Source organism: Jaculus jaculus, chromosome 11, assembly GCF_020740685.1.
Source record: "Jaculus jaculus isolate mJacJac1 chromosome 11, mJacJac1.mat.Y.cur, whole genome shotgun sequence".
Taxonomy (NCBI): Eukaryota; Metazoa; Chordata; class Mammalia; order Rodentia; family Dipodidae; genus Jaculus; species Jaculus jaculus.
Genome location: NC_059112.1, coordinates 34,273,988 through 34,346,076, shown reverse-complemented (window position 1 = coordinate 34,346,076; position 72,089 = coordinate 34,273,988). Strand labels below are relative to the sequence as shown.

At 36.1% G+C, this 72,089-nt stretch overlaps 1 pseudogene; it reads right to left on the bottom strand.

The window, feature by feature from the left end:
• Window positions 1-33,260: 33,260 nt before the first annotated feature.
• On the bottom strand, window positions 33,261-52,252 carry LOC101609563 (annotated as a pseudogene).
• Window positions 52,253-72,089: the final 19,837 nt, after the last annotated feature.

Below are 72,089 nucleotides of genomic sequence, written 5' to 3'. Positions count from 1 at the left end.
GAGTAGACTTGAGGACCTGGATTTTGGGTCAAGCAACTATAGCTACTTGATATTCGAAAAGGCCCGAACAATATAGGCTGGAGAAAAGACAACATCTTCAACAAATGGTACTGGACAAACTGGATAACTACATGCAGGAAACTGAAACTTGATCCACACATTTCACCATGCACTACACTCAAATCCAAATGGATCAAAGACCTCAATATAAGACCAGAAACTTGAATACTACTGGAAGAAAATTTAGGGAGTACTTTCCATGATACAGGAATGGAAAAAGACTTCCTGAACAAAACTCCAGTAGGTCACAATCCTAAACAGTCACTCAACCAATGGGATCATACGAAGCTGAAGAGTTTCTTTACAGACAAGCATACAATAAGCAAAGCCAATAGATTACCCACAGAATGGGAGAAAATATTTGCAGGTTATCCAACTGATATAGGCCTAATCTCTAGAATCTACAAAGAACTCAAAAATCTAAACAGTAAGAAGTCAAACACCCCACTCACAATATGGGGCAAAGGGATGAACAGGCAGTTCACAGAGGAAGAAATACAAATGGCAAACACACACTTAAGAAAATGTTCATCATCCCTAATCATCAGAGAAATGAAAATTAAAACAACTATGAGATACCGCCTTACCCCAGTAAGGATAGCAAGCATCAAAAAATCAAATGAAAATAAATGCTGGTGAGGATGTGGAGAAATAGGAACACTTATCCACTGTTGGTGGGAATGTAGGATGGTACAACCACTTTGGAAAGCAATATGGAGACACCTGAAAAAGCTGATTATAGAGATACCAACAGACCCAGTTATTCCCTTACTGGGCATCTACCCTCAAACCTTCAAACCACAGGCCAGAGAGATTTTCTCAACCATGTTTGTACCAGCTCAATTCATAATAGCTAAGAGCTGGAATCAACCCAGATGTCCATCACTAGAAGAATGGATAACTAAGATGTGGTATATCTACACAACAGAATTCTATACAGCAGTAAGAAAAAATGACACAAAGAAATTTGAGGAAAAATGGTTGAACCTGGAACAGATCGTTCTCAGTGAACTTACCCAATCACAGAAAAAAAAAATTGCCACATAGTCTCACTCATCTACAGCACCTAACCTGAATCTACCCAAGATACCTTACATACTTAGCAAGCATCTCATGGACTAGACACCAGGAGGGATGGAGAGGGAGGGTAGAGTATCAAAGGGGTGGGAAACACTAATCTATACCCAAACGGCAATGGTACCATAAAATTTCACTTCCTAAAAGGCAGACCAAATGGCTGAACCTTCACCAGGCCCTTAGAGGGAACACCTGAACCACAAGACACTAGAGAGGGTAGGATCAAGTCTACCTAAATCCTCTACATCTTTCCTCCCTCCCTGTCCCTCTCCCTCTGTCTCTATCTCCTCTCTAACTCCTATATATTAGTTACCTTTTTTCCTCATTTTTTTAAGGGGCACTGACCTGTAACTCTGTTGGGGGCGGGCTTATGGGCTTTATAGCCAGGTTCCCCATGCCAGTGTTTGGCACACCCTCCTGTTGCTGTGGTCCATCTTATGTTGGCCAGGGGGTGATGTCCACCTTCTGCTCATGCCATCGTTTTCCCCTGCCATTGTGAAGCTTCCCCTCGAGCCTGTAAGCCAAAATAAATCTCTTTTTCCCAGAAGCTACTCTTATTGGGTGATTTCTACCAGCAAGGCGAACCGGACTGCAACAGTAAAGTGGTACCAAGGAGTGGGATTGCTGCTAGACACCTGACTATGTGGCTTCAGCCTTTTGTGGCTGATTTTCAAGAGGAAAGTGGAAGGAGTTGAAACCTTGGCCTAAGAGATGCCTTGCAGTGCTGTAAGTACAGCTTAATGGACTATTCTGGTCTGAGCTCTAAGACCTGAATGCAGTAAGAACTATGGACTGTGAGGTTTGGCTTATGAGGGAGAGAAAGAGCTGTGCCTGGACTGGGCTAGCAGTTTGTGTGAGAAGCTTGCTCTTGTGCCCATGTTCTGAGAAGTTGTGCAGGGTTGCTTTGCGTAGAAATGAACTGGTGTGTGCAGAGGGATATGGCACAGAAAGGAAAATCTTTGGGTGAACTGCTGCCCGTTTAGCTGCAACTGAGAGATTACAACTTTTGAGACTGGGCTAGCTGACCTGCGCTAGGGCAACAAGAATAATGTCAACTCTTTTGAAGGGGTCTGAGTGCTCAAGGAGTGTCCTGTTCTTCAAAGTCTGCTTTATTCCCCCCTGGATTAACAAATTGGCACCCTACCTGGTATTGTGGAGTATAAGAGGGTCATTGAGTTTGCAACACGGTCTTGTGTTTTTGAAATGGCCATGGGCAGTGTGAAGCGGGTTTGCTGGTTGCCTGCATAGAGACCCCATGGGGCCATGAGGATGAACCGTGGCTTGCAGTGGAGACCCAGTGGAGATGCCGGGACCATGAGATGGCTGCCGAGGAGCTGCCGGCCCCGATGAAGTTTCCCAGGATTGTGAGTAGCCTAGCTGGAGGGGCGGAATTGGAATGCCAGAGACTTGTTGCTGGTTTGAATTATCGGACTTGAAGATTTGTCACTGGCTAGAGTTGCTGGACTGGAAGCTACAGAGTTTGATGTTTTCCCTGGTTGTTTTAAATTTGTATTGGTTGAATGTTTCTTTGCTTTGCCCAATGCTACCTTTTGCAGTGTGAATATTTATTCTGTGTCATTATGGGTTTTTTGAGGTTATATTTTGGTATTATGGCTCAGTTAAAGGTCTTGAACTATGGGGATGTATGAACATCTTTGGGATTGATAAAAAGCTATGGGGACTTTTAAAGTCAGACTGAATGCATTGCATTTTACATCATGTATGATTATCAGTTTATGGGGGCCAGGGGCGGAATGTGGTGGTTTTATTCAGGTGTCCCCCATAAACTTAGGTGTTGCGAATGCTAGCTCCCCAGCTGATGGATATTTGGGAATTAATGCCTCCTGGAGAGAGTGTATTGTTGGGGGCGGGCTTATGGGCTTTATAGCCAGGTTCCCCATGCCAGTGTTTGGCACACCCTCCTGTTGCTGTGGTCCATCTTATGTTGGCCAGGGGGTGATGTCCACCTTCTGCTCATGCCATCGTTTTCCCCTGCCATTGTGAAGCTTCCCCTCGAGCCTGTAAGACAAAATAAATCTCTTTTTCCCAGAAGCTACTCTTATTGGGTGATTTCTACCAGCAAGGCGAACCGGACTGCAACAAACTCCCAGTACCAGCATGGGGATATCACCCACAATGAGCTTTTGACCAGAGAAACCTACAAGATTTTCTAAAAGAATGACTGATTTCTGTCAGAGTACTTGATGACCCACCAAAGGTTAGTGGTAAGACCCTATTGCTGAAGACACCAGATGCAGCTGACACATAAAATGGAATGGCATGGCTGGACGCCAGGAGAGAGTCAGTCCCCAGACAGTCAGTGTGTCTAGTGCCAGAAGGTGCTACATGGGCGACTGGGGGAAATGACCAATATCTGTCCAAGCAACTCATGGTCCAACCTACTTAGCAGCAAATAACCTGGTGTGATGCCCACAGAAGTGCAATAGTGGCACACAGCCATGTTGGAGAACCAACTGCTCTTGATTTGGCTAACTGATCCCCTCAGTGGTACAAGACCCATAGCTGGAGCTGGGAAACAAGTCAGAACCATATCCAAACATATGACCACTCTCCGATATCAAGCTACCATCAATCAAGTGCTACAAAAGGGCCTGCACCTATGAAACTCTCTATAAAAAATGTAAGGGCTATCTCATTTGTCCTGGTGCTAACTTGCTCTCTGTTGGAGAATCTGCTTCTCTTTTTCAAATAGATGCAGATCCTGGGCTGGAGAGATGGCTTAGCGGTTAAGTGCTTGCCTGTGAAGCCTAAGGACCCCGGTTCAAGGCTCGGTTCCCCAGGTCCCACATTAGCCAGATGCACAAGGGGGCGCATGTGTCTGGAGTTCGTTTGCAGGGGCTGGAAGCCCTGGCGCGCCCATTCTCTCTCTCCCTCCCTCTCTCTCTCTCTCTCTCTCTCTCTCTCTCTCTCTCTCTGTCTTTCTCTCTGTGTCTGTCGCTCTCAAATAAATAAATAATTAATTAATTTTTTTTTTTTTAAAAATAGATGCAGATCCTAAGGAGAGAGTCACCCCATCATACCTCAAAAGGTCCCAGGCTGAAACTAAGGAAAACTGGTGAAACAAGCAAGGGTGATGTTTTCCTGATGAACTGGACAACAGCACAAGGGGGAAGGAGACCAACACAGAGAAAAGTCAACGCCTACCAAATCAGAGAGCCATAGCCCCAGAGGCCCCCAGCACCTCATCACTGAAGCAGACCAAAAATGAATCCAGGGAAATTTTGTGGAACAGGGGGCGGAAAGAATTTCAGAGCCACATGTTGGGTCATGATATACAGAGTCATTTATTGTACCAATAACTGTGGGCTAACTGCACAGTGCACGACCCATATATCTCAACAAGGAGGGGCCAATTGGGAGTGAGTAGGTCATGGATGAGCCTATTAATGTTACCAAACTGCCTGTACTTGCAGAATAGAAAACTAACAAAAAAAATTTTTTTTTTAAATAAAGATAGTATTTGTTAATATATTATATTAAGAGGCTCTTTCTTTCTTTCTTTCTTTCTTTCTTTCTTTCTTATTTATTTATTTATTTATTTGAGAGAAAGAGGCAGAGAGAGAAAGAAAAAGAGAATGAATGGGTATTCCAGGGCCTCTAGCCACTGCAAACATACTCCAGACTCATGTGCCACCTTTTGCATCTGGCTTATGTGGGTATTGGGGAATGGAGCCTGGGTCCATAATCTTCACAGGCAAGTACCTTAACCACTAAACCATCTCCCTGGCCCTTTGAACATTTATTTATTTATTTATTAAAGAAGCATTTTAAAATTGAGACAATATAGCAAATTATTTCAGTAGTTGGAAGGTTTATGTGGTAGGATTTTTTTTCTAAACATTGCTTTGGGATTTATTTTATATTTCTATAATTGTCTCAGCTACAATGACAATTTTTTAAAATTATAAAGTCTTATACATAAACAGGAATATACATAATTATGAATCTTATAACTAAATGAGCTAAGTAAAATTTCAATAATTAAATAATTATGACTACATACAAATAGAAACTTTGATTTTTTTTTTTTCTCCTGGGATAACTCTTTTCATTGTGCATTTACCATTGAAATTTGTGAAAAATTGTTTTTGTGAATTTTTATTGTTTATAAAATTTATGTTTGATGATAGGAATGACTGGAAAAGTAATGACAATGGTTCTGTTATAATATAAATTGCTTTGTAATACCTAGACAAACACCTAATTTCCAAGGGAAGCCGTCCACCAGTATAGAACTATATGTTGGAGTATTTAAACTTAAATTTCAAGGGGTTTAAAAAATTCAACAGGGTTAATAGCTTTGGGCATAAAAAGTAAATTCATGCCTCAGATGTTTTTATTGACTCAGAGGTTAGAGCTTGTTCATATTTAGAGATAGGAATACTATTAGCATTAGCTAAATACAGGTATCAAATGAAACCATTAACACTGTAATTAAAGCTAACATTAGTTACTTCTAAAAATTATCTTTTCTTTAAAAAGTTTTATATCTTGTTCTTACTTTCATACATATTGACGGACACAACACTCAAATTAACTCATAAACAATTGTTCTTTTACAAAGTTCTCTTTCTCAGAGAAGCTTAGCCATGCTGCATGAACTGCATTTATTGCAAACTTCTCTACTTGTATTTCCATCTTGGAAGGGTAAGAAATTGCAATGAAATGTTATTTTCCCCAATATACAATATAGTAATGTTAGAAATACAGAGGTTAGGTCACTGCATCTATGAGATTTCAGTACAATATCAGTTGTGGAAAGGATAGATAAGATTTGTCCACCTTGGGAAATTCAGACATGGAGGTTTTAGCTGATTTAGTTGCAAAGCAACAAATTACCTATGACTGATACACTATAACCCCAAAATCCTATACCTATATCTTACTTGATACCATATCCTGGGTGTTCACTGTGGAGTAATTTGGGCCTCTGTCAGTCTCTTGGGAGGGGGGAGAGCTGTGCCTCAGGATAGTTGTACCCACCCTCTTACATTTTTCTTACTCCTGCAACAGTCTCTGAGCCTTAGAAGTTTTGTTAATGTGTTAGCAGTTTGTTTTTAGTGTTGAGTTCTCTGTAGCCTCTGCATTCCTTTTGAGATGTGTTTCAGTTCACGACCATGTTTGTTGCTATGTCCCTGGAGGTGGTTGTCAGTCCAGCAATGGGAGCAACACACTTTACTGCTTCTTCTGTGATTTCTTCTGGACTTTTGTAAAGGAGGTAGAGGTGGCACATCTCTGGTGAGCAGTCAGCTGTATTTTCTTATCAAATTGGTGGATCTTGGTTCTCCACAGTGTTCTCTGCCATTTGTAAAATAAAACAGACTTTCCAACCAAGGGTGAGAGCAGCTTTGATTAAGGGGGATATACATATAATTTTATGAGTTATTTTGATGAGGACACCCACTCAACTCGTCCAGAGAACCATGGGGGTTTCTCTATGGAGCTTGTGAGTTTCCTATCTGTAGGATGCTGACTTAGTTCTCAGTACCACTTATGAGTTCTTAAGTTCTTTCCCATTGAGCTGGTCTCTTGTCCAATTGGAGGGTATTTGGTTACCCACAAAAACTGTGTGGTACTATTATACAAGTGTGTACTTACTGCATGGGTGGTGAACTGCATGGCTTTCAGGGTATCCTCATTTGTGCTGTTGGTGACCATTGTCTCATAGCTTCCATAGCACTTTCCAGCACCCTGAAGGTTTGCCAAGAGAGGACTGGCTTTCTTCACAGTTCCCACATGGTCTCTCAGTGTCCTGAGATGGCATTATGTGATGTCTTCACCAATATTGTCTTACCTTTTAGCTGTGTTGGATAACGAGGTGCTATTCAATGGGCTCTATGTTATTTTGGGGCCCTTACAGATCTCCCTGGCCTATTAAGTGTGAGGGGGTGGGGTAAGGCAGTTCTGCTGCTGAAATTCACAAGTCAGAGCCAGTGATTTTAGATTAAACTTTCTCCACCTTCTACTGGGCATATTGGTCTGGTCCATCCAACTCTTTTAATTGGGAGTTATATCTTGTATACAGCTGCTATGGAGTAATGTTTCTAAATGCTAACTACTTTAGTCTTTTGTGCATTTCCCCTCACCACTTTTCCTTCCTCCCTTCCCTGGTCCCTCCATCCTCCAATTCCCCAAATTCTTCCCCTCTATGAGCTTATCTCCTGTCCCCTCTCTCCCTCTTCTCACTTTTAACTAGTCTATTTCTAGTTATACACCCATAGTCCTAATGCTTACTGCCTTTTGCTGTCCTTTATCAGCAAGTCCATTTTAGGTGCCACATATGAGAGAAAATATGTGACATTTGTCTTTCTTAGACTGTGTGACCTCACTTATGATATTTTTCAAGTCCAACCATTTTCCTTAAAATGTCATTATTTCCCTTTTCCCTACTGTTGAGTAGAATTCCATTGTGCATATATTCCACATCATCATTATCCAATAATCAGTGGATGGACATCTGATTTCAATTATTAGCTATTGCGAATGGTAAAGGAATACACATGTTGAGAAAGTATTTCTGAAGTAAAGAGTGAGTATTTAGGGTATATGCCCATGAGTCATGTAGCAGGGTCAAATGGTCCATCTGTTTTCATCTTTTCAAGAGCCTCCATCCATACTGATTTCCATAATGGCTATACACATCTGCCTCAGTAGTGGATGAGGGTTCCTCTTTCTCTGCATCCCTGCCAGCATTTGTCAAATGATATTTTTATTTTTATTAATGTGTGCTATTTTTCCATGCTATTTCTTATCAATATGCTAAATTTGAATAAAATTTTCTCCTCAAATTTATTAATAAGAGTTATGGCTCAATTTTTCCCTAAATATTTAGTGACAAAATTACAAATGTGATTTTCACCGTTCTTTTTGCTACCTAGGGATGCCATTGTCCCTTTGTCTTCCCAGTCTCCTTGTTGCTATAAACCCTCTACCTACATGTGATCAGAATGGAACCCATTTTTTTTATACATGATGCTCTTACCTGGACATGTATATATACTGAAAATGATACTACAATCCCAATATTTCATTTCCTTTCACACACACACACACACACACGACACACACACACACACACTTTTTAACATGTGACTCAAACTAAGCCTCAGAAAGGCCCTTCTATTATTTTGAAACTGCTGTTCCATGTAAATAAACTCTGGATATTATTATAGTGTAGTGGAGAAAAGCATTCAAGAGAAAGAAAAACCTTGATAAAGAAGCCATAATAAATTGGGAGGGTAATGTTTTAATTCTCATTCCCTAAATCTGATATAATCCTGGGTCAGGTTTTAACCAATTTCACTGTTCAGTTTTAGACAATTTTGATTAGTGCCTGAGCCTTTCAGTGTACATTACCTTTTACATTTTCTTAAATAAGGTGTACTAGATTTTTCCCATTTGATGACATGAGAATGTTTAAATAACACATATTTCATGACAAATACTCACCTTTTCACATTTCCTTTCCTAATAAATTATGTTTTCATGAAAAGTAAACATTTTACAAGAGCCTTTGAGAAAGGTCACTTGAGAATTATTGTTGCATAAATACCACTGTAATTTGAAAGTTCCCAAAGTAAAAGACATTTTGATATGCTAAAAATCTGAGTTGATGCTGTATATAATTTTAATAAAGACATTGTTTGTTATACCATCCAAACTAAATAGTTTTCTTCTAGAAATTTAAAATATATCAAAATTTACACAATCTATTTATAGAACACTAGACATTTAAAAGTCATGTTAAATGAATTATACTTTTTCCTTAGATGGAGCTATATATAATTGCATAATAACTCTTACAGCTGGGGAAATGGTTCAGTGGTTTGGGTGTTTGCCTGCAAACCTAGTGACCTGAGTTCAATTCTCCAGTGCCCATGTAAAGCCAGCTACACAGGGTGGTACATGCATCTGGAATTCATTGACAGTGATGGAAGCCTTGGTACACCCATTCTGTCTGTCTTTCTTCTGGCTCTCTCTGCTTACAAATAAATAAATATTAAATTAAAGTTTCAAAATAAAAATAAAACACATAGCCAAATTCATCATAAAATTATAAGATTTTTCCTTTAACGTTTATATTTCTTTGTTGTTCTTGATTTTCTTTTCTTTTCTTTTCTTTTTTCAAGGTAGGGTTTCACCACACCTGGCTTTCTTGGATTTTATAATGTGGCAATACATATTGGAAATACTACTATATGTAACATTAACTTTCATTATGTTGTGTTGTATCTTTGTTTTTTACTAGGGTATATTCCAAACCTATGCTATTAGTGATTCCAAAATACCCTAGGGACCACAACAGCCCCTCTGGAACCCTTGAATAATGTGTAACCAAACAAAATTTTGATATAGTTGTCTAGTTCCTTCCAAAAATTTCTTTCTCAAATATGGTAGAAAATATAGACCTTAAAGGCATAGAATAGTGATTTCAGTTTTATAATTATAATAGAAGGAATCATAATAACAATTTAATTTTGAATTTCACTTTTCATGTTTGGCAGTGGAAGAAATCTAAGGAAACAATATACCTCAGAGAAACATAAAATTTGTGTACCTTGCTGTTTATTTTTCACATTGATGTTATTTGTATTTTAGTAAAGTGACATTGAAATATAAATTTTATATTTTGTTTTATTAAGACAGAGCTTGAGCAGAAACCAAGTTCAATCAAGTGTATCTCTACTTCTTTCATTTGAAACTCTAATACCTAAACCTAAAAGTTTAGTATTTTATTTGTAAACTTTGATATTCCCTATTTATTATTGTTAAAAATTAAATATGAGTGATTGAAGTGGGACCTTATGTTAAAAGCCAAAATTTGTAAATCTGAATGAAACAAACTGATGGCAAGCAGGTAACTTGGGTGGGCTAATGATATATCTTAATGTCCCAATTGAGTGGTTTCAGCTTCTGAATAGCTCACTCATTTGAATGACATCCTGCTATTTGTAGCATGACAAGAGAAAACAAAATGAAGCTTATTCTGGTTATAGCACAATTTGTCTTTTGCTAGAAAATGGAAGAAAACGTTCCTGATAACATTATGAGCATTTGAATGGCTCATTACATTGACACAGTTAATCATTCTGAACAATTTCTAAGTGCTCCAAGTATAAAACATCTTAATGATAAAGTTTGTTTGCAGATAATGATTTTATTGTGTTACAATATTAAAACATTTAAATTAAGTCAGAAAACTTTATTTTATTTAAGTATATATCCCTTTAAACTTAAATAGAGAACTAAATATAACTTGGAACATTCCAAAGAATCTGCCTATTTGACTAAAACAACCCAAATCATCATTTTTATATCTTTAGACTAAAAATATATGTGCTTTACAGATTTTTCTATAACACTTATTTTGGAATAGCTGCATCTTTTCCCCTACAATTGTAAAATCAGAGGTAACATAAAACTTTAGAGATAATTTCATAGAACCTTGATTGAAATTTAATCACACATATTTTCTACATTCTTAACAGTTGACAAGCTCCAGCTAGATTAATTCTAGCCATGAATATTATTAGACAAAATTCCCCATATTTATTCAAGTGTCTTTTTTGACTGAATACCAAAAATCCTCAAGACACCCTAATAAAGTACATCCCTCAACAATTCATTTGTAGTTGAACATACAACAATAACAATGACTTCTCAGTATTTGAATTAACCTGTTTGTTTGAGCTCCCAGATAGCATGTTGTCACCCAACAAGTCCAAACTTTCACCACAGGCAGACAGAGTTCATGACTTAAGCACAGTATGCAACTAGTCTATCTTTTCAGATGCACACCAGGTCGTGAAAAGAGGTATAGCTATCAAAATTGAAAGAGGGTGTGAAATCTACACAAGCACTGACAACTACATGGAAACGCTATAATCTGGGTTTTAAATTCTGGAGCTGATCACCTTGCTTTGTTCTAGTGTGAATCTTTCATGACAGACTATGGGACATGTAGTCTACTGAAGTGTGTTTACTTTATAAATATTTTCAGTTTCATGATCAAGAATCTAAACTCACTTATTTCACCTTTCATAGATTTTTTTTTCTAGTTAATGTCAAAAAGAAACTTCTTATTCAACTTATGATCTGAGTGTAGAATAGACAAGGGACTTTGGGACTCTGGGAACAAAATGAGCTCAGGAATCATCTCTTCACCTTCATTTCATTGCATCATGAGTTGCTGGGCTTGAAGTGATAGAAAGAGGTCTTCTGTTTATAAACACATAATGCATGAAAATTATTTGTTAATGTCAAATTCACAACAATATTTAAAGTAATATTTTGACAGGTATTACAAATGAACCACCTTATGAACTGTGGAGAAGGTATTTCAGTTTTCATAAGTACTCTAATTAGAATTATTATAATGGAGTTAATTCCTGGAAGAGTTAGAAATGAAATCTTGCCAGCGCCCCATCAATCTTGATTTTAACTTTAAGCCTGATATATTTTAAAAATATATAACAATGAGAATTTTTTAGCTCCTGGGTTGAAAGTGAACTCTGACTTCAAAGTCATACATCTTAAGAACAAGGTTTAACAATAATTATCAAATTTTTTATTTGTTTCAAAGCTATTTTTTTATGACTCAAAAGAAAGAGCCATTGTGTATTGCTCTATGGCCCTCTCAAAATGCATTGCATGATTATACTACTCATATTTAATGGGATTCTTATAATCACTAACAGCCAAGAAGAGGACAAATCAACACAGCAGTTTGCATCAGAACTTGTATGTCAGGGTAAGTTGTCTATGAAACAGTATATAAAATGAAGTTATTGGCCATAACTGTAAGAGGAAACTTAATTTAGAGAGGAAGGAAAGTATGTGATCAAATAGGTACAAAGCCTATCTTTAGGTTCTAAGAAAACAAGGTTAAATGTGGTATTTCAGCAGACAGTGGACAAATAGATATGACTGTGAAGGTGGATTAAAACTTAATAGTGCAAAAAAAAAAAAAAAGAGAAGTAAAGGAAAGAATATGGGTGATTGTTCACAGGAATACAGACAAATAGGAATAAGAACAGAATGAATGGTAACATAATGGCATGAAGATATCGTTAAGGATGTTAATGTCGTTACTTCATTTTTTTTTACATTAAAATCCCAGCGATGTTTAATTTTAAATAAATTCACACCCTTAGAATTAGGCAGGTAAGGATTAGGAATGACAGCATTTCAAACAAAACAAAAGCAGAGGCAGCTAAAAGTCACGAAGATGGATTTCATACTTAAAACTTTCAGTGCTACACTAAAGGCTTTTTCTCCAACAATGAAAGGAATCATTTTCTCATGATGTAAATATTACATAAAATTCATGAATTTTTATTATTAAACTATCTTGTCCTTGTAGTGCTGTAGCAGACAGCTTCAGGTTCACTGAGATGAACTTCCAGATCAGGCACAGTTATGGAGGAGGGATATTTATTGAAGCTTACAGATCCGAGGGAAGTTCCATGATGCAGAAGAAGCTGGCCTGCCTTCACAGGACCAAACACAGAGAGAAAAGCACAAGTCTAAAAGCCAAAAGCCACATAGCACAGCACACTTCAGGAACTCCAGCTAGGCATACTTTGTATATCGTTAGATTGAAATTTCAAACCCACTACCACACCTTAAGATCCACCCAGTGACACTGCCTCCAACAGGTGGCTGCAGATGCAAACTACAAACTAATAAAACACTGAATATATTAGGGGCCATCTATTCAAACTACCACAAGTGCATATCTTGCATACACACAGGCCCTGAGTTCAATCATTAGACTTGCAATATGAAATCAATAAATGAATAGATTTTAAAATAAAGGTTTTTTTTTATAAAAAAATAAAAGAATTATCTTACTCCTGTGAGTTCATTGTACAGAGGCTAGTTTACAGCTCCCAATTATAATTTTAATTACTATGTATTTATGTTCTGCTGAAAGATAGCAACAATTTTCATTTACCTGACATTCATATTCATAGCCTGGGTGGAACAAGGCAATTGTGAGTGTCATCATTTCTTATCTATACAGTGACAAGATTTGTAAATTTTCTGTGATTCTTTCTACCACAGTGAACTTGCTCTTTAACATGGCTGCTATATTAGCTACTTTCAATATTACTGTTATAAAACACATGAAAAAATCAACTTATGGAAGGAAAGATTTGTTTTGATTCACAGCTCTGCCACTTCAAGGTTATCATCCATTATGGTCAGAAAGTCATTACATCAAGGATGTAAGGCTACTGGTCACATTGTTTCTTCACAGTCATGAAACAGAGAGAAATGCATGTTGATCAATATGTCATTTTTATTCAGTCCTGGACCCCAGCCCATAGAATGTGGACATCTACATTTAGGTTCTGCCTTTAGTTTCCTTATTAAATCAATCTCCAAATTCTCACAGAGAGGTTCACAGAGCTTTATCTCCTAGGTGGTTCTATTTTATATTTTTATTTTTTAATTTTAATTTATTTATATGAGAGAGGGAGAAAGAGAGAAATTGGTACAACAGGGCCTCCAGCCACAGCAAAAAATCTAAAGATACATGTGCTACCTTGTGCATCTGGTTTACATAGGTACTGAGGATTCATACCTGGGTCCTTAAGCTTCAAAGGTAAATGCCTTAACTGCTAAGTTACCTCTTCTACCCTACACCCTAGATAATTCTAGATCTGCCAACTTGACAGCATTGTCAAAAATAACCTCTTGTCATTTTGATACACAACGCTGCACCTTTAAATACAAACATTCCATCCCTGGCCCTCATAGTACACAGTATATCATAATGCAGAATGCACTCATTCCCACTTTAAAAGGACATGTAGTCTTTATTTATTTATTTTTTCTTTATTTTCATTTATTTATTTGAGAGCAACACAGAAAGAGGCAGAGAGAGAAGCCAGGGCCTCCAGCCACTGCAAACGAACTCTAGTCACATGTGTCCCCTTGTGCATCTGGCTAACATGGGTCCTGGGGAATCTAGCCTCAAACTGGGGTCCTCAGGCTTCACAGGCAAGCTCTTAACTGCTAAACCATCTCTCCAGCCTGACATATGGTCTTTAAAAGCTGAAACACTGCTCAAAGGTGTAACCTGAGTCTCTTGCAAGACTTAATTATAAGCTATTATAACATCAAAATTAAATGTTTCCAAATATAACCACACAGAATTATTTTCCCTTTCCATCAGGAAGGAAGGAGGACACAGCAAGGGAAAGTGGAAAAAAAAAAAAAAAAAAAAGCAAGGACAAGCCTACACAGTGGCACACAGCTTTAATCCAAACACTATATGCTCAAAGCCATCCTGAGATTACAATGTGAATTCCAGGTCAGCCTGAGTTAGACAGAGACACTACCTGGAAAAACACAAACAAACAAGCAAAAATGAAGCAGCAAGGACAAAACTCATGAATGGCAACAATAAATCTGTAGATCCATGCTGAATTTGCAACTGACATAACTTGTGATTATTTTATCTAAGGTCAGGAAAATGTGAAACATCCTTTAGCTAATGCTTCCTTACAAGTATTGCAGGTAATTGGTTATTTGTATCAAATGTATTTAACTGGATATAGTCAGCCAAATTACACAGAAGGTTACATTTGATTGGTTGTCAAAAGCATGATTTGAATTTCAAGAGAACATTTTCACTGTCCTTATAGATAATAGCTAATACTCACTTATTTAGTATTTGCAGAATCTTTTTTAAACTTCTATCTGCATACTGTATTATCATGTGCTTTGAAAGAGAGAGAGAAAGAGAAACAGAGAGAGAGAGAGAGAAGGAAGGAGGGAGAGAAAGGGCATGCCAGGGCCTTCAGCCGCTGTGAACAAACTCCAGGTGCATGCTGCCCCAGTATGCATATGTAACATTACGTGCTTTGCATCACTATGCATCTGGCTATGTGGGACTTGGATATTTGAACATGAGTTCTCAGACTTCACAGGCAAGCATGTTAACTGTTAAGCCATCTCACCAGCCCTATTTGGAGCATCTTTATGAGACACATTTGTTGCTTTGAAGTCTATGTGTGTGTTTGTATGTATAATTTAAACATTATTATGGATATAATTGTTTCTTCATGAGCACTACTTTATATAATTAATAAATAAATATGAGAAAATCAGAAGTCATATAATAGGACAATTTCATGTAAAAATTAAATAAAATTTTGTTTAACATTCATGAAATAAGACTCTTAAAATACATTTGGTTTAATAAGTATTAGTTATTTAAATATAGAGAAAATGTACTTGACAAAATATAGTTATCTATATCTTACTCGTAGTTGATAGATGAGGTAATTTATCAACTTAATTCATTATTTCACAGCTCAGTTGTAAAAAGGAAAGAATAATATTATATAAAATTAAGTAACAAATTGAATGCATATTAAACTAGTAGGATATATATATATATACTGTGACCCAAAAATGTGGATGCACTTCCCCAGACATCAAGAAATTAGTCACTACTCTACTGGACACCAGATAGGTCTCTTCTAATTCAATTCTAGTATTATAACCTAAAAATAATGTAAAATGGCACACATTGAGGTATCAATAGCAAAAAACTTCTTCCACATGAGACAAAAATACAAGCAGTGAGTTAACCCTCTTAATGATTAGCCATAAAGTGGAGTTTGGACCACTTTCAGCTTGGATTAATTTGCTTGGTAAGCTAGAATGCCAACTCATTCAGCTTGTGTTCCAAAATAATTGGAAAGAAGCTCCACACATCTTTGGCATAAGCAAAAGAGTCATGATGCTGATTCTCCTTCCTATAGACACCATCCACTTCCTGTAAGTACCTTTTAAAACCAATCCCTTAGCATGGGAAAGGAGAAATAAAAGCACCATATCCCCTTAACAGCAACATCCTTTAGATAAAAGGTACATAAATCAGTGAGGCTTATATATATAATATTTTCTCTGGTAAAATTAAAAGTCACTTTAGCAATGAATTCTCATATACTAGCAAACTAACTCTTACATTTATAATATTATACCTTTCTGAAAGTAGCTCAGGGTGGGTATGGTGAACTTAAAAACAGTGTCATTATTATTATGTTAACTGTTAATAGTGGCCATAATTAGAAGTAAAATAACTTTTAGATCCATTTGTGCTTTGAGTTTTGACATGGTGCTGCTGATCAGAAATCTTTAACATTTAAAACTCAACACTAATAGATACAATGATGCACTCTTCCTACTAATTCCCAAATTCTGGCAATATTTGTGGCAATATTTCTTACATAAATAGCATATATATTTCATCCCTCAGTACATCTTACATTTGTTATTTTTCTTTCCCAATTAAGGAAACAATATTTACAAAAGCAGTTTCAACACAAATTATTCCCAGAAACATACTGTTATTTTTGTCTTCATTTTTGAGGATCAAAGGCAGAGCTTTGAATGCTAAATTTGGCATACAGAAATATACTCCCAGCTAGAGTATCATTTGTTTGAAAGAAACTATTCTTGTGTTTTCCTGATACTGTATTTGAATATTCCACAGAAGAATAAGACTACTTGCAAAGTTGTTTTAATATTTTCTCATATTTATATGAAGAGTTTATGTTACCAAAGTCAAATCACATTTTAGTGCATTCAATTTAGAAATCTGGATTCTGGCTGTTGTTTAAGTTTATTATATTGAATTAAGGTTAGTACTTCAATGCAAAAACATATACCTAAATTTATTAATAAATTTTAATTAAAAGATATCTCTGAAATTTCCTCTTTATTCAATATTTTATTTTGCTTGCCAGTCAGTTGACTAGACTGTAAACCAGGAACTTAAAAATACAGCATATGTTGTCTATATTGTATTTCTGAATATTAGTAAATTTTTAATTCAAATAAAATATTGCATATTGATATAGTCACCATTAATTATATACAAACTATAATAATTTTCACTATAATAAAATATGTTTAATATTATATTCCCCAAGCAGTCACAATTTAGACAAATTTTAAAGTGTCTAGGTGAATAGATTTCTTATATCTCATATTGATAAATTTGTGCATGGTTTTGCTTATTTTTAAGTGAAAAACTCTTTCTATACAAACAATAGATCTTTTATAAATTTATTTTTATTTATTTATTAGAGACAAAGGGAAGAGATTGAGAGAGAGAGAGAGAGAATGGGTATGCCAGGGTGTCTAGCCACTGCAAACGAACTCAGACACACGTGCCACCATGTGCTTACATGGGACCTGGAGAATCAAACCTGGGTCCTTAGGATTGGCAGGCATGTGCCTTAACTGCTAAACCATCTCTCCAGCCCCACAATAGATCTTTAATAAGCAAGATTTCTAATTCACCTCTTTCTTTCCTTCCTTCCTTCCTTCCTTCCTTCCTTCCTTCCTTCCTTCCTTCCTTCCTTCCTTCCTTTCTTTCTCTCTGTTTCCTTCTTTCGTTGTATATATATATATATATATATATATATTTTTTTTTTTTTTTAGGTAGTATCTCACATAACTCAGACTAACCTGGAATTCATGATGTAGTCTCAGAACAGCCTCAAACTCATGGTGATCCTCCTATCTCTGCTTCTCAACTGCTGAGATTAAAGATGTGAACCACCACCACTGGCTTATGCCTTCTGTTTTATAAATAAGAACGTGTATAGACCAAGAAAAATATAAAGACAAATTTCTTTATAATACACAGTAATAAAAACATATTCTATATATTTTAGTACTTTAGGATAGCTATAAAATTTCAGGCAATGGATAGCTAGTATCTATTTGGAAAAATGTGAAGTTTTGAAATTCAAAATATATTTCGCTTGCATTGTTTTTACTAGAAAACAAACATAATTTGCCCTAAATTTACAACAGGAGGCTAACTTATTTGTTTTGAAGTTCATTTTACCAGGAACACAGTGGCAGTAAATGGATAATCCATGGCTTGATTTCACACAATTAGGTATCCCAGCATGCATTGGGAAAAGAGCAAATGCAAGAATTGGAACATTTTAACAAACCTCCCCACAGGCTCATTTTTGCCAGTGCCCTGACCCATTACATGTCTACAGCACTGGAAGCTGAGAATTTCATACTGTGGTATACAAAAATCATCAAAATATAGCATAATGCATTTTCTAATTCTTTAATCTGTATTTAAACTTTTCTTTTGAGAAGCTATGATAATTAAATCTAACATATAGACTAGATGTAATTTACTCTGTTATCATGAACTAAATATATTTTAAAATGGGAATACATACATCTATAAATAATGGAAGCTTTAAAGAGTGTTTTGATTCCTGATGGCACCATAATCTAGGTTACATTTAGCCTCTAAAAGCACAGTCAATTTTACATGTTTTTTGTTTATTATTTAAAGAGTAAAAGAATAAGATGATAAAGTTTTATCTACTAATTAAAACTTCATAAAAGTTCTATTCATGGGCTGGAAAGATGGCTTAGCGGTTAAGCGCTTGCCTGTGAAGCCTAAGGACCCCGGTTCGAGGCTCAGTTCCCCAGGTCCCACGTTAGCCAGATGCACAAGGGGGCGCACGCGTCTGGAGTTCGTTTGCAGAGGCTGGAAGCACTGGCGCGCCCATTCTCTCTCTCTCCCTCTATCTGCCTCTTTCTCTCTCTCTGTCACTCTCAAATAAATAAATAAATAATTTAAAAAAAAAAGTTCTATTCATGAGAAAATGTAATGTTAATGTAGACAGTGTTAATCTAGAACAGGTTTTTTATGCTAACGTTGTCATTCTAGCCAAATACTATACTTGTTATTTTGCAGCAGAAAAAAAAAAGTCGTGTGAAAGGGCAAGGGAATCAAAAATGGGTTACCCTTCTTGATGCATAGTATTCACAAATATCATGTAAATGCATACTGTGTCAGGATTGACCACTTTAAGTTAATCAGTTAGTGCCCACACTGTCCAAAGTAAAGGTAGGCATGTTTAACAGTCAATACATGATTGTTCTTAATGTAATTTCAGTAGGCCAGAGGAAAGCAAAATCTGATGATCATGAGAAATAAATATTCCAATTGTTAAGTTCAATTTAGAACATGTGCATACACACTACGCAGGGTGAAACATATATGTCAAGTACATGAAACATGATGAAGTGTAGAGCGGTGTCCATCCTCACATGTGTGAGTACATTTTCTATCTAACTTTAAGAATTTTTGCTCACCAACAAAAATTTTATGTACCCAACTAATTTTATTCCAAGAGAATGTTGTTCACACAAAGAAATATGTAGATCTAATTAATCATTAGTTTTAATTTAAATAATATGAACAAAAACTAGCCATGATGCTAAAACCAAAGCAATATGCTTATCCCTTTCATTGTCTTAACTGGTATTTAAAAGGTTAGCTAGAGGAATGGAGGTATCAATCTGTAATGTACTTGAAACATTACTCATCTCACTTTAATGATAGTAATAATAACATCCATTACTAAAATTAATAGTTATTGTTGTGTATTATATTGCTAGGCACAAACAATATGTTATAATTAAAATGCCAATATAAATCAGCTTTATTTAAAATTATAAAGTTTATAGTTTAAAAATCAAATCACTATTCTAATTAGTTATTTTCCTACTATTCTGTTAAGAAGGTTAGCATAGTTTTGTTTAGAAAAGAAAGCCTGGATGGAAAGGAGAAAGCTTAGTAGTTAAGACACTCATCTACATAGCCAAAGAACCTGGGTTTGGTTCCCTAGCACCCGTAGGCAGGTGCCTGTGGAGCTCATCTGCAGCAGCTGAAGGACCCAGCACAACCCTTCCCTATCTGCTTCTCTCTTTGCCAACCTCTCTCTTTAAAGTGAAAAATAATAAAACAATGACAAAAAAGAAAGCTACTGTGACATGTTAATAGATACAAATATTTTGCCTAGAAGGTATTTTGAATAGTAAGAATCTTATCTCATGATAAATGCATGAAAAAACACTTTTGACTTTGAAAATAGTCTTAAATACATTTTCCTCAAAAGGCTACATCCTCATTGAAAGCCTACTGCAAGCTCTCCAGATATAAATGGGGAGAAAATTTTAGTAAAACCTTTGTGGAAAAATTTGCAGATAAAATGTAAGCATTTCTTATCATGAAAATGACAGCAAGAGAAGACACAATTTGATGCTTTCTGTATACTTCTACCAGCCATGTTTCTTCTCTGAATGTTTTAATATGAACATGTCTTTCTTTCAAGTGTGCTGAGCACTCTAGCAAACTCTCTGAACCAGTTATTTATTCCTTAACATTCCCTTCCAGGTGCTCACCAGTGAGGGAAATTTATCTCATTATTAAGTGACATAATTTTAACCCAGCCCAGAAATGAGATTGTTAGGATAAACTTCATTTAATTTCCATTTTATCTATGCAAAAGATGCTATACAGTAAGCAAAATGAGCCAGCTTGCCTAGCCTTCACTTGTGGACACTGTCATACCATGTGTCAGAACCTGGGTTGATCCACTACATTGAATAAAAAGAGTTTCAAAGAGTTAAAAGTTCACGACGTGTATAAACATACATATATTTTTCCATATGTTAAATGCATATATATACAAAAACATATTTGTGTTGTACAAGCACATATTATATATACATGCATATGATCTATATGTGTATATACTATGTGTTTGTGTGTGTGTTTATATAAATCAATCTTCAGGAATTTATAAAGTAGAGATGGAATAAAAGTTTATTACAGTTTATTACACAGTAAGTTTATTAATCTTTTGAAGATAAACTGATTGTATTCTTCAAGTTCACTTTTAATCCTCAAGTATTATTTAGTAGAATTAAGATACTCCTAGAAATACTTAGTTTTATTACTCTATCTTTTAGATTGGGAAAATGCCTTCATAGCATAATCACAGAGAAAGAAAAATCATCACTTTTACATCATTGTTAATAGAAGGGCTTGGAAATAATTTCCTCAGAAAACATTACTGTGATTTCCCTAACCTAAAAAGGAGAAAAGGAAATTCATTTATTTTTACCAGCAGCTCATCTTATTATTCTTCAAGTTTACTATATGCAAGAATTCTACACAGAAATAAATGCGCAAATTGGTATTACTTTTCATTGTTTCTAATACTTCATTTAGTTTAGATTACTGTTCTCTGGGTTATAATGATTTTTTGTAATTTTGTGATATATTCTAGGAAATTCAGATATACTTTAGAAAAATAGTATTACAATGATGTATATACATCATAATATGAAAATGAAATTGGTAGACTTTCTCATAGATTTTTTTATGTATTTATTTGAGAGAGAGAGAGAATGGATGTGCCAGTGGTTCCAACCAATGCAAATGAATTCCAGACAATTCCAGATGCATGAGTCACCTTGTGCATCTGGCTTATGTGGGTACTGGGGAATTGAAAATGGGTCTTTAGGCTTCACAGGTAAGCTCCTTAACCGCTAAGCCAACTCTCCCGCCCAGGTTTTGTGGTTTTGTGTTTTTTTTTGTTTTTTTTTTGTTTGTTTGTTTTTTTGAGGTAGGGTCTCACTCTAGCTCAGGCTGACCTGGAATTCACTCTGTAGTCTCAAGGTGACCTTGAACTCATGGTGATCCTCCTACCTCTGCCTCTCAAGTGCTGAGATTGAAGGCATGAGCCACCACGCCCGGCTTAGGTTTTGTGTTTTTAATGTTTATTTTGTATCTCATGAAATAGATTTTGAAACTTTCAGTCAATAATATGTAAATTCACCCTTTGAGAAGGTTTCAAAAATAATATTTATTATTTAAATTTTATTTTAGATAATAGACCTTAAAGGACATATGTGAAACTAAACATAGGACATATGTTTGGGTTATCTAAAAGTGGGAAGCAAATATGAAGGGACTCAGCAGAGTACCTACTGTGTGAGATATATCCTACCAGAATACAGTTCTCACTAAGCCTTCCCAGTAAGATGAAGCATAGATTGAGCACTGTCGTTTATGAAATGAAATTGCACACAGCCTGGACTGGGCTGTATAGCCAGCCATGGCTAATTGCTGCTTGTAGACGTTGTAGCTATAGAGAACCAAAAACTAAAAAAGCAGCACTGCACAGAACAATGACAATGGATCTAAAATAGGTAGGTGAGTAAACATCAAAATCATGAAGAGTCATTCTATATAATTATATTCTTACGTAGATTGGAAAATAGCAAATTTCATTATAGCAAGATCAAAATCATACACAGAGCTATTTTAGGGACTAGAGAAAAGACAGCTTCCTGGTTACAGACAGTTTTGTTTATTCATCTTTATGGTAATTAAATGGGCGTGTTTGCTTAGGGATGATCATTTTGTCATTCATTTCTAATAGCTATAATTTTCAATTACTATTCAAATTTAAAAAGAAAAAGAAGCATTTTCTTTATGAACCATGTTTTGGAAAAAAAAAAAAAAAAGACAAGACAAGGCACCTGGTCCTCTTGACTCTATGTGTAGAAACAGCACAAGAAGCCGTTATCATTTCTAAGGAAAAAGAGAGAACAGTATCAGAGTGTTAGAGTACTATGTGTTAATTACAGAATGAACATTTGTAAATCCCAAAAACTAAAATGTACTGTATCCCACTACCTGAAACATCAGGACAATTGCTGTGCCTTTCATTGATTTTTGATAAAAAATTTCAGAACAGAGGAATTATTGTTATGGTCATACAGGTTTTTGTTTTGAGCCTCAAGTCACAAAACCTTAAGCCCAGGATCAAGACAGCTCAGCTGTTTAAGGCACTTGCTTGCAAATTCTGCCTGCTTGAGTTTAGTCCACATCACAAAACTGGGGAAGCCTTGTCTGCAAGACATCAACAGCGAAATAGATGTACTCACCCGTTAGTGGAGAACAGAGAAGTAAAAGAGAACTCATTTTACCTACTGACAGGCACTGGGAAGACTATCCCATGTTAGACAAGCTATTTCCCCCTTAAGTAATCTTTTTGGAAAGGCCTTCACAGATTTGCCCAAGATGAATGTCTCTTACTTGAGTCCTGATCCTCCAATCCAGTTGACAAAACAAATTAACCATGTGAAGATACTATGTCCTACTTCACGCTACATTTTGTTCTTTATATAAAATATCAAGAAATGCATAGGGCCACCCAAATGGCAGACTAGAAGTGGAGAGTGTTCTTTGCTTGAAAACTATGAAACAGGTAAAACATGGCACAGATGACAAAGGAGTTCAACAATCCCTTCCAAAGTATGTTTTGAAGTTCCATACCCCATCGCAGGCTTCTGAGACCATTTTACAGAGTTCAATGTCAGAGTCATGAAGGGACGTGTTAACTGATAAGAGTTTTATCCTCCCCTCTCATAAACCTGCCATGAATTCCTAGCTCTCTTAAAGGGTGAAATGCCTTTCCTGGCCCTACAAATAAGTTATCTAACCTCTTTGCCTTCTCTTTACCCTTAATTTTTAGTGCACAGTGATCTCTCTTTCCTTCTCTTTCCTCTTCCTTTCCCTCTCTCTCTGCTCTAAATATGCTGACGTATTGCTGCTCATATGATATGACAGAAAGTTTGAACCTTAAAATGTACAAATTTCTGTTTTTTGCTTTTCTGGAAATACATTGTCACACAAAGTTCTATTCCTTAAGGTTTTAGTAGCATGTCAATTAGCTGACACAATGCCCATATTAGATAACTGCATCTCAGATACAGTAGATGGCTGTGCAATGATAGCTTACCATTTCAAGTGTTATGTTTTTCTGTGTAGATTTTCAATCTGTATTACTTTCAATCTCAGACGCCTGAAGATGGAACAAACATTTCCAAGAAAAATTCAATTTCCTATTTCTTTAAGAAAACATCCCAATTTCCATTGATACATTGATGGAAAATGTTGCTCACTCAATATATATTTCTCCATCTTCATCTTATTGGTTGGTACCCAGCACTGCATGCAGTGAATCCTGTTTTTTCCTTAACTTTCATTTTTTTTTTTAATTTTAGAGAAAGAGAGGAGAGAGAGAGGGAAAGAGGAAAGAGGGAGGGGAAAAGAAATAATTGGCACACCAGGGCCTTAGCCACTGTAATCAAACTCCAGATGCTTGCACCAGCTTGTGGGCATGTGCCACCTTGTACTTGCTTCACCTTTGTTCTTCCTGCTTAAGTGGGATCTAGAGGGTCAAACCTGGGTCTTTAGGCTACACAGGCAAGTGCCTTAACAGCTAAGCCATCTCTCCAGCTCAGTGAAGCCAGTTTTAATTCGCCCTAAGGAAAATCTCATGTATACTTGATTATATAGATTATATATGTCTATATTTCCCATCCCAAAACCTTCTCCTGTGTGGGTAGAGTCCAGTACCCATGAAGTATGTGTATGTGAAATGGAACAAGAGAGTCTTTTGAGCAGGCAATGTTTATTTAGATAGATTTACGTTCAGAGTGAGGCGTCCAGATTAAAGTAAACTAACGGCTATACAGTATATATGTGCAGCTTATATAGCTGTTAATAAGAATACACAGATTCCCTTCTTTAACATATATTACCTATGAATTTTCCCACAAATATGTGGAGATTGAAACATGAATTCATATTTGAGTGCCCAGTTTACTTTGTTTTAATCTGAAATCACTTGAGAAAAACTTTCTTCCCTTTACAAATCTAGGTGCAAAATGCAGGCAGTAAAAAGAACTCTGCACATGTTTAAATGAAGTCCCCTTGTCAGATCAAAGATTTTCCCAAATGCTGGTAACATGAAGCACACACCTATACTAACAGAATTCCATTTGCTTTATTCAGAATTAAAATGTATTACATAAAAATGTTATGTAAGGTAAATTTTCTAAAAAGAAAATTCCAAAAAAAGCATCTTTTAAAGGTTCACTTTAAAATCAAAGAGAAATCTAACAACTTTTGTCATACAAAGTGAAAAAAATGCTTTGCTGCTCTTGGTGTTGGGAATCCTTTTGTGAGTAACTGAATGTAGAACATTGCAAAGAACTTGTCACCCAGATGTATGCTGTCCCTATCTGGTGCATCCATCACTAACAGTGAACAGTGGATGAACAGAGAAAGCTCTGGTTGACAGTATAACTGGAGATCTTCTAAGATCATTTCCTTTAAAAGCATATAAGTAATGCCTGACATGGGACAGAAACTCAGGTTTTTTTAGACCTTTTGTGAAAAGTTAAGGTCCCTCCTTTTGAGACCTCACCATTTCATGAAAATCCACTTTCATAAATAATACAGACTGTAATGTAAGGTTCTAGCAACCTATAAATACCCTGATACCATGAATTTAGGAAGTTAATTATTCTCCTGAAGATAGTAAGTTATATCTCTGTGGAGATTTATGAGTTGGCCATTATATAATAAACTGGTTTCCAAAAACATAAAAGAACCATTTTAATCAGCACAAACATCAAAATGGAAGTAGTTTGCTAGGTGGATTATATCTACTTGGAACTTAATATTTTTAAAATATTTTCTTCCTAAATGTATATTTTTTAACAATATGTTATAATATTTGTTTAATAATTAAAAATGAAGGGCTGGAGAGATTACTTACTGGTTAAGGGACTTGCTTGGGAAACCTAAGGATCCAGGTTGGGTTCTCTAGTCCTCATGTAAGCCAGATACAAGAAGTGGTGCATGGATCTGGAGTTAATTTCCAGTGGCTAGAAGTCCTGACATGCCAATTCTCATTCTCTGTCTATCTCTCTTCTCTCTCATTCTTTTTCCTTACAAATAAATACATATATAAACATAAACTTTTAAAAATATCATAGTCTGTTCACCCTAAGTCCTGGGACATGATAGAACTTGGGTTATAAGTATGTTAAATAACAAAAATGACTCTTAAATGAATGCTTAAAATTATTGTAAATGAGTTTCATTTTATCTGCCTCTTCAAAATACCGATATAAAAGGAGTGACTTTTAGGGAATTTTTGGGGGGGTTTTTATATATTCTGAACAGGTGGTTTCAAGATGTGAAGTGAATTATGAGTCTCTTATAAACAATCAAAATTTTCTGATTTTTAGCTATTAGGAAAAATGATCAATTTTAGAGAGAGAGAAATCAGAAATAAGGTCTTTTCATGTCTTTATTTGTTTTTTTTTTAAGCCAGAAAAGACCAGAGATCACACCACACAGCTGCCCCCATTCCTATTTAATAAGCTAATAATTTGTATTTACAAAAGGCATGCCAATAAAATAAAATTATATATTACAGTATTTATAATTTTCTTAGAAAGAATAACCACACACATTAGCTTCCATTCTGTGCTATTTACAATGTTGCCTGTGCATGATTCTATACATTCATTCTAGCAGTTAGCAGGGCACTGAGACATGCCTTCCCAAGCTGGTTTCAGTCATGGCATGGACCCTACCATGGCACCACAGAAGCAGCCATAGGAGAGCTAGACAATTTCCACCAGTCCAATGAGAGAAAGCTCTGCTCACTGACATGCTGTGGACACCTATGTTTTTTGATAATTAAAAAAATGGGGGGGGGGAGCTGAAGAGATGGCTTTGTGGATAAGCACTTGCCTGTGAACCCCAATAATCCTGGCTCGAGGCTCGATCCCAGGACCCATGTAAGCCAGATGCTTAAGGGGACACATGCATCTGAAGTTCATTTGCAGTCACTGGAGGCCCTGGTGTGCCCATTCTCTCTCTCTATCTCTCTCAATATCTTTCTCCCTCTCTCTCCCTCTCTCTCTCTCTCTCTCTCTCTCTCTCTCTCTCTCTGCCTCTTTCCCTCTCTGTCTGTTGCTCTCAGATAAATAAATAAAACTAAACAAAAAACAAACAGTAGTAGAAAAGAATCCAAAAAATATCTTTTGACCTATGACTAATTTGTTGGTAGAATTTTTCTTTGAACCTATCCTCAGTCTCTGTCTATATACAAAGGTACAAAAGCAAAATTCTTTGATATTAGAATAAAATGTTGACCCTTGAAATTTGCTCATCAATGTGATTCATAAGGATATAAAGTAGAAAATATATATCCTATTTATTTTAAATTATGAATGCAATTATATATTGATACGTGTGTAAATATAATTATGTAATATGCTTACATTAAAATGCTTGTTTAAGGCAGTAGAGAGACAGCTCAAAGTTACAGACACATGTTGTGCAAGCCTGCTGACCAGACTATGGAAGTCCATGGCCCATGTATAGGCAGACACAAACTGGTGCATAAGTCTGTAATCCTATCGCACTTAAGGCAATGGGAAGCAAAGAGCATCCAAAAGCTTACAGGCCAGCTGGTTTGGCTTTCCTAGTGGTGAACAAAAAAAGAAACCCTATCTCAAACAAGGTGAAAGGAGAAGAGCAACACACCAAAAATGTCCTCTGATCTCCACATATATGTACCCTGCCACATGTGTGCCCTGTAGTCACATCATAAACATTACACATATACACACAAAATTATTAAAAAATAAAAAATGTGTCTCAGAGAGGTTTTGTTGATATCTTGCACAAACAGACAGAGAGGGAGAAGAGACCTATGACACCATGACAAAACTAGCCCTGAAGAGGTCTGTTTTGATTTGTTCAGGTATGAACTTTAAACAATCCTTAATCACAGTAGTTCTGTCAAAAAGTACCACACAGATATTATCATTACATGAGTACAGCTGTCAAGTATATACCAACATTTTACTGACACTTCAAAGTGTTCAGTAATTAACCATGAAGCATTTTGTTAATAGTAAAGAAAAATGAATGAACACAAGATTCAAGGTTTAGAGGTAGTAGTATTTTTCTGCAAAAATTATATGTTCCCAGGGCTGGAGAGATGGCTTAGCAGCTAAGTGCTTGCCTGTGAAGACCCCGGTTTGAGGCTCGATTCCCCAGGACCCACGTTAGCCAGATGCACAAGTGAGCGTACACATCTGGAGTTTGTTCGCAGTGGCTGGAGGCCCTGGCGCACCCATTCTCTCTCTCTCTCTCTCTCTCTCTCTCTCTCTCCCCCTCTCTCTCTGCCGTTCTCAAATAAATAAATAAAAATAAAAATAAAATTTAGGGCTGGAGAGATAGCTTAGCGGTTAAGCGCTTGCCTGTGAAGCCTAAGGACCCCGGTTCGAGGCTCGCTTCCCCAGGTCCCACATTAGCCAGATGCACAAGGGTGCGCACGCGTCTGGAGTTCGTTTGCAGAGGCTGGAAGCCCTGGCGCGCCCATTCTCTCTCTCTCTCCCTCTATCTGTCTTTCTCTCTGTGTCTGTCGCTCTCAAATAAATAAATAAAAAATTAAAAATAAAATTTAAAAAACATTATATGTTCCCTTCATATATACTTTTTACAATGTACTTTGGAATAGTCATTTTATTTTTGTAATCATGAACCAAGAATTCAGTGAAACATCTTTCCATACAGTTAACATTTTCCCTAATCATTTCAAGCTTACTAAACCAATATGCTTAAGAGAAAAGGTTATTAGCATGATATACAGGGGGTTAACACTTATCTTATCTTGAGTTGGATCATTTAGAATTTGGCAGTTTAAAATTGATATCACTAAATAAACATGGAGTTTTAATTCATATCTCCCCATTGTACAGGAGGGATATAAAAACTAAGGGAAAAAAGTTATTTATAAGAGTTCCACTCATTAGTATAACATGCAACATATTGAGCATGGTAAAACCTCTCTCTCTGCATGGACAATGACACTTTCTTACTATGATCATAATTATTTCTCAAAATTATCAAAAATAAGTTACTAAAGTGATTCCTAGCCACCATAGTGCAGCTCTGTGGAAAATCAGAAAAAAATCAGATCTCCCATCGCACACTCTTCTCCATTGAATTGCACTCACCAGTGTTATTCCTATTATGAGTAATGACACATGGTAGCAATGCAAAACCTTTGGGTCAACCAGTCTAACTGAGAAGCAGGGAGCTCCTAGTTAAGTAAGAGACTCTGTCTTCAAAGAAGTAAGTTAAATGAATGATAAAGGAAGACACTCAAGGCCTTCCTCTGTTTTTAACACACGTTAACATGGGGCATGTATAACCATTTTAAGAAGTGGAGATGTAATATTATTTGTTTTAGTGCTATTGTTGTTTATTATCTTTATTAAAATGAAGGGAACTGTGTGCCATGGGATTAAAAGAGCCTATTAATTTAACATTTCATTTTAATGCTCGTCTTTTCACAGAAAATAATACAACCTCCAGACTGGGGAGATGGCTCAGTCAGCACAGTGCTTGTCATATAAGTAGCATGATCTGAATTTGGATCCACGTCATCTATGCAAAAGCCAGAGGTAGTGACATATGCCTGTAATCACAGTGCTAGGGACTTGGAGGCAGGAGGATTACCGGACTTATGAACTAGCTGCCTTAGCCAAATTGGTGAGCACCAGGTTTAGTGGGAGACCCTGTCTCCAAAAGTAATGCAGAGTGTGATTGAAAAAGTCATCCAGCTTTGACCTCCAACATCCACATATACATGCACACATGTGCACATGCACTTCCCCCCATCTGCACCCCGCCCACACACAAATGTCTATACACATGTACCCACAATACACACATATGCATGCAAAAAGGATACTGCTTCAACTTAAAAATATTATCTTACTATATCCCAAAATATGTCTTTGCTATAATACCTTACATTTCTGTATCTACTATAGAAAGTAGCAGTAATATTTTCATAAAAGAGTTTTAGTAAAGAACTAAAAAGTAACTTCAGGTGAAATACCAAGTCAAGATTTCAAAAGGCATAAGGTTGTATCTAAGCAGAAACCTCCTAGAAATTTTATTTTGTTCAGCCAGAGAGGTAAGACATGTGCAGAGTCTGAAATGAGTGACATTTGAACTCATCAGCAAATACTTTTCTGATAAACACTGCAATAAGAAATGAATTCATGGGGCTGGAGACATGGTTTAGCAGTTAAGGTACTTGACTGCAAAGCCTAAGGACCCAGGGTTGATTCTCCGGGACCCATGTAAGCCAGATGCACAATGTGACATATGCATCTGGAGTTCATTTACAATACCTAGATGCCCTGGTGCAACCTCTCTCTCCCTCTCTCTCTCTCTCTCTCTCTCTCTCTCTCTCTCTCTCTCTCTCTCTCTGGCCTGCTACTTCTGCAAAAATGTTAGAGCTCCCACATGCACCTAGAACCGATCATTTCAAAAGTCACGATATGCTATTGGCCCTTACACCTCATCCTTTCCTGAGATCCCCGCCTTTATTTTCAACATTATATAGGCAACCACCAGTAACAATAAAGCAAGTTCCTGCTTCGACAAGACTGCTGACTCAGTGTGGTTTTTCTCTGGTGACTAAGAGAGGTTCTGAGCCGTCGACACCCATCCTCCTCCTATAACCATTGGGAGGAACCAGTGGGCCTGGTCCTTCCTCAGAATTACCTGCCGGGGGAGCCCAGCAATCAGCCTGCTTTGGCAGCCCACTATAGAGTCTGTTCCATCAGCCTGCTGTGTGCAAACACAGGCTAATCTGCCCACCCACATATGAGCTCAGGAACACTCTGCCTGTCTGCTTGCCCACCTGCAAACCCAGGTCAGTTCCCCAAGAGGCACTACTTCCCCTGCCCATCAAGACCACAGTCCTACTATCCCTGCCCATACACTGTGATAGGGAGACAACAGCACAAAAGAAATAACATGAAAATCAAATGCAAGTAAATGCAGTAAGATCACCCATTCCTACAATGGATCTCTCTCATCACAACATAGAAGAGACATTAGGATCAGATAACCAAAACAAAGCTATGTGCAATGCAACCCTGACCAAGCTACTGGTAGAACTTGCAGAAAAGCAAAAAGGGACCAATAATCGTGTAGATGCTGCCATCACTAGACTAGACCTAATAGATAAGAAAATGGAAGGAGTTCAAAGACAGTTAAGAGATATGAAAGAGAATGAATAAAAAGAGGACCTCAAAAATCAGCTGGTGATCCTAAATGAAGACATAATCATATGCAAGGTGAACTCCAAGAAGCATCAAGAAAATCAGAAAATGATGTGAAAAGGGAGCTTGACAGAGGGATGGAAAGTATACATAGAAAAGTAGTAGAAAATGCAAACCTAATTGAACAAGCCCAAAACACTTTAGAAGCTCTTAAAAATAGAGTCAGCCATGTGGAGGATAGAAACTCCCATCTGGAAGACAAGACAGAAGAAACAGTTCAAGAGTTCAAAAGTTTCAATAAGTTCAAAATATTTTCTGAACAGAACATGAGGGAACTGGATGCCCTTAAACATCCTAACTTCCAGATCATGGGAATACCAGAAGGGGAAGAAATTCAGACCAAAGACACAGAGAACTTATTTAACAAATAATCTAAGAAAACTTTGCTACTCTCTCAAAAGAAATGTCCAAGATAAAAGAAGCTAACAGAACTCCAAACAGATAGGACCAAAGGAGAAACTCTCCAACACATTTTGTCATTAAGACTCTGAACATAGACACCAAAGAGAAAATACTAAAATCAGCTAGGGAAAAACAGCACATCACTTTTAAAGGTAACCCCATCAGAATTACTTCAGACTCCTCAATGGAAACCATGAAAGCCAGCAGGACCTGGAATGGAACATTGCAAAGTCTAAGATCCTACGGCTTCCCAGCCAAACTACTTTACACAACAAAAGTACCACTCATAATAGATGGTGAAAGTAAAACTTTCCATGACAAAACTCAGCTTTACAACAATATGAACACAAAACCAAAAAAAAACAGAGAATTTCAGGAAATTCTCCACACAGAAGAATCAAATAATCAACCTCAAAAGCCTACAAGAAGCAGATCACAATAACAAAACTGAGAGAAGGCACAAAAAACTTCAAACTCCATGAAAGCACCAAACCACATATACCAACACAATATGGCATGGATCAAATAAAACCTCACAGTAATTACCCTAAATATTAATGGCTACCAATCATGGGCTACAAGAGGGCATACACCTATTAAATTCTCTCTTAAAAAATGAGAATTATCCCATTTATCTGGTACTACCTTCACTCTCTGTTGGAGAATCTGCTTATGTTTTTCAGATAGACACAGATCCTAAGGAGAGAACCACCCCATCACACCTTAAAAGAGCCCCAGCTAAAACTAAGAATAATTGGGAAAACAAACAAGGGTGCTGTTTTCTTAGTGAACCCGGTACCAGTACAAGGGTGAAGGGGATCGACCCAAAGAACAATCAGCTCCTACCAAATCAGATATCCAGAGACATAGAGGTCCGCAGAACTCATCACTGAAGCAAACCCAAAATGAACACAACATGGTTCAGGGAAATTTGCAGAACAGGGGGTGGAAATACACAGAGACATTTCCTCCTACCCATAACTGAGTGCTAACTCCACAATGCATGACCCATATACCTCAACAAGGCGGGGCCAGAGGGAGGGAGAAAGATAGGGAAGGGGAAAAGTAATTAATAAAAAAAAATTTTAAAAATAAGGCTGGTGGTATCACCATACCTGATTTTAACTTATATAACAGAGCCACAGTAACAAAAACAGCATGGTGCTGTCACATAGACATGTAGATCAATAGATGAGAATAGAGGACCCAAATGTAATCCGGGCAGCTGTAGCCACCTGATCTTCAGCAAAAATACTCATTGGAGAAAAGGCAGCCTCTTCAGCAAATGGTGCTGGGAAAACTGGATATGTATCTGCAGAAGGATGGAAATAGATCCTTTTCTCTATCCATGCAGAAGAATTAATCCAAATGGGTCAAAGACCTTAATATCAGACCTGAAACTCTGAAACTGCTAGAGGAAAAAGCAGGAGCAACCCTACAACATATTGGTCTCAGCAAATACTTTCTGAATATAACCACAATTTCTCATTAAACTATACTACTTTTAAGCTGAAAACTCATTTACTATCTTCCATCTTTAGCATAAATTATTTTTGATTTAGAAATGATATTTCAAGTGTTTTGAAAGTGAAGGCCATGCTTTCTACTTGTAGAAATTACAAGTATAAAAGCACAGGGCACATTTTCAGAAAAGCAGTTTTACCCACTTATGATAATCTATTCATTATTAGAATATAATTAGGTCACATATGGTTCAGTAGGTCAGAGTCCAAAAGAAACTTGTCTTCTTGAGTTAAGAGCATACACTGAAAAGTTAAAATACACGCATACAAACAAAAATAGCATTGACAAATTTAATTCCAAGTATATATGGTGAGAATTTCTTTAAGACCAGGCCTTCCTGGCATTCCAGGCATTGCCCCTCCCATTCCAGACATTCGTCCAGGAAAATTCCCAGACATTCCACCAGGGAAGCCACCTCTGGCTCCGTTCTGCTTGGCCCTTCTTAGCCCTTCCTATTCTTTCGTTTATTTTTCTTTCCCCTCTCTCTGTGTCTCTTCACATTTTCACTCACGAGCCCTCGATTGAATTTCTTTCAGCATTGCACTGGCATCTTCATCGTAATCCAGTTTGCAGGCAGGGACCAGATCATGGACTGCTTCTTCCCAGTGCCCCAGAAGTCTGCATGCTTCCCCTTGCAAAGGGTAAAGCTGAGCAGAATCAGGATTTATTTCCATGGCTCTGTCACAGTCTCAAATGGCAGCATTTGGCTTCTGCAACTTTACAAAAACACTGGCTCTCTTGGCATATAGAATGGCCAAGCGAGGGTTTAGCTTGATGGAATCTGTGAAGGTCAATGGCTTTCAAAACTCACTATCATTTAAGCATCAACAGCAGCCCCTTTCTTTTCAGTTGCTTGATCCATCATCTATTTCTTCAGTTATCTCTACATTCATCTTTCATTTCTTGAGGAGCATCGGTGTCTTTTTTTTTTTTAAAGTTATGTACACAATGTGTAAACAGCCATGTTGGTACCATGTTAGCCTCTTTCATGTGCTCCCCCCCATGGAAAGGAAGCCTCCTTCTTGGGGAATGTGGGTCTTGCACTGTGGGGCTAGCCATTAGTCATGGGGGAGAGGCAATGTCTCTGTATATAATGTCCCAGCATGTGGCTCTAACAATCTTTCGCTTAAACTTCCCTGAGCCATTTTGGGTTCATTTTAGGTCTACTTCAGTAATTACACCTTCATTATCATTTCTAGATCACTCTCCTTGCAGGATGGCTCCTGTGTCTTTACGTTGTCCTCTGTCTTGCTGTTTTTTTTCTTCCTTAATAGTTTCTTCTGATTTAACTTTAGAGTAGCAGGTGGCGCTTTATCTCCCATGCTCTCCACCCACTCCCGCAGAAAGCACATTTCCTGGCTGAACAGGATGCTTCCTCTTGCTTACACATGCTCTGAAAGGCCCCTTGGAGCTCTTTCTCCTTGGAGATCCATGGTCAAGAAGCAGTGGGCAGGGCTGAATGATGGCTTAGCGGTTAAGCTCTTGCCTGTGAAGCCTAAGGACCCCAGTTCGAGGCTCGGTTCCCCAGGTCCCACGTTAGCCCGATGCACAAGGGGACGCATGTCTCTGGGGTTCCTTTGCAGTGGCTGGAGCCCTGGCGCGCCCATTCTCTCTCTCTCCGTCTATCTGTCTTTCTCTCTGTGTCTGTCTCTCATAAAAAAACAAACAGACAAACAAACAAACAAACAAATAAATAAATAAATAAAAAGAAGCAGTGGGCAGCTGCAGAGCAGGCTGTGACGAATGAATGCCAAAGCCCCAGTGCTGCCTCTAACATGAACATGGAGAGAAGGGGAATATTTAAAAACTTTTATGGATGTAAAAAATATTTTCCTGTATTTATTTGTAGCTATTCAGTTCCCATAGAGAAACTGGTATAAAATAAGCATATGCTATTAGTGCTGGAATTCACTAAAATTACCTTTTTTGCCATCATATGACAAGCAAGTGTGTCTCTTACCCTTGTTCAGTCACTGCCTGGTGCTATTTTATGACACACAGTAAAGTAAAAGTACATAATCATAGCAAATTAGTGTTTAAATACAAAACATAGCTATGAACTTAGGAGGAGAGATAGACAACTTGGAAACTGGAAAACAAAAACTTCTTATAAAGTGATGAAATTGTAAGTTAAATGATGATTTTACCAGTTCTAATGAATCTTTTTATTTTGTTTTGTTAATTAGTTTTGTATTCAGCAAATGCAGTCAGTTTGGTACCATTATTAGGCTTATCCGTGGCCTACCTCCTCCCCTCCTTGTTGAGGTACATGGGTCGTGCATTGTGGAGTTAGCCCACAGTTCTGGGTAAGATAAGTGTCTCTGCATATCATGACCCAACATGTGTCTCTGACATTCTTTCCGGAACTTAAACAAGCATGTGCCCATGCAAAATACTGGCAATTCAAATTACTTACAAAATTTACTATAAATAGTGATTTATAATGGAATCAGAAAAAAAAAAATGGGTAGCGTTTGAGTTTAGAATTTAGAGATGTGGAACTTTCTAGGTTATAAAATAAAGCTAATTTCCCACCTTCAATAATATTTTTTGTTCATGCCCTATGGCTAATAAACAAATCTATATAATTTCTTGTTAATATGTTCAGAATTTGGTTTAACATTTTTATATATTAATAAGCAAAGAACATATTTTCATAAACAAGATAATTTCATCCCTTTTATGACTTAATAGCAGTTCAATATAATCTATATATGAGTCAAAAAGCATGTGGCATTTGTTTTTCTCCATATTATTTATTTTGATAATATGATAAACTGCAGTCGCATATATTTTCATAAACAAGATAATTTCATCCCTCTTATGACTTAATAGAAGTTCAATATATGCCACATTTTCTTTGTCCATTCATGTATAATCCAATACCTAAACTGGTTCCCTAACTTGCCACCCATACCAGTTCTGGGATTAAAGAAAAGTGCAAGTTAGGGAATCAGTTTAGGTGTTGGGTTAGGGGATGTTTGCACTTCATTAGCATTTATTAAAAAATGGGTACTTTTAAAAAGTCGTACTGAGGGCTGGAGAGATGGCTTAGCGGTTAAGCGCTTGCCTGTGAAGCCTAAGGACCCCGGTTCGAGGCTCGGTTCCCCAGGTCCCACGTTAGCCAGATGCACAAGGGGGCGCACGCATCTGGAGTTCGTTTGCAGAGGCTGGAAGCCCTGGCGCGCCCATTCTCTCTCTCTCCCTCTATCTGTCTTTCTCTCTATGTCTGTCACTCTCAAATAAATAAATAAAAAATTTAAAAAAAAAAGTCGTACTGAATACATTGCATTTTACATCATGGACGGTTATCAGCTTATGAGGGCCAGGGCAGAATGTGGTGTTTTGAATCAGGTGTCTCCCATAAACTTAGGTGTTCTGGGTGCTAGGTTCCCAGATGATAGAGATTTGGGAATTAATGCCTTCTGGAAGCAGTGTATTGTTGGGGGCAGAATTATGGGACTTATAGCTAGTGTTCCCTTGACAGTGTTTGGCACACTCCTGCTGCTATTGTCCACCTTATGTTGGCCAGGGGGGCGATGTCCACCCTCTTCTTATGCCATCATTTTCCCCTGCCATGATGGAGCATTCCCTCAAGTCTGTTAGCTAAAATAAACCCCCTTTTCCCCCCAAAGTTGCTTTTGGTCAGGTGATTTCTGCTAGCAATGTGAACTGACTACAACATTCACGATGGTCATGATGATCACGGTGACAGTATTCTTATGGATGCAAAATTAAGCCTGAGAATTTACATGGTCTTTGTGCAATGCTTTTGATCTTGGCCACCAAGAAACACAGATAATTCAAGATTAAAATTATGAATGCTTCTAATTAATTTAACTTCAGATTCTGGGATATATGGATTGGTCATTTATTGAGAAGAAATATTATATCATTAAAATGATACAACACATTGTTAACAAAAATAATATGGCAAAGGAACACATGAACTTCTTGATAAATATTAGATGATCTATATTTCTATAACTAAGAAATTAATATAAAAATAAGCATAAATTTCATAATTTAAATGGAATTAAATGATCAGTGATGGAAAATTGCTATCTTTACTTAAAACTACTGACTTACTTGGCCTTCTAGACTTATAACAAAAGAAAGATGTCAGGTGAGTGGCTTCCTAAATATCCCTATACAATGCAGAGAAACATTAATTCATACAATTCAGAAAGCTAATTTATTTGTCAAGAAATATTCTGACATTGATATTAATATTAAGGGAATAATATATTTTGATAAATTTATTCAAAAGAAAATTGACCATATATTGAGACCAGGGCGTGGCAGTATACTTGTAATATAAGTACTTGGACGCAGAAACAAGAGGATTGAAAGTTTATAGCCATCCTTAGGGGCTTCAAAACAGAAAGATAGCTGGGGCTCACTGATCAGTCAACCTAAACAAAAATAGGACAGTTCCAGGTGGAGTGAGAGACTCTGTCTCGAGGAAATAAGGCAGAAGCATGCTATTGAAGACCTTGCACCCTCGTGTGTTCTCTGCACACACGCACATGCACACCCATGAGTCTGCACAGCACATATACATACAACACACACACACACACACACACACAGTCAACAAAAGTTGGATAAACTTGTTTGGCATGGAGGCACATGCTTTTCATCTCAGCACTTAGGAGGCAGAAATAAGGGGATCCCCATGATTTTGAGACCACTTTGAGACTACATAGTGAATCTAGTTCTTTTTGGGCTAGAGTGAGACACTACCTCTAAAAGAAAATAATTTATACACTAAAACAAAATAATGTATTTCTGGAGACATAGTATTTACTAAGAATGAATCAGGAAAAAATAAAAAATGAAACAGATTAAATTAAGTAGGATTAATCAGGAATCAAAATCTTTCCAATAAGGAAAAGCCCAAGATCAGGTGAACCCCTGGTGAATTCCACAAAATATTTAAAGAACTGACATACATATTTCTCAAATTTTTCCAAAAAATTGAAAGGAAAGATGTGGAAGACCATTCATTACACTAATATCGACAGGCAAGTCAAAATATATCAAATTATAGGTAGAAAAAATTAAATACATGTACACTTATAGTAGATATGTCAATTATGCAGTCATTATGGAAAACAACAAAGTGATCCTACAAAAATAAAAACAGAACCATCATATCATTTAGCGATATTAGTGCTTGAATATATATATATATAATCATTGCCCCCAAAAAAGATTATCTGCATATTGATGTCAATTACAACATCCCTCTAAAAAACAAACAAGTAGAATCAACTAAAGGTTGTGTATTAGAGAAGCAATAATGAAAGTATGGTACTCATTTTCTATGTTACTTGATACTGGTGATTACTGCACAATGATAATATATAAGGAAACCCTATGAGGTATAACACATACATATATATGTATACATAACTTTGTGTAAATTATACCTCAATAAAGCTAGAAAAATATACATGTATATAATATTTAATCTTTGTTAAGATAAAGATGTCTATTGTTTGTTTTAAATAGAATAATTTAAGTATATAGGACACAACAAAGCTTTCATTTTTTTTTTCTTCAGTAAACTACTATTTAAAGAATTCTTCAATAAGCCATCTGATAGGTTCAGTAACTCTAAGGATGAATGAAAATCCAAGATAACTAGAATGTCTATTCTAACACAACTACAAGAGAATCCAAATACAAAATCTAAAACATATATACTAAGCAATGTTACTAAAGTTCTTAAATTTTGGCAAGTAAAATAATCATATTTAAGATACGAATTTTTCCACCAGTATTCTTTTGAACAACTGGGTAAGCATTGATAATTTCAGGCCAACTACCATGTTTCTGGCACTAACAGGCCTCCTCTTGGAAAACAATGTCACAAGGTTCATGTAGACAGATGGATAAATGAACAAAAGCAAAATCATTTCCAAGTTTCCTCCTTCTTGCTTGGCCTTCTGCCAAATGGGGCTAGATTTTTGTAGAAAATTGAGAGAGAGAGAGAGAAAAAAAAAACTTAATCCTGGCAAGAATTTCCCTCTTCCCATGTCAGTTTTTCTCTCTGAATTTTATCTTGTCTGGCATACCTCCTTTGCATAGAAAGAGTACATTAGGTACTTGTGCAGAGCAAAATTTAACCAAGTTGTCTTCATTTATAAATTATTCCTTGGAAAATGTTTAATCTACATTTAGCTATTGAGTGTCTCTTCTTATGAACCAAACTATGGCCCACACAGTTCATATGTTGGAGTACTAACCACCAGTAGAGCAGAATGTGACTGCCACTGAAAAACAGACTTAGTCAAAAGGTAATCAGGTTGAAAGATGTTCATTTGTGTAGGCCCTAGTCCAGTATTGTCCCTATAAGAATTTTTCAGATCTTATAATATTAACAGATATCATCACAGTCACATGCCCAGGAAAGGGGGCATCAAAACAATAGAAGAGAGTCCACTTCACAAGCAGAAAAGGAGCTGATGAAACCCACTCTGCTGGCTACTGTCTTTCAGATTTAAACCACCAAAACTTTGAAGATATATAGAAGGAGGGTGGGGACGTTCTTCAAAACAAATGCAACTGTGATAAACTCAATGTGTTAATGTGAGCCTTACCAGCAGCTCCATTTGCCCCAATTTGTCTAATTATCTCTGTGTGCTTATCAACAACATATATCAAATAACTGTGCCAACAGCATACCAATAAGTTTAGTTAATTGTAGAAAGATGGCCAGGATTATACAAGGGCAAAGAGAACATATTAATTATTTGAAAGATACAACAGCATTAAGTGAATTAAAATGCAATATTTGACACTCTACCACTGAGAAATTTCTCTTTAATGTTGGTTCCAAAGTAGCATTGCTTTTTGTGAAATAATAACAATGATACCCAACTGGAGAAATGGTTGAAAATATGTTCCCTTGCAAGGCCTGACAGTCTTGGTTTTATTTCCCAGTGCCCACATAAAACCAGATGCATAAAGTGGCACATGTATTGGGAATTTGTTTTCAGTGGCAGGAAACTTTAGCATTTCCATTTCTCTCTCTCTCTCTCTCTCTCTCTCTCTCTCTCTCTCTCTCTCTCTCTCTGCTGGTCTCTCCCCAAATAAACAAATATTTAACAAAACAACCATGATGTATTTTCATGGGGTTTTTATGAGAAAAAGGTGTCTATGGAAACAGTTTACTTAACTCTTAACAAGAATCAATATTATGCTGACAAATAAACCCACCTAGTTATAGCACATGATGAGGGAAATGGGATAATCAGATATTCTTTGGTAGGAAATTCATTGCTTGCATCTTAGCGTAGAAGACATAATAAAGTAAGGTGATGTCAGAACAAGTATATAATAAGGATGATACACTATAAAAGTCCTCACAATGGGTAGGAAAAAAGAGAATTAGTAGTAGTATGCATGTATGAAGCACAATAAAGGATTTGACAACTTTGACTTGGAACCATGTGTTAGGTAATATTTGGATGTGCTTATTGGATGGTTAAAAGCTAGGATTTGTGGGCAGAAGCAGAAAGATTTAGAAGTAATAATGGAGAAACACTCAGGCCTCTTGGAGGGGAATAACATGAGGAAAGTAGTGTTTTAAAGAGATTTGTCTGACAATGCAGGCTATGCATTTTCTTAGTATTCTAGTTTTATGATTGTAAATCAAGGATAATGAAATATGACTTATGGGGAAATTGAGAGGATTAATTACTGAAGCTAATGTTTGTAAAGGGCTTTAAGAAACACTGAATTCTAAGTTTTATTGCATCCTAGTTCAGAGCATTTGGATTCTTCCTCTGGTGAATTTCTATTCATATTTTCTGAAGCCACTTCAGATTGTGCTGTAATCAAATGGGTCTCTGAGAGCATTTTCTGAAAAATGAACCACCCGAAGAGAGCAACTGGCAGGTTAGACCCCTCAGCAATATGAAAAAGGCCAGATTCTCATAAAACCCAGGTCACTAGGAAAAAATTCAAAGAAGCAAACAGCCTCCAACTGTTTTACTCACCAGACATTCATATCCTCACTTTTTTGTTCTCAGGTTTCAGAATAAAACTTCTGGTCACCCCATAGGAAAACTCACAGGAACCATATGGCTAATGCAAAAAATGACTGAATGGATGAAAATTGTCCTTATATTTTACTAATGCATTGATTCTAATTAAATTCAAGTAATAATTTGGAATGGGGAAAATTTTTTTTAAATTTATTTATTTGAGAGAGAGAAGGAGAGAGAGAGAGAGACAGAGAGAAAGCGAGAGAGAATGGGTGCTCCAGGGCCTCCAGCCACTGAAAACGAACTCCAGACTTGTGCACCCCCTGTGCATCTGGCTTACAGGGGTCCTGGGGAATAGAACCTAGGAAAATAATTTTAAATGGGTTTTAGAACATACTGTTCAGAAGTAAAATTCTTCATATACAAAATTTCATTTATTGAGGTATAGTGAGGGATGCTCAGAATTTTTAGGTATCTCCTTAAATTCGTGTTCTCAATGCTTGATCTCTAGCTGATGGTCATTTGGAAGGTGGAGACTTGCTGGAGGATATATGTGGTTAGGGGCTGGCTTAGAGGTGTTCTTGCCAGTTCCCCTTTGCTAGAGTTCAATTCCCTCTCCTGACGCCGTTTGCCACCTCCTGTGGCAGAGGGGTTGCCCAGGTTCTGCTCATGTAATGCCCTTGCCCAGCCATCATGAACCATCTCCTCATGAGTATAGCCAAGATAAACGCCTTCCTCTTTCAGCTACTTTTGGTTGGGTGATTTTTTTTTTTCCCCGCAATATGTAGGTAACTACAACATACTATTTATCAGGTGCTATGTGTTCCCTCAGTTACTATTAATATACTTGGCCTTGTAGATATCACTCAGGTACACTTGGACATTTAGCAATCAGTTTATTAAAAATTATTAAAATACCAGGTTACTGTTCTCTTCCCAACATAGCAAACCCATTGCAAATATCTAAACTGCAGATTATTTCTAGTATTTCCATATATGTTGCTAAAATCTAATAGTTTTTCTACTTCTCTTCTTTTTTTAAACTTTTTATTTTATTTATTTGAGAGAGGGCAAGAAGAGGCAAATAGAGAAAGAGAGAGACAGATAGAGTATGGGCATGCCAGGGCTTTCAGCCACTGCAGATGAACTCCAGACACATGTGTCAATTTGTGCATCTGGCTTACATGGGTAAAGGGGAATTGAACCTGCATCCCTTGGCTTTGCAGGCAAGAGCATTAACCACTAAACAATATCTCCAGCCCCTCTCCTTCTCTTCGACTGCATTATTGTGTGTTTTAAAATAGTAACAACATTAACTCAGTACTGTTTCATTTCCATGAATCTTTCCTCTATATCTACAATTAAACCTTTTGTAAACCTCTATGTCAAACATAATTCTGGTGTTTCCTCATAGCTTCCATAAGTACTCAGACTATATTTGTCATCATCATTGAAACTCCAGTGCCAACTATGATTACTTCAAAACACTTCTTAGATTATTTTAATTTAATTTAATTATTTTAATTTAATCCTTCTAATTATTTTATTTGAGATGCACAAGAAAAGAAAAGTGGCTTTGGTTTGAACCTTCGGTTCTTAGAATCTCAATGTTGGACATGCAATGGACAGATGCTAATTAATAATTGTGGATTGAACGATAACATTTAAAAATTAAATTTGTGTGCCTTCAGCAGAATGTTCAGTATAAAATAAGGGGCTTTTATTTTCTTTTGTCATTCTGAGACTACGGTTAAGGCCTTGTCTTTTGTAAACTGGGATTTCCTGCCTTTAATTTTATGAAACTATCAAGTTCTGGAGTATAACAATCAGAAGAAAAAAAAAAAACACATTGATGACTAATGGGTGATTGGAACAGAGCTTGGATTCTGAGAGTGGTTTTGGAAATAAGGTCACTTTGATAATTTCATATGGAAATTATTTACTACACTTTGCTACTTCTACTTATTACTGTACCTGCTCTTGTGAATTGTCTGTGGATGCTACACATGTCACCAGCAAAATTAAAATTAGGCAACAAATTATGTTGGACATATGTGTTCAGTTTTCACAATAATAAAAGGGATATTTTTTCTCCCCCCCCCAATATTCTGCTATAATATATCAGGCTTAGTTTACCTCACAAGTGCATATGGTCACAAAGACAAGAAAAGGCATAAACATATATTGAAACCATAGAAAGATGTGAAGAGTGGATATGAGGAACCAAAGACTGAATATGGCAAATGCTTGTTTGCATTGGCTCACAAAAGATGTTGTGTGCATCTGCTCTATTTTCTAACTGTGGCTACTTTAGATTAGTAGGGTTTATTCTTCTGAGGAGTGTGATTTATCAATATATTCACCTAGAGAGAGAGAGAGAGAGAGAGAGAGAACATGAAATAAATTTCTTGCACACATAAAATAACCTTAAATGATCCTGGAAATATGTAATTTTGCCAAGAGTAGAAATGTAAATATTTAAAATATTATTAAAGGCATATGAGTGTTTGGAAAATTTAGCACTATGTATAAGAATATATCTTGGAGATCTCTCTAATGTAGCAATTAATCATGCTTATCGCAGGTTACAGACAGATTTTTAAACACTTTGATTTTTGTGAGGCGAACTCCCCAGTATTTTTGTGCTCATACAGATCATTGTTCATGTGCATTGTGACATGAATATACTTAAGATATCAACTCACCTAACTATGCTTGAATATCATTAAACAGATTAAATTGAATGACTGAAGCTCATTATAATAAAATGAATGTGATTCTCTTTCTTGTTAATTGTATTAAGCAAAATCCTCTCTTGGGGATGACTCAGTAAATTTATTCTCTCAACCTAGAAAATAGAGCCATTAGATGTTTAACTTGATCAATACAAATGTCCAATTAAAGCAATTCAGACCTAGATACTGCTCCTGTTCAAATATTCTTTGTTTACTTGATCTAACAAGATTACTATAATAGCAATAAGCATGTTTCTTCCTTTCTCCATGTTGTAAGGAGAAATTAAAATGAATATTTATTAAAACAATTTTACACTATTATTGAAAATTCCCTATATAGGCATAATTGAAGGTCACATGCAAAATACATTAAATATTACTGATGATGACATGAAAGTAAAAAATATATTCAACAGAGGAATGTTATGCGATTATAGTAGCCTTTTGTGAACCCAGGGAGTACAGAATGATGTGGCTATGGAAATTGAAGGAAATCATTGTACAACCTCATCATAAACATAAAAAGCAAATAAATCATCAGAACACATATTTATTAAAATATTGCCTGGCTCCAATTTTTAAAATCTTGTTATCAGAAAATCTCAGAGATGAGTTAATAGCATTATAAAAACACTGAATTCTGGGGTAAGAAATCCAAGGCAGGAAGATCTTCCTGGAAAAATTTAGGAATCTTTAAATGATGGATGAATGGTTCCTAACTTTGAGCCTTCTCTCGGGCCCTTAAAATAGTGTGGTTGTGGTTGTGGTTGTTTTGTTTATTTCATGTCAGACCTGAGGGTTGGTGTCAAGTGAGCACCACAATGCATTTATGAATCTCAGAGGACAATCTCAAATCCTATAATGTCTGAATTTTGTCTGTGGCAAGGTCTGTCATGACTGGGTTTGTCTGGCTCCTTAGACTACAAGCTTGTCGAAGATTCCCACACAAACATCTCTCATCTCACCATATGCATGCTGGGATTATAGATACCAATAAGGCTACAACATCTGTGTGTTTTGTTGTCATTGTTTGTTTATTTGTTTGTTTTAATGGGATTTGGGGATTTGAACTCAGGTATTCACAATTGTGATGTAAGGGCTTTATTCACTAAGCTATCTTTCCAGCATGTAAAATAATATTTAATCTGCATGATGGAAATCATTAACCCCTATTTCTTTGGCATGGATCTACTACTTTGACTACTAAATATATTACATGGTCCCTAAAGAAGTTTTTACATTATCAGCCAGTAGTCACTACTTCCCTGGAAGTTTCCTTTCTCTAAGCCTTGGAGAATATGGCCCCATACACATTTGTCTGGGAGTTCCCCTTAGAGTACACAAGGAAGGTTTAAACAGATTTGTGAAGTTTTTATAGGTTTGTTTTTGTTTGGTTTGGTTTGGTGAATTGGCTCCCATTTCTCTAAAGTTTCTACTCCACAAAATCTGACCCTCTGACAATCTCTCTTTTTTTTTTCTTTTTTTTTTTTTTTTTTTTTTGTTTTTCAATCTAATTAGCTCGGTAAAGTAATTTCATGTTTAAAATTCCCTCCTAACATTTGGATTCTTTAAATTCTTCTAAAGAAAAGTCTAGGAAAACTATGACTATTGACATATATGTTGTCTCTCTTTAGGAAATCAGTTCTTTGCAGTTGACCAGACTTGGAAAGCAATTGTTCCAAAGGTATTTTCCACTTTATAAGTTCTTTACAGTGGAAAAACTAGTTGTTGTGAATAGGAATGTAGTAGTCATCTTCACATTGCTGGGATGAATCTCCAGCCCAGACACAGCTTATGGGAGGAAGGGGTTTATTTGAAACTTACAGATACAGGGGAAGTTCTATAATGGTAGAAGAAGCGACCCCTTTCAGAAATCCTCACAGAGAGAAAACCACCGGCAGCACTAGAAGCACGCACTGGGAACCCCAAACAAAGCTCAAGCACTCTGCATTCTCTAGGCTGGAATTCTGGCCTTCCCCAATGACACATCTTCCCCTGTAGAGGGATTCTGCCTGCTAGTGGTAGAAGCTGCAAACTCAATTTTAATAGCACCTGAATCTATTAGGGGACATAGATTTGAAGCACCACAGAAATATATCAAATAATTGTTATAAATATAAGAATTTATGTAGCTGCATTGGCCAGATAAATTGAAAGAAAAATTTTGCTATCAGTTTGGTAGGAATAATAACATCATGCACTTGTGGTATGTAATTATATTAGTAGTAATTATTAGCATAAAATAGTTTAGCATGACTAAACCTTTCTAATGTAGTCTTCTAAGCCAGGCATTCTATAAAGTGACAGATGAGGCAGCTGTTTGTGAAAATACTCAAGGAATTGATAGAAAACTCTACATTCCCTTCTGCCAGAGATCAAGAGCCAAAAAGCAAAAGCAAAGCATTACACCATCAATGAGACCAGTGACATTCAAAACATGAAATAACACAATTATTTGTGCAACACTTTGAACATCTACTTCAACTGCAGCATATAGAGACGAATTCAGAAAACAGAAAAAAATTACCATAATAATGAGACATGGGCAAAAGAAAATTCTCTGGTTTAATTAAGCCAGAAAACACGGAAGTCACAAGAGAAAAGATGAAAGAAGCTGAAAAGATGATGATCACGAGTAGAAAAGGAGATAGTTCCCATAATAGCATGAAGTCTTAGCATCTCATGACAGAATTTTAGTTGTCAAAGTTATTAAATATTGGATGGCTTATATAGCATTGCATTAATGTTTCACGCTTTAAAGGCTAGATATCTGAAATAAAGATTTCCTTAGGACTGAATTGGTACATTGTGTCTTCTCATTATCTAGGGAAGGAACATGGCTGGTTTCTCTCTGTGGCTTCACAAGGTCTGTTCTACAAAAGCCCTTTTTATATGGACACTTGTCATCTGGGATCATGAACTACTCTAAGAATCCCAGTGTCCTCATTTTAGCCCTTCCTTGAAAAGTCCTGTCCCAAAATACAGACTCAATTTGGTATAGTAGAAATTAAGGCTTCATTATATGAATTTGGGATCAGGAGACTCATTTCAGTCCAAAACCAGTCATAAATTTCTGTACCAAGAATATTTACATGTTAAAGTTTCTATATCTTCTACAATGTCAGTCAGTACTATTTTTTCATATGGAAATACTGAATTGACTATGACTTGATATGTTTGCTACAACCTTTTCATAATGCTTAGATCATGAAAGACCTTTAATTCTTTTTATTAGAGATCTAATATAATTAACTAATATCCTTTCACCAAAGCAATAAATTAAAGTGGAGAATTATTACTCATTAACTCATTTTTGAGAACTGAGTATGATGGCTTCTAATGACTCCAATTTCAATTGAAAGACTAGCTACACATTCTCTTACAGGTATACTTTGTAGCCTCAGGGAAATAAGGCAGAAGAGTGATAGTGAAGGACATCATATGTCCTCCTCTAGACTCTGCACAGATGCTTATGCACCCATGAGTGTATACACACACACAGACACACACACACACACACACACACACACACACACACACACACCAACCAAAAATTGACAAACTTGCCAGGCATGTTGGAGCATGCCTTTAATCCTAGCACTTATGAAACAGAATTAGGAACACCATGAGTTTGAGGCACCTTGCAGCTACATAGTGAATTCCAGGTCAACCTGGGCTAGAGCAAGATCCTACCATGAAAAAACTGAAACAAATAAATAAATACATAAATAACTAAATGTACAGTTTGTGATTGATTAGACAGAGAGAAAAATAAAATTTGGAAATTTACTCATTTATCTATATAGTCTGCAAATATTTATTAATGGTCCTTTCAAAAGGCATTAATACATTAGCTGATAATTTCCTTTGTGTCCAATTTAAAATTATAACCTCAAAATTTCTTAGCCCAATTTAACCTAGAAAGTAAAATATGAGCTAGTTGACACATTTATAGAATTTAATATATTTATCTGCATATAATTTTAAATTATAGCCTGTTGAAAGTTTTCTGACATTCTATTTCATTTATACATTCAATACAAATTTAAAATCACACATACTGTTCTAAAAGTGAGCGACTTACATTTAATATTTTAAAAAATACAATAAATATCATAATTTAATCTTATTTTTATGTTAGATAGTTTACAAATAAAACTAGACATTTAAAAAATGTGAGTTAGTAGCTTATAGTGTATGTGCACAACCCAGATATTCTGAAGTAAAGTTATATTTCTTTTCTCCATTGGGTACTATACAAAGTAAGCTAATGAAAGGGAAGAATGATTTTACTAAATACTTAGTTTTTATTCTTAAATAGGAAGAATATTTCCTGTATACTTCTTTGTCTAGGTAAATCTTCAATAGTTTCAAATGCATCATCTCCTTGATTGATGCTCACAAAAATGTGTTCTTTTATATATGTTTATGTTTAGCCACCACATACTGTATTGCCAACTGATAAGACATTATTATTTTTCCATTTTTCCTGATGAAGAAATTGAAACATTGTTTCACACTTTTTGAAACAATTGTGTGCTTAAAATTCATATGTGTTGTTAAGTAAAATGGGCCAAAATTAGACAAATGTTATATATATCACTTTTCATATTTTTAGTCTAGAGTTTGAAAACGGAATATTCATGAGGGCTACAGAGATGGCTTAGCAGTTAAGGTGCTTGCCTGTGAAGCTAAAGGGTACAGCTTTGAGTCTCAAGAATTCACAAAAGCCAGATACAAACGGTGGTACATGTATCTGGAGTTTGTTTATGGTGGGTAGAGGCCCTAATGGCCCATTCTCTCTTTTTCTATCCATCTGCCTCTTTCTCTCTCTAATAAGTAAATAAACAAAATATTTAAAATTATGCATGAGTGTAGAAGAGGGCTACTTGAGAAAAGGAAAAGGAACAGCAGCAAGGGAGGGGTGAAACAAGACAGGAAAATGAGTGACTAACCCTACCTATCACCTACTATCTGTCCTGATGGGGGAGAGTGTGAACTTGCACAATCACTTTGGAAAGCATTATGAATGCTCCTGAAAAGATGAAAATAGACTTAGCATTTAAATCCCTTTATACCACTATTGGCCATAGACCCTAAGGGGATATTTGCTCTGACATGTTTGTTGCTACTTTATTCACAATAGGTAAGAATTGGAATGTGCACAGATGCCCATCAACTGATTGATGAATAGTGAATATGTGGTTCATATACAAAATGGGATTAAAAACAGAAATAAGGAACTATGAAAGTGTGAAATTTGCAGGAATCTGGATAAGTTGGAAAATATCATTTAACATGAAGTGACACAGGCACAGAAAGACAAATGCCCCATGCTCTGTGTCATATGTGGTTCCTAACTGGGAACAATTAGAGATGAGTATAAACAGTGTAAGAATCAGAAATATAGAAATAAAATGGCAATAGCACCAACAGGAAGAAGGCATATGGAAGGAGCAAAGAAGGAAATACATTAAGGTTAGGTGAAAGACATAACTTTGGGGTGGAAAGGTAATGGAGGGGTATGGAGACAGAGATGGTGCAAGGGAAATTATACATAATTTAAGACAATTTGAATCATTTCCATAGAAACCCTTCTTCTGGATAACAATACCATTCTACAAGATTCAACTATCAATAAAGGGAGAGGGGGACTATCCAGACAGAAGTGGCCTATAGACAGTGGAGTATCTTAACCTTAAAACTATGGACATTGGCTGATTAACCCCAGGCCAGGGAAACTCATAAAGTACCCCCAAAATTCAGATCATTGCCACAGAACTGATTACCTGCCAGAGATCAATGCTAATGCCCTATTACTAAAGACACCAGAGTCTACAGCCATAGAACGCTGAAACATGCATGCTGGAACTGAAAGGGCAGCTGGTTCCCTCCTGGATAATCCTCATCTGAGTGCCCAAAAGTGCTAAGGAATGTGGTGGGTCACCAACAGCATGAATCAGCAGGGGACTGGGCAAGCTACAAGAAGTATGTACTTGTGCAATAGTAGCACACACCCCTTGAGGGTCACTAACTGTTCTCCAATTGGAGATGAGTCCCACTCAGTGGGACAGAACTTATATCTCGTACTGGAAACCAAGTCAGAATCCCATAGCTAGGAAACTCACAGACTCCAGAGAGGAGCCCCCACTGCTGTCTGACTAAAAAAGGTGGATACAAACGCTACAAAGTCTTTCAAAAAACTATACATACCTCCTTTAATCCAAGCTTCTCTTAGTTTTGTTTGAACAATCTGTTTTATTGACAGATGCATAGAAAACTCAGGAGAACCAAGATCCATCAACATGACAAGAAAAGATAGACAACTGCCTACCATATGACATGCCACCTCTGTCACATCCGCTGGGGCCCATGAGAGAAGCAGCCACATAGGTACTGCTCCCACTGCTAGCCTGACAACCAGTTTTAGGGGAAATTCAACAGACACCAGGACAATGGGAATACCTCAAAGCAGAAATGTAGATGGTGCAGAGAGCTCATCAGTAAATTAGACTCCTAACAAACCCACTAAGGCTCAGAGACTATCATGGAAGAGGAGCAGGAATATTGTAAGAGCCAAAAGTCAGTAGAAATACCCTGAGAAACCTCCCCAGTCCAGAGACTGACTGAGTCATAAATTATCCTGCAGTGAATACTAACAACTCCACTGAAGAGAGTCCTCATAGAAAGAGGGGATGTGAGACTATAACTGTTGTAAAATAATTAAATGATAAAAAATTTAACAATATTATTGGGTTCTGGTTACATTTCTTGTTTGAAGAAACCTTTTTCCTGTTCATCTTATAAAGGAGGACAATTATGTCTCAAGCTGTTGGTAAAGTCATATCTGTAACAACTGAGCTCCTTTTTAAATGATTTAATGAATGTTTTCATAGAAAATTACAAATATCATTTTCAATAAATGTTTTGTTATTTTTAAAATGTAGGATAGGTATATATGTTTGTGTGTATGGATACATTTCCATATATAAGTAAATTTGTGTGTATTATAGAGATATATGTTTGAAGATAGCATATTGATCCATACTATTTTATACAAATGACATGTGCAAATGAAAACCAGGAGTAAAGGTTACAGAGAAAAAAAGCAATGCCATATGAAGAAGTAAATGATAGAATTAGTTACTAGACTCATAAACATTAAAAAAAAATCTCAAAGTTAGAAGTCTCTACACCCTTTAGCCAAAACCCTCATAAATACTGTGTGGGCATCAATACCCCAGCTCTGTTGTACCAAGACACTCACTTTCTCCCCTGATTTTTCCTGCACTAGTTTTCAAGGAATGATTTGCAGGCTGTGCTAGCCAAATGATAATGGACTCAACTCAGCGCTGCAAAGATGATCACAGACCAAAGTTGGCACAGCTGACTTACCTCTCAGTGTCAGTTATTTAATTAGCAAAAGTGTCAGAAAATTCCTTTTACTAGATTAAAATTTTCAGCAAAAATTTCTGATAGCAAATACTTCATAGCTTTATTATAGTGGTCTATTGTCAGCAACCCTCATTTACTTCTCATAAAATAGTGATTTAAAATTATGTCACAGTCATTCTCAGATGGAAGTCTTTTTCACCTCAATTAATTATTTTCTGATTGGAAGCATAACATGTGTGGCTGAGCTATGTAGTGACACTAAGACATCACCTAGGAGATTATGTGTGTGTGTAAGTGGGGGGGGTGTGATTTCATGTGATTGTGCATAAATATCAAAACGTCTGTTAACTTTTTTCAGTGCTGTTTCAAATGCCTGATGGAAGCATCTTAAGGAAGGCAGGATTTACTTTGGCTCATTGTCCCAGTAATCCATGTCTGCATTCCTTAGTTAACTTGATTCTGAGCCAGTAGTGAGTACGGTTACATGAGCATACATGGAGGCCCTTCACTTCACCTCTGTCAGTAGAAAGTAAAGAAGAAACTGGAACCAGGTGTGAAGTTGAATGTATTCTCTCAGTGGCATTGTTCCAACAGATAGGTCTTACTTGCATGTTTCCAGAGCCACCAGAAACCATACCAACAAATATTAACCAAGCACTCCACATATAAGCCTATACAATATATTTCATTTCAAAATCATAAAAGTAGGGTATAAATATCAAGCTTAGTAGGAACTGGATTATTTATATTTTTCTACCCAGTCCTTACTAGCCAAAGTTTATGAAAAATACATCAGAAAGGGGCCCTTATTGCTCTCTGGAGAAGAGTGGGCTTACACACACACACACACACACACACACACACACACACACAATCTCTCAAATAACTTTGCATATCCCTTTAGCCCAAGCTACTCTCACTGTTGGTTGGAGAATCTGCTTTATCTTATAGATGGCAGAGAAAATGGAGGAGAGTCAAGATCCATTGTTAAGACAAGAATGTATCTGAGGGCCCACCCTGAGGCTTGCCACTTCTTCCACATCCGCCAGAGCCCAGGAGAACTTGCAGTAGCAGCAGTGCCACAAACACTGCTCTTACAGCTAACCTGATATCCAGCTTCAGGGTGATGGCAGCAGACATGGTGGTGAAGTACATCCTATCAAAGCAGAAATCCAGAGGCTAGAAGAACTCCACCCTCAATCAGGTTGCCAACAGGACTGCCACAGCTCAAGAATCATTGCAGAAGAGGGAGCAGAAAGGTTGTAAGAGCTACAGCGTGGGTGGGGCCTGATTGAGGACTTCTTGACCCCACAGTAAATCCCATAACCCTACAGAAGAGGACCACAAGGAAAAGGGAACAGGGATGAAGCAATAGACAACTATGATCTGCATAAAACAAATAAATAAATAAATATCTGTTATGTCAGTATTAGTTTTCAAATTAATTCAATAAAAATTACTTAATTCATGGTCCAGTTTTATACTTGCTCAAGGTGTACAGAAGCTAAGGGTAGCTGGCTTATTCTTGGTTTTTAATCACTGTGGATTTTTGAAGTACAAAATTCTAATTGCATAGACCAAAAAAAAAAAAAATTCATGAGATTTTTTTTTTCTTTCTTCATAATATAGTTAATACTCTGTAAATTGTGTGAAACTGAATTTCCAAAACTGGTAATTCTAAAATTGTAAAAACTGATTTTATGTGGAATTATAATCTCAGAATGTCCTCAATGAATATTAAGCATCCTTTCAAAAATGAATATCAGAGTTCACTTAAGGAAATCCTTTGGTTATGGCGAAGAAAATATGGAGTAAGATTAGCTCTAGGAGCCGTCAGTCAGAATGAAAATGTAACACGCGTCTAGTGCTAGCTATGAATGTATCAATCTACCACATTTTTTTCTCAAAATACTTTACTGGTCAACAACAACATATTGAAGAGTATTTACCAGTTCATCCGCTCAAACAAAGGCTACGATAGGACCATGGTATACATAGCATTTTAAAATTTAAATCAAATATGGGCCACATATATAATGGTGGTCCAGTAAGCTTATTATATAGCCTAGGAATAGAGTAGGTAACATCCACTGGGTTTGCCTAAATGTTCACCATGTGAGAATGTCAAAGTCATATCATGACTCAGTTCTCAAAACAACCCTGTCATGATAATATATACAATGAATTTTATGCTGGGATAGTAATTTGCAAATAGAATTTTCAACCATAAACCATGATATTAGACTCATACTTCATTTTAAATCACTTTAATTACTCCTCCTAGCTTTCTTCAATTTATATGTAAAAACCTGGGAAAAAATAAATCTCAACTTTCAGTAGGATTAAGTCTGAATTCTTGGTTTTATAAAGATTGTCATTACTATTATAAATAAGAGATATAGAAAGAACAGGAAGTAAACAAACAATATAAATTAATTTTGTGTAAACAAATTCAAAAGTATTATATTCAAAATGTTATTTTTTTTTTAATTACGGGAGCATTATTTGAGCTCACTGACAAAGTGACAAATGGTAGGTTGGGTCTGAGATTCTTCTGAAAATAGGAAAATGCAAGTGAGTTATGATAGGACTGCAAAATGTGATGATAAATATAAGATATATTTAATTTATTTTTGAGTTGTTAAAATGCTAACTGTCAAACATTTGCCACTTGTTTGGAGTACTAAAAACAAGTGCAATATGAGATATGTGGATCTAAATATATCACAAGTATATGAGCAATGTGTTATTCTATAACATGATGTCTACATCACTAAGAAATATAAATTTTCCTTTATACTAAATTCTCATGTGATCTCCGTCTCATTGTGGTCCATTTTGAAATAAAACACTGGTGTGGGACATGACTAGAAGTTAATATTTTGCTTAAAATTCTAAATAGATATGTGATGAAACCTTAGAAGGTAGATACAGTTATTTATTGACTTAAAATGCAGTAGACTAAGGTGTAGTCAAGTGGGGAAGCAATATAATCAGACACACTATCGAATTTGAAAGTAGAAAACTAAAAAACGTATAATCCTGTGCTATTTAGTTTACATTCATTCATATGAGTAAAGTGGATAGTTGAAGATAAGGAAACGATCTAGACTTTCAATAATATGAATAGTAATGTAGATTATTAGTATTTTAGGCAAATAAATGCTTTTAAATATTTATTTATTTATTTACTTACTTATTTATTTATTTGTTTGTTTGTTTGTTTGTTTGTTTGAGAGAGAGAATGGGCACACCAGGGCCTCGAGACACATGTGCCAACTTGTGCATCTGGCTTACATGGGTCATGGGGAATCGAACCAAGGTCCTTTGGCTTTGCAGGCAATCACCTTAACCACTAAGCCATCTCTATAGTCCTAAATAAAGGTTTTAAGACCTATGACACACGAGTCTCCTGAGTGAAAGCTGTGCTACATAGGATATGTTGACATGATGCATTCTAACAACCTTCCAGTGTGATTTTTAAGTACTACAAAAGGACAAAAACTTTCTTGCACATATTTGTTAAAGATATTTAAAGTGACTTATTCACTTATGCAAGTAAAACTCTAAAAGAGAGTCTACTAATTGAAGATGCACAGAAATAAGGGAGGAAAAAAGGCATTTCCCAAAAGAGCATCCATAATCTAATGTATCGTTTAGGTGGCTTTGTCATAATGTATTAGTGAATATAAAAGGTACTTCTCCCTCCACTCTGCTTAGTGAACTCATATTGCCCAACTGCCTGTGGTAAATGTTGACATATAATTTCTCAAGCCTTAAAAATATTCTTATACAAAGTTGTGCGAAAGTGTTGTTTTCTGTCTGAAGTTTAAAAAGATTGAAAATATCTCAAAATCGTAATTTTCAACCTGATTTTCAGATAGATGCAATGGTGAGGAAATTCTAGCTGTTTACAGGATATGATGTTGTAAGGGCAAATTATCCCCAGGATATTGACTTTTATTAAGACTCATGGCTTCACTTTCTTAATATCTTTAGGGCTAAGATTGTTTAGATATTAAGGAGATAGCTGTGGCAACAACATTTTAGAATGCATCATGATTCTATCTAAAATGTCAGTACTTGCTTTGAGTTTATTGCCTACATGGAAAGATAAACAAAAGTTTATGAGAAATGATTTACAGTTCAAATTTCATTATAAAATTTCCAAATTAATCATTTTTGTCTATCCTACACTATAAACTCTTGTCTCAAGTGCATGGGAAAAATGCATTATCAATGTATTATGCATATTTTCCATTAGAAATATTTCACAAAGAGAACAAATTCTTAGAAATTCGGACATATTGCTTATTTAGAATTTTATAAAATGGTATTTTAAGTATTGTTTACATAGACAGGTTGCCCATATGCCTAAGAGTACAAGTTGAGTGATTAATGCAATTAGTTGAATAGCTGTGTGACTGAACTAACCCAATAATGCAATTCACTGAATGTAAAATACTTGCAATTTAACTTCAAAGTAATTCACTGGATCCATTAATTTTGCCATGCTTTAAGAGATCTTTACTCATCTCTACTCTGGTTAGAACATTCACCAACAATGCAGCCTTGCAGGCAACATGGCCAATGAAGGCTACATGCATAAGTGCAGCATCAATTAAAAAAAATCAGGCAAAAACTACTTTTAAAGAATTATAGTTTATGAATACAGCTTTTTCTTTAAAGGTTTCCCTTTGAAAACTAGAGAACTTCCAAGCAAGAATGAAAACAGCTTATAGATTAATGATTTAGCATTGTTTTCTTTGGGCAAATATTATTGACAAGAAATGATAGTTTTGAATATTCTAGAGTAGATAGTTTGAGTTTTCAAGCAGAAGAGGTTTTTGTACAAAGTATTTTGAATTTTACACTACATGGCCTCATTAGCAAATACCTTGTACATAGATAACAACCACACATTTCAGGAAAGTGTGAAGAACGTGTGGGCTTTGTGTCTGACAAAGATAATCTCACATTTCAACCACATTGGTTTCATTTGTCTTCACAACAAATGCTGTGAAGAGTGACAGTGAGGTATCCTTCTTTCATGAGATAAAGAAACATATTGAGAATTGAGAAGGGATCTCCCAAAGATAACTTAAGCAATGAATATTAAAGGAAGTACTGGTACTCAGTTTTCTTTATTAGCAATCCATTCTCTTTTTCCTTTCTACTGTATAATACTATACTTTGTTGATATCTTACTTGTTAATGAACAATATAATAATATTGAACAAAATAAATCCCTTTCAAAAATAGGTACATGTCATATTTTTATGATCCATGAATCCAATAGCAAGGTGGCATATGATATCACTAGATCTAAAAAATAATCAACATTAAGTAGTTTAGTCATGTACTTTCCCTATATCTCTTACTCCTTTTCTGTTCATCTCGTTTTGTTCATTTTTTTTTTTATTCTTTCAGTTAGGTTTTCTTATTTTGCAAACCATGAGGATTTCACTACAGCATTATAATGTTTACAAGTGTGCAAACTCACCCTCACTCCTCAGTCTTTCTCTTTTCGGCCTTTTTTCATTTTTAAATATATTGAATGATTAACTCATTTATTTATTTCAGAGAGAGACAGTGAGAATGAAAATAGACATGCTAGGTCCTCTAGCCACTGCAGAGATTCCAGATGCCTGCACCACCTTGTGAATCTGGCTTTATATAATACTGGGAAATCGAACATGGATCCTTTGGCTTTGCAGGCAAGTGCCTTAACGGCTAAGCCATCCTTCAAGCCCCTTTCCACCTTGTTCCCTTTGTCCTCCCCATTCCTAACTTGGGTCAATGGACAGTTTACAAACTCACCAATGGTCCCAAGGGCTCTAATTAACTTTTATTTTCTACACTAGTGTGATATTTAATGTTCTACACAAAGATTTGACAAGCAGTCTTACAAAAATCACATGAATATACTTTGTGTTCTGCCCCAATCATGGTGTCTAATATAGAATGATTAAAGACTGTAGAGATGGCTCAGCAGTTAATGTGTTTGCTTGCAAAGCATGATGGCTGGGTTATATTCCCCAATACCAAGATAAAGCCAGTTGCATAAAGTGGCACATACATCTAGAATTCATATACAGTAGCAAGATGCCCTTGTGTGCCCATTCTCTCTGTGTGGGTTTCTCTCTACTTACAAAAAAAAGTAAATAAAGAAAATATTTTTTAAAAATGGTAGAATTTAAAAACAAAAGAGTGATTGCAATAAAGTTCATGGTCTTAACATTTTGCACTACGACTTCAATTTCTTTGCAGTTTAAGTAAAGGAAATTGCCTAGAAGAAAAGGACATACACATCCACATCTGACATTCTATTAAGAACTCAAGTGGGTCTAAATCAATTCAAGCTAACTTTGTTGACCTACAAGGATCTTCCCTAGGTACTGGCTGACTTAGAAAAAGTGACTAATGTTAGAAACTTGGTCTGAAATAGATAAATCCACAAAGTATCAAGATTTAAGTGTCTTGAACAGTGAAATAAAGTCCATGTGGTTAGAAGCAGCTGTAGGCTTAGCTCAATCCATTGAAATCAGATTCTCAGATGAGCAAATAACAGTATTCTATTGACAATTTTCCATTAAAAGTTGCCATATAAAAAGCTGCTGTTTTGGAATTGTTTCTTGCACTTGGTATCTTGGATTAGAACTGGAGCAGGGAATATGAAGTCTTGGTATTAAAAAAAATCCTTTAACCCAAGCATCCCAACTTTAACTTTTATCTGAGCTAGAGAGATGGCTCAGCAGCTAAAAGTATTTTCTTGCATGAAACTTATCTTTCAAACATGATGAGATATAGTGCTATGTGTTATGAAAACTCCTTTCTATATAGAAATTGCGGTGGTTTTCTAAGGTTTTTTCTCGCACTTCATAGTGGGACAAGTAAGGAGTAGGAAAGACAGAACATTTCAACCTTCAGCAATTATTCACTGGAGCTGCTCCTAGTTTTGCCAGCGTATTCTACAATAGAAATATGTTGAGGTTCATAACTGTGCTGTGTCCCAGAAGACATAGCCAAAATAAATTAAGTTTCGAGTAAAAGGAGACTTATTCTACTCCCTAAGGACAAAGGTTTTTTTCCTCACTTCAAGAGAAATCTAACTGTTAAGCACAGTGCTCACAAATTATTTAGATAAGAATTTTCCTTAGTAACTGAAATTAAGGCTTAAGAACATCAAATTTCCCAGGCAAATACTTAATAAAAGCATATTCTTAAGCACTGTTAAGTTCATAATAGCATTTACACTGTTCTAGAACATCACTGCTTGGGAACTGGATGGCAATGTAGCCAAGTAAAATAATGCATCTTAAAAACAATACGTTTTTCTTAGATACAAACTTTATTTTTCCATGAAGTATCACTAAAACAATGTCCTTTGATGATCTTAAAAATATTTATAATAATAAATAGTGGTATTCTTTAAATTTAGTCATTCAAACTAAATATTTCTAGGCTATTAAGATCTATCTAGAGACATTATGTCTCATTTACTGTGTTGAAAACTGGATGAAAAGTGGTTATTGAAGGACATCTGCTTCACATAAACATCTGTGATCTCAGTATTACTGAGGACGTGTTTTAGTCAGAGATAAGTTTACATTATAAAAAGGGAAAATTAGGTAAAAATTCCCATATTTGCAAGGTACTTTCTCTCAGGCATTTCTAACTCTACTATGGACAGACTTTTTCAGTTATTATGCATCACACCTAGAAAACTCCCAAACAGGTTTCATTCGGTGTGCTAACATGTCCCAATCACAACAAAAGCACCATGTGTTGTGATAAAGAAAACATAGAGAGACATGTAAGCTGGCCAAGCACAAATTTAATATATGTAGCTATTGGAGGAGCAGTAAACCAAGGAAAATTCAAAGCATACTGAACACTAATGTACCTCTAACTGCCATCAACCTTAGGTTTGTGAATATAAAACCAAAGCATGCATATGCTAAAATGACACCATTATTTCACTTTTTTACTTTATTATTATTATGAACAGCAACATATTTCATATGGGTACATCATGTGTTGGTACCCTCTTTTCCCTCAACCTTGCCTCCCTTAAATTAGGGACCCTTCTCAGTAGAGTTGCAGGCATTCCCTATCAGGTTGTGGGTAATGCATTGTGGAAGCAGTAGTCAGTTATTATTTTTTGGAGGAGGATACCTCCGGGCATGTTGTCTCAACCTATGGCTCTTATAATATTTCCTCCCTCCTTTCTGCAAAATTCCCTGGGCTGTGCTGGGTGAGTTTTAAGTCTACTTCAGTGATGAGCTCTTAGGAGCCTCTTGGATCTCTGCTTTGGTAGGTGTTGAGTATCTTAGAGTCTGTCTCCTTAACCCTGGCACTGATTATCAGCTTCAGCATGGAAGCAGCACTCTTGCTCATCTCCCCAATTCTTCTATTGTTTCAGCTGGGGCTTGACTGAAGTGTGAGGGTTAGTTTATCTCCACAGGTTTCGCTACCTTCTGAAAAAAAAAAAAAAAGAGAAATTCCAATGGAGAATGAAGTTTGCTTTGTTTAAATAGTATAAGCATTATTAATATAGGGATAATTTGATGTATGTTACCCCTCTTTTAGCCAAACACTAAGAGCTTGACACTGTAGAGTATAATTTTGTCTCCATAGGATTCTGCTTCCAATTCAAGATGTGGGTTCCTTTACTCTGAGAAGATCTCTTAGCCAATTAGAAAGCTATTGGTTTTCCACAAAGGCTGTGTGCCACTATCGCAGTGGTGCATGCATACACCCTGTCAGGGTGTGTGCTTGTGAGAAGCTTAGAACTCTGGTTGCTCAGACCACTGTTGGCCACTTTCCCCCAGTAGGTCATGTAGTGCTTTCCAGCACTAGATGGGCTGACTGGCTCTCTCCCAGATTCCACCCAGGTTTCTCCATGCTCTGTGTGGGCAGTAAATGGTGTGTGTGTGTGTGTGTGTGTGTGTGTGTGTGTGTGTGTGTGTGTGTGTGTCTGTTCTTTTCAGGTGCTCCCACCTTACTCTGAGAACTATATCTTTTAGTCTATCTCCAAGGCTAAAGGTTTCCATGGTAGCAGATCATTTTGGATTTAGTTTTCCACACCATTCCCCAAACCTGCCCATCCCTACTATTTGGGCTTTGAGCTGGCTATCAGGTATGTCAGCAACTTGAGCTGGTCCAGGTTAGAATCCACAGATAAGTGAGACCATGTGGCATTTGTTTCTCTGTGGTTATGTGAGTTTGCACACTATGATTTGATCCAAGTCTGTCCATTTTTCTCAAAATTTTATCATATCATTTTTCTTTCTGCTGAGTAGAACTCCATTGCGTAAATGTATCACAACTTCATTATCCATTCATCCAATGATAGGCACCTGGGTTGATCTCACTTCTTAGCTGTAATGAATTGAGCCGCTATAGACATGGTTGAGCAGATATCTCTGTAGTGAAGAAAGGGGCCTTTAGGATAAACAAGCAGTTAGGGAATAACTAGGTCTATTAGTAGGTCTATGTTCATCCTTTCCAGGAATCCCCATGTTGATTTCCATAGTAGTTGTACAAGGATACATTCCCACCAGGAGTGGATGAGGGTTCCTCTTTTGCCACAGCCTCACCAGCATTTGCTGCCATTAGTATTTTTAATTATTGCCATCATTACTGGAGTAAAGTGGAGTCTCGTAGTTGTTTTATTTGTATTTCCTAAAGGTTAGTGATGTTGAGTATTTTCTTAAGTGTGGGTTACCAATTTGCATTTCTTCCTCTGAGAACTCTCTATACAGTTCTCTGCCCCATTTTTGGAGTGGGTTGTTTGATTTTTTTTTATTGTTTAGTTTTTGAATTTTGTATATTCTGGATATTAGGCTTGTCAATGGCATAGCTGGCAAAGATTTTCTCCCATTCAGGGGTAATCTGTTGTGTCTTCTTATGTTGTGTTTGTGCAAAAAATATTATACATTTAGCTTCATGAGATCGCTTTGGTTGAATGCTTAATTTCTTGGACTACAGGGGGTTTTGTTCAGGAAGTCTTTCCCCACTCACATATGCAGAGTGCCTCCTATGTTTTCTTCCCCTTAGGAGAAGTGTTTCCAGTCTTACCTTGAGGTCTTTAGTCTATTTGGACTAGATTTTTGTGTATGGTGAGATGAGTGAGTCTGGTTTCATTTTGCCACTTACAGTTATCCTATTTGTCCAACACCATTTGCTGAGATGCTATCTTTTCTCCAGGCTACATTATTGGCACCTTTGTCAAAGATCAAGTAGCTGTAGTTACTTGACTTAAGGTCCAGGTCTTCAATTCCGTTCCATTGGTCTGTTTCTGTTCGTATTCCAGTACCATGCTGTTGTTCTTACTTTGGCTTCGTAATATAGCATTAGATCCGGTATGGTGATACCTCCAGAGGTGTTTCTTTTCCTGAGGATATGTTCTGGATATCCAGGCCTGCTGCCATTCCATATGACTTTTTTGAGGTCATTTTTTTTCTATTCTGTTAAGAATGATGCTGGAATTTTTATTGGTAAGGCATTAAATCTGAGTAGTGATTTTGGCAGAATTGCCCTTTTCACCATATCAATTCTTCCTACCCAGGAGCATCTTCTCATAGGTCTTTCATGTTCTTAGTTAGTGCTATTCCAAAATATTTAAATTTTGTTCCTATTTAAAATGAGACAGCCTCACAGATTTCTTTATGTCACTTTCTATTGGGTTAATATTTTTAAAATCATATTATATATTTGTTTAAGTACATATGCAGCAACCTATGTAAAAATGTTACCTTCAATGGTACTGGGGAAATGGCGTTTCAGCCATGGCATTAGCCGAAGCCTAGGGACCTGGGTTGAATTCCCCATGACCTGCATAAGCCAGATGCACAAGGGGAAACATTTCTGAAGTTCATATTCAGTGGCTAGAGGCTCTGGCAAGCCCATTCTCTCTTTCTGCCTATCTGTCTCTTTATCTCTCATAAAGAAATAAATAAAATGTTTTTTAAATGTTACCTTCAAATATTGACTAATTGATAAACACTTATCAATTAACATCCATGTCCTAGACTCAGCTAGACCATTTGCTGTATGAAAAAATACAATATGGGCCAAAAAGACATTCAAGGGTTATAGAATGGAAAAAGTAATTATAGCATCCAATAGCAATATAATAACATAATTCTTAGTCCTAAGCAAGGTAAGAAAGGTGACTTTTCAAAGGAAGTCATTGATTTACTGCATCCTGAAGAAGTAGAATTTTTTAAACAAAGATAACTAGAAGAATATTCTAGCTCAGCAATCAAGATATATATTACTTTGGTTTTGTAACCAGAGTAGCTTGTAGTTAACTGTGAGTAACTGTCTGGACAGTCTCAACAGTGATTGTTAGAATGGCTTCTGCAATAATAAATTCTAGGAAACTATAAAGAACATCTAGGGTAACATACAAGAAATAGCTTAAAGACTTTGTTCCTAGCCATAAGTTAATGTCAAAAACTGAACATACTCTTTCAATTAGTAAAATATGAAGCCTATCATGTTCATATCCTAGTGTGCAAATGCAATGATACTCATAGCGGTCCTTTTCCACAAGGTGCTGACTATAACATAAAAGAGACTGGGTATACTTGCACAGATCTATATTCTATTGTTTAGCAGCACTGAGAAATTCAGCAGGTTAGAGTAGAGAAAGCACTATATTACTTAGAAAATAATTGTACATCCTCTATGCAAAGCTGGCATCTAAGGAAAAAAAAATAATATGACTGGAGTGTAGAAAGTCAACAACATAAACAAAGATGATAGGTAGCCCAAGGCTGAGACAGTGCCATTTAACACTGGCTCTGACATGAGCCAACCCTGGAAAGTCTCCAAAAGTAGCCAGACTTCTGGATTGGGTAGAGTGGAATGAGAAAAGAAGGTAATGCTAGAGATAAGAAATAAAGGGGTAAAGAAAATCAATTGCAGAAGACCCTAAATGTTAGAGCAAGGAGTGTTTATTAACCCATTCTTATGTACTATTTTTTTTTTTTTTTGTCTTGACAGGCTTTTGGGTTTACTGCCTGGATGGCATCTCTGAGGTGAATGAACTAGATTAGGGAAAGATTAGAAAAATAAGAGGAATTTTAAAGGCAGTATACATAGGAGCTTAGTAGAATACTTAGAACAGTCAGAATGATTACATGAATGAGGAGAAGAAACAATTAAGATAGTTAAGCAATGCTTTGTTGATAGTTTGAATGAGAGACATAAACAGAGTATGTGTTTCACATCATTGCAGGTATAAATTTGTTTTATTTATTTTGTTTTACATTTTCAGTGCCGGCATCTGTTCTAGAGTTCTGTCCATGACAGGAATTGCCTTTGCCACTGAGCTACATCTTGAGCCCTGATTACAAGTCCTGATTAGAGTAAATACATATAATTTGTCCTCATTCACTAAAATGGAATAAAATGGAAAAGGAGTGGATTTTGAAAATGAATCAAAATTCTGAAAATACAAAATAATGTTTCCTGAAAAAGTTAACACCTTACGGTGTGTGTGTGTGTGTGTGTGTGTGTGTGTGTGAGAGAGAGAGAGAGAGAGAGAGAGAGAGAGAGAGAGAGAGAGAGAGAGAATTAAAGCAGTCAGCTCAATGATGTTTCCATGTCCAACAGCTGAGTATCCAAGCCCAGCAGCAGAACTCCTACTAGATGGCTTTCTCTCCTTCAAGCTCTTCTATGTAACACACAGAATGCATGTACTTTCTATGTACATTATATGCTTGAACATAAGACAAAAATGTTAAGATCAGTAGTAAATCAGAAAATTTTCATTATTTTCTTTAAATTAGTAGAGAAGACTATCAAATGAAGTATTGATAACCTAACATAAGGTTTAGAAAATAAGGAAAGAAATCAAGATTAAAGTATTTTGGGGATGGAGAGATGGCTTGGTACCTAAGGTGCTTGTCTGTGAAGACTAATGATCTAGGTTTGATTCCCCAGAACCCAAGTAAGCCAGATGCATGTGGTAGTACAAGCATCTGGCATTTGCTTGCAGTGGCTACAGGCCCTGGCATGCCAATTTTTTTTTCTCTCTCTCTCATAAACAAATAGAAATAAAAATATTAAATATTTGAAAGAATTTTGTATGTCATAGATATAAGCCACATTTTCTGATCACCAATTTTTACTTACAAAAATACCCTAGTTTCTAGCATTATTATTTTGTTTTTCTACATGGTACCATACACTATACATCTTGATTTGGAGTAAAATAAACTCATGTTAATCTAGATCATTTTTTCATGAAAGAATAAGGGGAAAACTATAAAAATTACATCTATTGATGAATCTCTTCAAACGAAATTCTTTTCAGAGGCAACTTGTTTGTTACTATCTTTGAGTGAAGTTATATAAATATCTGATATACAGGAATCAAATATATGATTGATAGATTAATATATGGTAGATAAATGATTGTTAGCTAGATAGATTAATAGATACATACATATATTCATGCATATATATGTACATATATATATGCATATATATATGTATGTATGTATGTATGTATATATATATATATATATATATATCTCATAGTCAAAGGCCAGACATTTCTTCATATACATAGAAAACATTAATCCAAGTTTCCCCCAAAAAATAACTCATTTAATTTATGGAGAAAGTTGTGGAAAAGTTGAAGTTCTGCCTGAGGTGAAGTGTGCGTGCAAGCATTTGGTAGAGGGCAGGTTGAGATTGGTAGTGAGGGTGAATGCTATTGTAATTCATCCCTATTCTTGCTACTTAAATAGATTGCAAACCCAGTATAATAGCTGACAATTGCTCTTAAGGTGAATTGACAAATAAATGGAAGAAAATTTACACGACAGTAAACTCAATGCTTACCTGTAACAGCAATGATCAGCATAATTTAAAGGATATGAACCCAATTTTGAGTGACATCTCTAGAAACTATAGTCTATAAAATCTTAGGGCAATCATTTAATTTTCCTCAAACTCAATATATGTTTTTCAAAGTTCATATAATTTTATACTCATATCTCTGAATCTTAATATAATACTCATACAGTAGATAGTAGTTTATTAATTTTACTAAAGAAAAGTATAAAGTAACCATATACTTTAATATTCTCTTACTACTATAAATTATTAGATGAGTGAATCCAGCAAACACTCACTAGACTGGCATGTGTATGAGGTCTCCTATACATATGATTTACTCATCACATTTCCTCTTATTCTCTTCATCTTCCTGAAGAACAGGTGATTTGCTTTATAATGTGTTCCTAATGTTTAAATGATCTGCCATTTCCTATCATAAAGTTAAGGATATTCATTTGTGGTCTGGGTATCATAGTAGTGATCCTCAAACTCCATGAGTAATACCAGGTGAAAAATTATGTTAAGGTGTATTATTCCTGCTGATATTGACCTTTATTACTTGATGAAGGTGTCTGTCTGTGGGATTTTTCCATTGTGATTCTTCTAACTCTTAACTATTTTTAGGATGAATTAATTTGATACTATTCAAATATACTCTTCCTCAGAATTTCATCCACCAATATTAAAATCCTTTGAAGTATCCTGTCCATTAGAATTTTCCTGTGGTATTCTTATAGTGACATGTTTACTCATATTCATTTCTTGTATAAATGTCTACTTACTAATTATGTTTACTCTAAACTAGAGCTTTCCTAATTTCTCATTTACTTATTTATTCACGAGGTTATATCATGAACTTTCAGTAGACATTTAATCCATGGTTTCTCATTCAGTAGTATTACTGCATGGTTTACTGTTAGGAGCCTTTGCTGTTAGGAGCGGCATAGGATACACACTATAAGCATTGTCATGCATCCAAACTCTCTTTGAGATTTCTTTACTTTTTCATCCCAAATAATACTTTAAATTATGCCTATCCGTTTCTCCTCCAAAATCAACCATTTCTTCAATAAGGCCTTGTTTCTTTACTGGCATTTGCATGTATGTGTATGGGTTGGTGCCACATCAGTGAGCAAATGGGCCTGTGTTCACTTGCTGGCAGAAATCAGATGTTGACATAAGGCGTCTTCCTCAGTCTTCCTTATTTTTTGAGACATGGTCTCTCACAGAACCTGTAGCTCACCAATTTGGCTCTATTATTTGGAAAGCATGCCTCAGTTTTCTTTACCCAGCCCTGGGATTATAGGTATGCATTGCCTGGCTGATTTTATGTGGGTTTTGGTGACCAAAACTCAGCTACTTCTTGGCCACAGAGAGTCATGAGTTCCACAAAACAATGTAGTCCATTGCCCAAAAACTTGATTACCTACCAGAGCTAAAAGGTATGACCCTACTGCTGAAGACAGCAAAAGCTGTCATCACAGGGCAATGGAATATATGGTGGAACCCAAAAGGAAACTAGATCACTGCTGACTAGCCCTCATTGTGCTGGAAATCCCCATGGGAGACTCTGGAAGACAATGGTCCCCAACAGCATGAATAAGCAAGGGACTCTGTGGACTAAGAAATCAACGAGCCAAACAAAAAGTGTATACTTGTACAATAGTGGCCAACAGTCTCTTAGGGTAACCAACTGTTCTCTAATTGGATGGGCGGCCTACTAAGTCAGCAAGAACTCATATTTGGTACTGGAAACCAAGTCAGAGTCCCATGGTCATGAAATTCAGATTTCAGAGAGAAAAAAACCCACTCTTCGCTAGAAAATAAGAGTGGGATTGCTCACCAAAAAAATCTCTCAAATAACCTTGCATACCCCATGTAAGCCAATTTTCTGTCATTCTTGGTTAGAGAATCTGTCTGATTTTGCAGATGGCAGAGAAAATGGAGGAAATTCTAGATCCATCAATAAGACTAGAAGATAGCTGACTGGCCACCAGTAGATATGCCACCTCTACCACATCTTTCAATGCCCAGGAGAAATTAGAGAGGAAGCATCAGCAGGAACACTTCTTTTATAGCTAACCTGACAATTATCTCCAGAGTGATGGTAACAGACATGCTGATCAATCCAAAACCTATCAAAGCAGAAATCCAGAGGCTACAGAGAACTCAACACTAAATCAGATTACTAAGCAGCCTGCCATGGCTCAGGGAATATTGAAGAAGAGGGAGAGGAATGATTGTAAGAGCTACAATGTTGGTAAGAATGACCTGAGGCATGGTGCCCCACTACCACACAGGGAATGACTGAGATCGTTATGACTGCACAGGCACAGTGAGTAACTAATCACCACTGAGGAGGGCCCCAGGGTAAGAGGAACAGGGGTGAGGGGATAAAATAATGTAACCTGTTATAATACACACATATACAGATGGTATATTAAAAAATACGGCTGCTTATGCATGCGTAGCTAGCAGTTTATCAACTGTACCATAATGACATAAATTTCAATACCTTTGGGATTGACAAAATATCTCTTTATTTACTTCTGTGTGGGTACAAATAAATATATGAGAAATGAAGATAGATATATAGATAGATGATTAGATAGATCAACTGAAAGTTTTCTTAGTTTTCATAAAACATATTGAATATTAATCAGATATTTCAGAAGAAGAAAAAAAACTAGACCTTATTATCTACAATAAACTTAGTAATTTGAACAAATTTATTGTATACACAAAATAGTTTTGTAATTGAAGACTGTGTGGGAAAGAAACCTAGTATCTTATGAATATATATAACATACTGTGGTAGTTTGAATGGCTGGCTAGAAATATGGTCAGGATTTTATTAAAGTTGTAATTTATATCTATAACCACCTGGCTGGAGGATGTATCACTGGGTGGATCTGAGGGTTCAGCCCTAAGGTGTGGAGGTAGATTTGGAATTCCAGTCTAAAGATATGCAAAGTGCCTGAGCTTTGCCAGAAATTCCTAAGCGTGCCATGTTGTATGTGATATAGATTTGGGATTTTTTCTTCTCACTCTTCTGTCTCTCTCTCTCTCTCCCTCTCTCTCTGCTTAGACCTGTGAAAGCGGGCCAGCTTCCTCTGACATTATGGAACTTCACATGGATCTGTATGTTTCAATAAATATCGCTATCACCATAACTGTGCCTGGTTTGCATGTTCATCCCAGTGATGTGAGTCTATCTGCTACAGATACTAACTGAATATATATAACATTATGTTATAAAATATATAATGAAATATAATGTAAACATATCATTTCAATAATATTACCCAAATGAATAAAAACTTGGACCCACCACAGATACTGTTAGGATAATGTTGTTTAAGGCAAAACATTTATGGGAGGATCAGAAACACCATGCATTTCAGTAACTGACATGACTACCGTTTTAATGTAATGTCACCAACTGTTCCCTTCACCTCGGGCTCATATGATGTCCAATTTTATATTTACATTACTGCCCAGATCTAAAAGTCTGATAATTTATTCATAATTACTTATACTGGCATTAATTTGTATATACAACATTGACCTAAGTATTATTTATCATGATTACTTGAGCGAATGCCCCTTTAAAGTTTAATCTGTGAGGTCAAGTTCTCTCTCTCCTTGCTTACTCACTGCACCATCATACAGGCCTGATCAGCATATCTTTTTTATATTAGCACTGGATATAGAAAATCTTGACATGTCATAAAACCATCCATGATGTCCATAAATAACCCAGATAACCTATGGTGTGCATATATGAACATTGAAGAGGGAAGGGAAATGTTAACATACACTGCAAACTGTTTTTTCCTAGTATTCTATTTTTTATTTAAAATTATGTTAGAATATCAAATATTTCTGAAACAGTCGAGTCAAATTCTTCCCACAAGAGCAATATCAAAATCACAGTATCTGAAATCAAATAAATATTATAAAAGATAATATAAGAGGCCTTTATAACTTAGTTGACAGCAACATACGAGAATTCTATTATGGATGTGAAGACATTAACTATAGATTTCTTGTCAGGAGAGATGAATGTATGTCTAACTATGATGTAAGGGAGGCTTTGCATTAGCTAGTTATCTCATCCTATCAGGCAAGGATTTTCTTTTAAGATTTATATTATTAATGAGAAAGGAATACAAATCCCTGACTGTAGAGTTTTCTAAATCCCCTCCTTTAACCATCCAGATCTTTTGAAATCTAAAGTGTCTTATGATTAATAATATTTTCTCTAGTTTCATAAATTACGACATATTGATCTATTCTTCACTTTGCTCTCCCAACTTCCCTCTTCATGATCCAACAATAATTCTCCTATAAAAACATACTTAGCCATATTAAATTGCTAGCTTCAAAGTTTTGGGTGGATATAAGCATTTTGTTTTAGTCGTGGTGTCAATCTAATGTTGTAGAGTTAGGATATTATTGCCTCTAAATGTATATATTTAAGACAACTGATTTCCACTAAAAACAATAGGGGGTGGGGAAAAGGCTTAACTGAAAAAGTGGTTGCTGCACAAGCATGAGGGTGGATGCTCAGTACCAATGTAAAATTCCTAGAGAGGCAGTTCATGCTTATATATAATCTTGGAGCTAGTAAGACGGAGATAGGAATCTGTGGGGACCACTGGCAAGGTAGCCGCGAATCATCCATGAGCTCTAGGCTCAGTGATGGACTTTGTCCCAAAGAATGAAGTGAAAATAGATTTAAGAAAAACGCAACCTAACATCACCTTTGACCTCCACAAACATCTCCATAAACATATATGAACATTAATATATAAAATGTCTTTATAAACATATAAAAATGAAAACAAAAATAAAGGAAAATGAAAATTAAGTGATGTGATAAAATGTATTTTCAAAATTATTTCTGAATTACAGCATTTTAGAGTTATAGTAATATTAAACTAGTATTACTGTATCAACTTTACATGAAACCTAGTCATCAAAGAAGATAAAAGGTGAGAAATGTCTAGGGTTTTTCCTCCACCATAACAACCATGGCATTTAAAAATACCTATCTGAAGCAACTATAACTGAAGTCCCAGGACTATTTTAACATCAAAGGCATCAAGAAAAATGTTTCATAAATAACCATTCATGAATTTTACTGGATTTTGAGTTTCCCATTTTAGTGACCATCACCCATTACCCAAGGATGTTCACTGGAATGTCAGGACACAATTTTATTTTGGGTATGGAAGTAAATGAGTATCTGCTTGGAAATTTCAGCTGTTATATCTTGACTTCTGCTACTGGTTGCTATAGAACTGGTACTGGTACAGCCGTAATTTGATCTATGTTGTCTGTTGGGAGGAGGGACAGGGAGTAGTAAGAGGGGATGGTTGTTAAAGAGAGGAACATCTTTAAAGTTTTCTTTTTATTTCCATATCAGAAAAGCATTTAATACATGTTTATCAGGTGATTATCTGATGGAGAAAATACTAGAAATGAGAATTTAGTATTCACATGTAATACAGGATACAGTCTTTCTGAAAATTATTTGAAAATGTCAGTAAAAATAATTATAAAACAATCAGCATAGAGGTAGTAACAACAAGCCTAGGAGAGGAAGATTTACCTGTTGTTCAGTTAACACACTGTATTCTCCAGAATGCCCTAGATATCAACAATGCATAACAATACATTTAATGAAACTGGAAATTATGGCCCAATACCAACGTAAAAATAAATTACAAGAAATACTACACCAAAAACTCTTAATATTTATACATGCTAGACAAAAAATATTTTACATGTGCTTGTATCCCATAAGGAAAACATCAATAAAGAAGATAAGGAAGTTAAACAAACAATGAATTGACAATGAAGGAATAAAATGAATGGATACAAAACAAAACAAGTATAGGTTTTGGAGCACAAAATCATAATATAGATATACATATTTTTATATGGATTAAGTTATACTATGTGTGTGTGTGTGTGTGTGTGTGTGTGTGTATTTTTCACAGAATGATTAAGAAAATAACCAGACTGAATGTAAAGGCAGAGAATGTTAAGATAAATCCTAGGTGAGGGAGAAAGGGAATTAATGATGATAAGGAGAAATAGAAATAAGAAAATTAAACAAATCTTAAAGTAGACATAGGACATCATTAAGTACACTGGAATATTTATTATAGAAATTTGAGAATGAGTACAGAAATGGAAGGTCCTGGAGGACATTTGAAGAAATAATAGATGAAAAATTTATGAATTTGATGAAGAATTTAAATGTACTTAACATGACCCTAAAAGGAGAAATCTAAGATATCTACAATAATAATGCCATGTGAACAAACAACAGGGATCAAAATATGGTTCAGTAGTTCAGGCAAGCCAAATGAGCAGAGGTGGATTCCACAATACCCATGTGGAGCCATGCATATGGAGTTAATTTACAGTGGCTGGAGGCTTGGTTGTACCCATTCTCTGTCTCTCTTTTATCTCTCTCTCTCTCTCTCTCTCTCTCTCTCTCTGCTCATAAATAAATAAATAAATAATAATAAATACAACAACAAAGAGATCAGCTTGAAAGCAGGAAGAGAGAATCAAGTGCTCACAGACAAGAACTGTAATTGAGGATAATAACTGAATCCTCTTCATAAGGTATGGAGAAAAGAAAGCATTGGAGTACAATACAGTGATCACTCTACATCTGAGGAGGATAAGATATAGTGTATGTGACAAAATCTGTAGATGTTCAAGTTACTTTAATGAATAGTGTACTGGCATTTAAGCTATGTACACCCTCCATCGTGCTTCAAATCATCTGTAGATAATTCTTTTTTAAAATTTTTGTTTATTCATTTATTTATTTAAGAGTGACAGACAGAGAGAAAGAGGTGGGGGAGGGGAGGAGAATGGGTGCGCCAGGGCTTCCAGCCACTGCAAATGAACTCCAGATGTGTGCACTCCCTGTTTTATCTGGTTAATGTGTGTCCTGGGTAATTGAGCCTCAAACCAGGGTCCTTAGGCTTCACAGGCAAGCACTTAACCACTAAGCCATCTCGCCAGCCCTAGATAATTCTTAATGTCAATTACAATGAAAAATAGAAAATAGTGACAGTGCTTTACAAAACAATAATAAGGGAAA